The sequence below is a fragment of the Columba livia genome, chromosome 1 (assembly GCF_036013475.1).
Source record: "Columba livia isolate bColLiv1 breed racing homer chromosome 1, bColLiv1.pat.W.v2, whole genome shotgun sequence".
Taxonomy (NCBI): domain Eukaryota; kingdom Metazoa; phylum Chordata; class Aves; order Columbiformes; family Columbidae; genus Columba; species Columba livia.
The window spans coordinates 186035484-186107572 of NC_088602.1; the positions used below are offsets into that span (position 1 = coordinate 186035484).

The 72089-nt window shown below is 38.5% G+C and overlaps 1 long non-coding RNA gene across 1 annotated transcript; it reads left to right on the forward strand.

The window, feature by feature from the left end:
* The first annotated feature begins 19888 nt into the window (after positions 1-19888).
* LOC110357645 (uncharacterized) lies at positions 19889-26516 on the forward strand. The gene is made up of 3 exons (XR_002411400.2): positions 19889-20066; positions 24756-24828; positions 25382-26516. It is a non-coding gene; the product is annotated as an uncharacterized LOC110357645 (long non-coding RNA).
* The last annotated feature ends 45573 nt before the right edge of the window (positions 26517-72089 follow it).

A 72089-nucleotide genomic window follows, 5' to 3' on the forward strand; every position in this document is an offset into this window, starting at 1 on the left:
TGCTGCTATATCTTTCCTCTCACTCTGTGAGAAGTGTAATAGGAAGTCAACAGCTGAACTGAATTTTTCTTATTTTACTTTTGGTTTGATTCAACTCAGGCCCACAGGACCACTCCAAATGTGTTGCATTTCACTTCAGAAGCTATTATCTTGCTGAGCAATAGGCATCAGACTTAGCTGGACACCTATAACACTTGCATGTCAATTGAGAGCCTTAGGCAGTTCAGATATCTATGATTTATTGACTAATGGAGTATCCTCCTAGACTAAATTAGGATCATACAGCTGGGTGCTATGGATACACTTCCTCAGTATTTTTATTCCTGCATACACACATCTTATGGGAACTGTCACTCTCCATGTGTCAGGCACTATATACTACATAACACTTTTTAGTTGCCTCAGCCCATTTGCAGTGAAAGAAAAATGGACAAAGCTTCAGAAGAACAAGGTCATGAAGTCAAGATTACACATCAAGTCATCGCCACAGCTAGGTAGAAAATCCACATTTCTTTGTGCTAAACACAGTATCTTGCCTGCTAAAGTGCCTGAAACAGAACAGTTTCTGTTTACAGAATTTTGGTTTCTTGGTGAGATATTAGGCACTGCAGTAAACTCATATTTTGCCTTCCAGCATGTCAGCATTTTGTACAGACAATACTAGGATGGACAGTTCAGGACCACTGAAAACAAAACCTTAGAATTTCTTTCCCATCTTGAATATCTCCTCGTTTCCATGGAAGTGTCAAGGATTATCCAGTAAATCTTATCTAGTAAATATGATGCACTTCTTTGCTAAGCTGAAGTCTGGTGAATGCCAAGATATAGAAAAGTTGAACCAGGCATAGTCTATAAATATTAACAGAACAAAGTAAGGATATTAATAGAAGATTTTACTAGGTTCACTAGCACTGAGTGTAGTAATGAATTCTGTAAATGCTGCTTGGCAATAAAAAAAGCCTGTTATGCTGAATTGTTGCCAGCTTGCTTTATTTTCCTAGCCTATCGAGACTTGCCATTCAATAGGATATTTTTCAAATTCTTTGCCAAAAGAACTAAAGCGGAGTCTGAACTGAACACTGAAACCCAAACCACACCGAAGAATGTTGAATTCAAGGCTGGATCTGAACATATTACTGCAGTTCTTGATTCCAGATGGAAAATATAGCAGTTTCAGGATTGGGTCTTCTGGACATGAGCACCCAAAAAATTACCTTCTTTGAGCTGAAGCTTCTCTCCTCCTCCTCCCAGCCAGCACCACATGCACTGCCTCAAGCCATGCCCAGTCGCTCCAAGGCAAGAGGATGAAGCTGCTCCTTTCACTGTCTGCCTTTCTCTTTGACTCTCCATGATCTTCATTTGCTTCCTCTTAACAGCTGGCAAGGAAGATGGATTTCAACGTAAGCAAAGCATGTGCTTCGAAGGCTGAATTTCTGCCTTTCGGACCTTGATCTTTACTTAACGCTCTTTCTGAAGTTCAGTCATAAGAGGAAGATGCCACACCAGTTTTTTGTGGCGTCTGTGATCAGAACGGTCAAAATTAGGATGAGATTTTGCCATGAAGTACACATACAAAGAATCTCATCATCTTCAGTGAGGTTGCTAAGAGAAGGAAAATGAAACATATACAGAACCCTTTCAGGAATGAGAGTGGAGGAATAATGCTACAGAAGAAAAGGATGATTTTGGAAGCATATTATTTTATACTTTCAGGATATTTGGAAAATACAAAGCAGTCTTTAAAATACGTAATTCTGTATGTAAACAATGTTACAGAAGAAAAACTCTATGATATTAAACCCAAATCTTTCACCTACATCCCTGTAAATGTCCTGTCAGAAAAATGTGAAAATGGATATTACAACAGAAAAATGTATTCTGGATTATCCAGTGGTGTCTGTAAAAGAGCAGATGAAAATTATTTTTATTCTACTCACCCAACACATTTATACCTTGTGTCTTATGTCCTTTGGCCTCTGTTGACAAGGTGAATATTTATTTGTGTTCACCTATACAGTCATATAGCAAGCATTCTCCATAACAAGAAAAACAGAGATTGCAATGGACTGTTTTCCTTCCTGTTGTGCTTCCCTGCATTTAAATTCCCTTCTTTCGCTTCACTTTCTCTTTTTTCCTCTTTAATTTTGTATTTTTACTCCCTTTTTAAAAAAGTGCTTTTCACTTTTTCAGATTTTCTCAAGACTGAGAGACAGATTAAAAAATTAAGAAATATGAACTAAACAGAGTGTGGGCAATGGCCTATAAAGATATTAATTTAGATTGACCTTTTAAAAACATTTGACACACAACACTATCTTACTTTTTTTTGACACTTTAGAGACATTCTCAAGTACATAGTACAGGAACCCAGATATTGGGTCACTTTTAACATAGAGTCATGCTATAGGGGCTATAGTGTTTTTCATTTATGGAATGGCCTTAGTTTTAGCTTTTAATTTAGAAAATAATAAAAGAAATAACTAAAAAAAAAATCATATATCATCTGAACCTCCATAGACTGATTCAATATACCCACTGGTGAGTGTCTGACATGGCAGAACAATAGCTCTACTAAACTCAGCGGCTTGTGGGACATGAATATTTTTGAAGTTTAACCTGACTTGTGTACTGATCATCTGCCAGTACCTTGCTGGTGGACTATGCAGCTTTTCTGCTTGTTTACTGTTACCCCAGAGATCACTTCTCCATTTTCTACTCCTCAGCTTCTTTTCTCCCTTTTATATGACCTGTCAAGTCTTCCTTTCTTTTTCTACTTTGTTTTTACCATTTTGTGTGTTTATCTTTGTCATGCTTTCCTTTCAGATCAGACCTTCTTCTCCCTCATTTCTGTGTTTTGCTAGATGTACCAGGGATAAGTGAAATATACATAGGGATCTATTCCGCTTTGAAATGTCCTTGGAAATCTTCACCTGCAATTCCAGAAAAGCTCACTTGCATCCTGTATTCTAGCTGCCAGTTCCATGAAGATGTGTGAAGAACCATAGAGTATCTCAAATACCATGAAATACCTGTGTTCAGGAAGTGAATTTTACTTACCATCTCTTCCTCACCCCACAGCAGGTTTCATCACCGTATCCTCCATTTCCCGAAATCTTGCCTTACATTGTCTCATCCTGCTCACCAAAGCACTCCTCCTACCAGAAGTATGTCCCTCAGGACGTTGTCTCACACCTCTGCCAAGAACAGCCTCTTTGTGCTAGGAACATCATCTCAAATCCCTTCCTTGCATGGTCCCTCAATAATGCCCCCATCAAACTCCTGCCTCTGTGCAACTGGAGGCAAACATAGGACAGAGAGAGAAGATGAAGATTTTGTTCAAACTACAGAGCAAGCTGAGATTTTGAAAAATCTCAGTGTATCGAAAAGCATGAGGAGGACGCTAAACAAAAAAGTAATCTTTATTTACACAGAGTGACAGAGATTGCCCCTTGATACTTCTCTTTTGAAGTCTGACTGATTGGAAGAAAAATAATTCCTCAAGGAGATTCAGACAAGCAGCCTGAAATAGCAGAGCCTCTGGGAAATAGGAAGCAGATAACCAGTTGTTTGTTTTTAGAAGGAATGGAGGAGAATTAAAGAAAATCATGTTTGGGACTGAGAACAGCAAACTAAAAACACATTGCACCTCCTCTCCTGCAGGGATTAGCTGTCCTTGGCTGATAAAAGAGAAAGAAGCCTGTAAACATTTGTAGGCCTGAATGAGCACAGTGCTTTCCTACACTTCAAGAGTGGTGAGGAAGCAATGAAATTTGCTAAATGTGACTGCTGTCAGTATTTAACATACATAAGGGGGTGATTCATACAAGTAGAGCTATGGTTTCCACCGTGCTAAGTGAATGAATGAACTACTGGTAAAAGGCTGTTCCAATCTAAAAAATAACCCCAAACATAACATGCAATATGCAGCTCTACTGCTAACAAAAAAACAAGTCATATCCATGAGGAAAAAATATGTATTTACTCCCTTTTCCAGCATTATTTTTTTGTACAATGATACTTTTACTATTTCCTTTCAGTTCAATGCATCACTTCTGCATAATCAAAGGAGGTGTTGAGGGGGCAATATTAGCACAGGGGTTTTGGGGGAAACATTCACATTTATGGCACACCCTGTCTTGCCATTAAAAAATATAAAGCAGAAATAAGTACCTTGTCTGTCTTAGTGTGTCCACAAGAATTATGCCAAGGGAGCACTTACGCACCTTCGTGTTATATCTGGTCCTATGCAGTTCTCCCGCAACTTTTGTTAACAATTTTTAATAATGTTTGCTGCTGATGTGAAAACAGAGTTAGATCGCTGTTGGGCCTCACGATGAGTCCACACAAGACACACTTGTACTGCTGCACAGACCCATGGCTCAGATCAGATATTCTAGTGCATTGTTACAGCCGAGGCTAAAGATGCTGTAAATAGCTGTAATGAGTAGGGTATAAAAATTACTCTTTTTTGGAAGCAAAAGACACCTTGAGTGCTTGGCTGCAAAGCTCAACCTTATCTGAGTCCAGCTTGCCCACACAACTGAATTCTCATTTTTATACCCTTCCTGTAAAATATATATATATATATTTTTTTTTTCGTTTACTGTGACTGAACTAACAGCCTGTGTATTAATTTTTACAACATTATTCACAGGGTAAATTTTATAACCCCTATGTTCAGTGTGTATTTTTATATTATGAAATATATGAGTCACATAACAGTGTGGTTCTTCAGCTATGCCAGTCTGTTCTGAATCCTGCAATGTATAATTAACTTTGCAATCATTAATAAAAAATGTAATTATTGCTTATAATATATGACCATAATATAATAAAGACAATTTTTTACCTGACTATAAAAGAGAAATGAAGATACTACAAATAATCCTGCAAATTTTAATTTAATACTTAGCTTACTGTTCTTCTTGAGAACATGCTTCCAGCAGATAATTTTACAGCACATATATATAAATAATATTTTTTCTAACTCATTCTCATGTCTTTTTATCCCCTGCTCATACTCATAATAAAAGGAACAAGAATTAAGGCTTTCAAAACTGTTTCAGTAGCTTAATATCCTGACTCACATTAAAAAAAGAAAAAGGTTCCTGCTGGCTTCAAAAGTATCTTTCTGTATTCAGGTGGCCCTATGTTTCAGCTCTTGTCTTCCCACTGTGTACCCCTTGCCAGCCCTGCACATGCCAGCCCTGCATGTGCACAATTACTCTATTTCTCCTGGTAGAGGATGTTCCTGAGATGCTGGCCCTGGTGATGGGCTTTATCTGACTCACTGTCAGCCATGAAAGTGAAGACTGTTCCTTGATTTGGAAAGACATTCAGAGAAATGTCTGTAGGCTGTGGCAGCTGCAACCCTTTCTATGGAGCATGCTGTGGCGGGCTTGGAGGACACAGCTGGCAGAGGGTTGTGAAGTGAGACACAAAACATGAGTTACCTGTTTAGTCTGTGGCACATAAGATGAAAAGCTGTGTGGACACGACCACTGCACTGCAAAGGTTCGAGCCCTTTTCTGTGTGCATGTCACTGGGGCAGGCCAGTGTTTCCAAGGATGGGTATACCAGTGCAGGTTTTGCTGCCGTAGAGAGACAAGCAGCTTTTGTGTCCACTCAGTTTTTCCGCTCATGTTTTTTTGACTGTTACCAGGATGGATGAGATTTAGCCAGTAATTCCTTACATTTCTGACACTGATCTGATACAGCTTTCAAATACTACTGTGTAATGAATAAACAAGAATACACCATCAGACAGAATGGAGCACCTTGCCTTACCCAATTGATTATAAATTAGTGCATACTGCAGATAGCATTGGTGACTAGCATGAAGTTTGACATCTCAGAACTCTATTTTAGCTGAAATAAGCAATTCTCTATTCTTGCCATGCACAGTACAATGCCAGTACAACTCAATGCACACTTTTCCTTTGAACAGTTTTGAGCATTGTCACTAGAAAGTGCCAAACAGCCACATTTTCCCCAGAAGTGACAGTGCATATAAATTGCAAAATGATTTTGTCATTTCTGCTAGAGATGGGGAATATGATCTCTTTAGATGCTTGAACAATTTTGATAGCACTAATTAAAGAGATTTTAATTAGATTTTTAGGAATTACTTCAAGCTATAAGAAAACATAATTTCTTGATTAAATTTTGCATAATTAAATTATATTTTGTGGATCCTTGTAACTTACAGTTCTTAACTTGTAAGCTGAAAAGGTGGATGAATTGTACAAATAAAGATGCTTATTTGGCAATAGAAATAGTCTTACAACTAGTTTTAAATGTCCAGGGGCCTGGGAGTACTAAGTCAAATATAAACTTTAATCCTGAATTTATTCTGTTGTATGCCCATAGTCATTATAGAGCCTAGGGGAATAAATTCCTCAGTTCTGAAGAGCTAGTCAAAAGCAATTAAATGACAAAAGAGTTAGTAATGTAATATGTAGGGGACAGAATTCAGGACATGAATTGTTAATAACACAAAGCCAAATTAACTTTAGTCTCCTTGCACAGATATAATACTTCAATCAAAAATATTTTTAATGACATCCTGAAAAGGTGTAGGACATCAAGCTGTCATTTGCATTGAATGGAGGATAACCACCTCAAGAACACTTTATGTCTAACTGTCTGCTTTTTGGTGAATAAACAATTCCTTTTTAATTTAAGCAAGGTATATTCTTCTTGCAGAGTCTCTCTGCATGTGTCTAAAGATGTTGGAACAAACTGACCTGAATGAGGGTGTTATCATTTAGAGGCTGGCCATGATTTTTGCTGATGGTCTGGATACCTTGAATAAAAGCCGTTTCTCCCATGGTTTGCTCCCAAAATGTTCACGCTGGTAGCCGCCCTGTTACTATTCACAGAATCACAGAATCACAGTATGTTAGGGATTGGAAGGGACCTTGAAAGATGAGCTAGTCCAATCCCCCTGCTGGAGCAGGAACCCTAGATGAGGTTACACAGGAAGGTGTCCAGGCAGGTTTTGAATGTGTCCAGAGAAGGAGACTCCACAACCCCCCTGGGCAGCCTGTTCCAGTGCTCTGTCACCCCCACTGAGAAGAAGTTTCTTCTCAAATTTAAGTGGAACCTCTGCTGTTCCAGTTTGTACCCATTACCTCTTGTCCTACCGTTGTTTGTCACCGAGAAGAGCCTAGCTCCATCCTCGTGGCACTCACCCTTTATATATTGGTAAAGATTAATGAGGTCACCCCTCAGTCTCCTCTTCTCCAAGCTAAAGAGACCCAGTTCCCTCAGCCTTTCCTCATAAGAGAGGTGCTCCACTCCCTTAATCATCTTCCTGGCTCTGCGCTGGACCCTCTCCAGCAGTTCCCTGTCCTTCCTGAACTGAGGGGCCCAGAACTGGACACAGTATTCCAGATGTGGTCTCACCAGGGCAGAATAGAGGGGAAGGAGAACCTCTCTCGACCTACTAACTACCCACCTTCTAATACACTCCAGGATGCCATTGGCCTTCCTGACCACAAGGGCACAGTGCTGGCTCATGGTCATCCTGTTGTCCACCAGGACCCCCAGGTCCCTTTCCCCTACGCTGCTCTCTAATAGGTCATTCCTCAACTTATACTGGAACCTGGGGTTGTTCCTACCCAGATGTAAGACTCTACAATTTCCCTTGTTATATTTCATTAAATTTTTCCCTGCCCAACTCTCCAGCCTGTCCAGGTCTTGATGGATGGCAGCACAGCTTTCTGGCGTATCAGCCACTCCTCCCAGCTTGGTGTCATCAGCAAACTTGCTGATAGTACACTCTATTCCCTCATCCAAATCACTGATGAATATATTGAATAATATAGGCCCCAGTACTGGCCCCTGAGGCACTCCACTAGATACAGGCCTCCAACTGGACTCTGCCCCATTGACCATGACTCTCTGGCTTCTTCCTTTCAGCCAGTTCGCAGTCCACCTCACTACCTGATCGTCCAGACCACACTCCCTCAATTTAGCTGTGAGGATGCTGTGGGAGACTGTGTCAAATGCCTTACTCAGGTCAAGGTAGACCACATTCGCAGCTCTGCCATCATCCATCCATCTTGTTTTGTCCTCATAAAAGGCAATGAGGTTGGTCAAGCACAACTTCCCTTTGGTGAAGCCATGTTGACTGCCCCTGAGGACCCTCTTATCCCTGATATGCCTTGAGATGGCACCAAGGATAAGTTGTTCCATCAGTTTCCCAGGAATGGAGGTGAGGCTGACCTGTCTGTAGTTACCCGGGTCCTCCTTCTTGTCCTTTTTGAAGACTGGAGTGACATTTGCTTTCCTCCAGTCCTCAGGCACCTCTCCCGTTTCCCAAGACTTTGCAAAGATGATGGAGCGTGGTCCAGCAATGACCTCAGCCAGCTCCCTCAGGACCTGCGGGTGCATTCCATCCAGACTAGTGGATTTATGGATGTCCAGATTGCCTAACTGCTCCCTGACTCAGTCCTCATCAACTGAGGCAAACTCCTCCATTGTCCTGCCTTCCTCTGGGGCCTCAGCAGTACGGGGCTCCTCAGCACAGCTTCTGGCCGAGTAGACAGAGACAAAGAATGTGTTCAGTAACTCTGCCTTCTCTGTGTCTTCTGTCACCAGGGCACCCACCTCGTTCATCAGTGGGCCTACATTGCCTCTGGTGTTAGTTTTATCTGCCATGTATTTGAAAAAGCTCTTCCTGTTGTCCTTGACCCCTCTCGCCAGGTTTAATTCTAAGGAGGCCTTAGCTTTCCTAGTTGCCTCCCTACACCCCCTGACAACAGCCTTATATTCTCCCCAAGTGGCCAGCTCCTCCTGCTATGATCTATAAACTCTTCTCTTCCGCTTGATCTTACCCAGCAGCTCCCTGTTTAACCACACAGGTCTCCTGGCTCCCGTCATGTTTGGACTGGGCACTGGAGTCATGCAGTATTGTTCCTGCTTCTCATTTGAACACCTAAAACTTTTTAGGGAGCAAATGGATGATGAGTAGCCTGATTAGTAAGAGCAAGTAATAAGTAAATAAGAGTGAGTGTTCTTTGTTGTACACAGATAAGTTTTGATAGCTTTTGTAAGCATTTGCTAGGGAAAAATCCAACGCATTTTTTATTAAAACATTTGCCCAGTCTGAACTCGTGTGTGCTAATGGTTATTTTTTTTGAGAGAATGAATGCAGCCTCTGGAGTTCACACAGAAGTTTTCAAGTAGTGTTTTGATTGTATCATTCTGATTCTCTTCTGTTCATGGCAGAATGGATAGTAGTGGTCCTCATGAATGCTGTTAGAGTGTCTGTGACAACAACTGATGATTGCTGTCAGTGGTTCCAGGAGTTTGTAGTCACTGAAGAATACAGAATTCCAGAGCCTTATTATATCTATCTCTGTTTTTCTCTTTCTTAAGCATGAAAAATGACTATAGGAGGAATGCATAAGCATCAGTCTCTAGATATCAAAAAGTTTTTTTATCTTTATTTCTGATCTGTACTGCTTGAGAATTACGTTTTATGTGGAAATGCTTGGGTTTCTTTGCTGAATTCTGAGCTTGTGATTGAATTTAAACAGTAGTGGTGGTAAAGAAGTTATTTAACTTTTAAAAATTATTATATGTGATTTAAAATTAATTAGCCCAGACATTTATTAATTGAAGTTTCAAAATGAAAGTTATTAGCACAGCATCCTTACGGTCAGGTCATCTACATCTGTCTGTTTGTCTACAGCTGCTTGAAAGGAGGTTGTAGCATGGAGGGTGTTGGTCTCTTATCCCAAGTAGCAAGTGGTAGGATGAGAGGAAATGGCTTCAAATTGCACCGGGGGAGGTTTAGATTGGATATTAGGAAAAAATCCTTCACAGAAAGGGTTGTCAGGCATTGGAACAGGCTGCCCAGGGAAGTGGTGGAGTCACCATCCCTGGAGGTGTTTAAAAGGCATTTAGGCGAGGTTCTTAGGGACATGATTTGGTGCTGGGGTCAGGTTAGGTTATGGTTGGACTCGATGATGCTTAGGGTCTCTTCCAACTGAAATGATTCTATGATTTTCTGATTCTATTCTATCTTTGTGCAGTGAAATGTTCACTTTGGTGAAGCAATATATCCATACAGTGTTACAAGTTACAGTTATAATGATGTCATAATTTTTTTTTTTATGTTGTCCATAAAGCAAATACAGTTTATATGTTCCCATTGAGACAACTGGGTCTACCGCCTTCACAGGCAGATTTGTCGTTTTTGCATACATCCATTGTACTAAACTGTGTGTGTTGAGTATGTGATTTTCCCAGATGTGCAACAGATGTTTTAAAACATCAGCTAGAGTTTTATAAACCATATAATTCAATTCTAAATCATGTCAGAAGTACTATTGCTGCAGTGCTAAGACAGATTTATATGTCCAAGAATAAATAATTAATAGAACAGTTGATACACAGGGAACATTACACTGGTTAAGAGTACGTGATAGATGATACCAAACCGAACTTTTCCTATAGACATCATGTATAGAACCTTCAAAGGCTGTCAGGGGTGAATTGGTTCTGGTTTTAGCTCTTCATTTTCTAATATATCTACTTGTCTTCTAACAATTCACCTCTGTCAAATAGACGTGAAAGGTACATCATTAAATTGAAAATATCGAGAACCAGCTGAGTCAGTGTCTGTTACAGAATTTATTCCCCTTGCAGAAATATGACTTTATTTTGCTGTAATTCCACCTCACATGGCAGGGTTTGTATACTCTTTTCAACTTAGATACATACACAAAAATGCCTCACTGAAAAGGTTGCTAGAGCTGAACTAGTTCAAAGCACTGATGAGAATCCATTTCTAGCCTGTTTCCTCCACTCTTCTCAAACTCATGTTACTAGGAATCACAATGGGAAGTGATTACTTTACAGACAAAAGGAGCTGATTACCACACAGCTTACTTCTATATTTCTGTCACACAAACATATGTAAAAGATTGTCACTGAAAGATTTTCTGTCCTGTGAAATGTTAGACAGAGGGCAGACATAGTACTTCTGTGGGGCTGTCTTTTGTTGATTGGTTTTGGAGCAAAATGTTCCATCTTCATTATAAAGAAGACAGGACAGCTCATGGGAAATGTAAACTGTTGAGCTGTTCTTCCCCTCAGGAGGCAGCTGCGATAGGTCTTCTTTGCCCAACCAAGTCTTTAACTTGAGGAGAAGTTGTTATTCAGCAAGAGTAGTTTCCATGTAATACTTCTTGTTAGAGTCTCTGCTCATTTAAAAGACATGAATAATTAAAATAAGTTTAGATATTGAACAAAGCTGCCCACTTGTCAGGTATATGGTGTTCAATCAGAATTCAGCCTGCAACCTAGTTGTAGGAAGGAAATAATTCTTGGGATACATCCAAATACACTCTAAAGCTTAAGACTTCTGCCCATGATCGAAGTTTAGACAATTGCATGTGATTGTTCTAATACAGCAATTAAGAATAATTTTTAAGAAACTGGTTTTGGATGTATTTTGGCCAGTGAGAGTGTAATGAAGGATTTCCAGGAAATCACGTGTTCTATGAAATACAAAGGCAAAGTTAACCCGGCCTATTAGTTTGATCACCGTCATTCAGTGTACTTTTAGCAGTTAAAAAGACTTCTTAAAAATAGTTTAAAGAACAAACATCCTTTGTTTTTGTTTCTCTGTCATTCACATGGCAGCTCAAAATGGACAAATCTCTGAAGTGAAAAGCTTTCCCTTGAAGTATTTGGGGATATTATATAAGAAGGCCAATATATAAAAATATAACATGTCATATGTATCAGTGAACGGCCTGTCAGAAAAAATGTTCTTAGCTATAGAGTGGAACAAAATATATAAAAAATACTTCCTAGACATTTTTTCATCCTCTTTGCAGTAAAAACAGAAATATTTTCTATTTTTATAAATGAAACCAAGCCTATAAATCTCTGTACTCAAATGTCTGCCAAAAAAGGCATTGGTGATGACACAAATCCATCTCATAAGGTTCCCTACGCATCTGCTGTTTCTCAGTGCTTACACTGGCAGCAATGGTTTCTTCTCCTTTGTGCAGGACAAGTCCTTTTTCTAGGACTTCATTTCTTCCCTCTCAAAATAAACAGTGATATTGTGAACTGCTACTTATGTCAAAGAGCTATCAGGGTCTCCAATCTCTGTTGGTGGCCTTGTGCCGTTGTGTAACCCTGTGATATTTTGATTCCACTCTGATCATAACATAGGTAAAACCAAACTGATTTTTTTTTGCTTGAATCAATTATATTTGTCCTTCATTCAAAGCACTCAATTAAATTACCAGTTTTTTTCCACTTAAGGGCAGCTGAGAAGAGAGGTAAAATGGTCTGTTTGTTCTTCTGTGTCATTCCTAGACAGCAGATGAGTACATCTTCAACACAGAAGAGTTATATTCTCTTTCCCATGATCCTTTCCTTGGAAATTGTACTGCCTGTGTAATGGGAAAGGCAGAGATCCTAGAGCAATGCAGTTGCTAACTATGTAATTAAAAAATGTGTGACAGTATGCAGACATAAAGGGGTGAAGGTATTGTTAGCAAAATAATTTTAGTTCTGGCCCTCCTTCACTTTTCCATGTCTAATTTTTCCTCCCTCACCCCAGTCGTTTTAAAGGTCTGTTTTCCCCATACTTTTGAGTGTTCTAAGTCTGACTTTTGTATGTTTGTCTATGTTTATAATGGGGAATTATTGGGTGAATGGGCAACTCCCCCCCAATATTTATTATTTGCTTAGTTTCATAAGATTCTTCCTGGAATTGATGAAATGAAGCAGTCTCCTGAATCTAAAGTTAACATCTCTAAGTACTCTCATTATATCACTGTAATTTCATAAAGCATTTTTTTTATGTTTGTCAGTCTCTTTTATTTAAACATATGGATATAAAATTCATGAAGTCAGGATTTGTGTTAAAATAAGCTTTATTTTTGTGTGCAGAAGCAGTTATAAACCATCAAAGTGTATATCTCAGACAACTTAACTGATATGCTTATCCACGTGGGTATCATCATGGCAAATATGCTGGCATCTGCTTTTATAGAATTCTTTACAATTTCAGACTAATCTTTAAACATATTTGGTTAAATCATTCCAGCACAAGTTTGTACCTCTGGGCATAATTGCTCTTTCTGCTCTAAGTGTGATATCAGCTTTGTTCTTTTGAGATTAAGGAAATGATTGCAGACAACACAGACTGATGACTTTACATTGTGTACTATTTTCACTGTGCTACTTAAATCTCATCATCATTTGATGTCATAGTTCAACCACATCTCTTTTGTTAACAAAACAGGAACAACAATTCTTCTTCAACCCTCACCATATGGCAGAGACATTGGTATGCAACAAGGCATCAGTCAAATTAGCATTTCCTGCAAACCATGCTCATCTGTGCAACTGATTCAATAATTAGTTGTGTTCTTTCTTGCCTACAGTGAAACTTATCATCTTTGCTAACTGAAAAAGCCCAGGCTTCTTTTGGCAAATCCATGAGGTGGGAGTAATCCAGTTTTGGGAAGAAGTTGTTGTGTTTCCCTTCGTGCTTTCTTTTCTGCTGACAGTTGCTTTTTGGAGAGAGGGGGGAGTCCAATGTGTTACTATACAATAATCAAGAACTCTTGTGTTCTCTTAATGCAGTGAAGGCTTTTTATTATTTCAATGTGTCTGCTTAAGGATGAGTCTACTGTTGAAACCCAGAAGTTTCTTCTTTCAGGATCATGCTTACAGTAATTTTACATTTTTATGCCTATAAAATGGAATAAAGCCACTTTAGGTGTGTGTGTCACCACTGAGCAGTTTGCCTTATGATGTGTGTGCCAACATGATGGATGCCTGGTTTTGACAGAGTTACTTTGCTGCTCCACTCATCGAAATGATTGTATTACTTTCCGTGGCAAACGCTGCCTTTCTCATTCTTTTGAGAATTTCTGCTTCTGCAGTCCCAAAGTCACCATCAGGAACATGGTCTGAAATGCACAGCCAACTACATAGACCTCACTGAGATAGTTCTCCTATTGAATGCTGAGAAGTCCTCAGCTCTTGTTGCTACAAATGAATCTTTTGGACTCCTGCTCTTAAACTACTTTTTTCAGTGAATAAAGGAAATGAGAAAGGGTCTGTCACCTTGGGGCCAAACCTTTCCATTTAGCAGCATTCAGCATCCATTGAACGTAAGCCTCTGCAGAAACTAGCTCTGACCTGTGATGGCCCATGTGCCACAGGGTTCTGGGCAGACACCCACATATCAGTGGTCAGGTGGCTGATGGTTCTCGGAAATACCTTTCTGTGGGCTGGGGAAGGTCCTCAGTTGATACTGACATTTAGCTTGGATTAATCTAGGTCTAACTTTATGTGGTTTTTAATGCAGTAGATACATAATCTTTGCTAGTTTTCTATCTTGTTCTTTAAAATTCTGATTCCAACTCAAGGTACTTAAGAAGACCTGGGTAATTTAACATATGTCTTGTGTTTAGGTTGTAACCTCAGGCACCTGCTGAGCAAGGCGAAACTCATGGGCACCACCTGCAGAGAACCTGTGGGTGGAATTGTGAGTCAGAGACACAGGGAGCCATCAGTTCCTTCCTGCTGCCCCTCTGCATTTGGAGTTGGTAGGTAGAGGCTCAGGTAGCAATAAGCTTCAGGGACTAATGCTGGTTTCTCCGTGAGTGGTCCAAAGCAAGAACAAAACCTGTTTTTCCAGACACATTCTCTTTTGTTCTAATCTCTTGTTCCTGAGAGGCAGTGGGCACAAGCTGCTATGTGTGCAGCTAGTCAGCGTAGTTTGTTTTCTCTTCTGAGTTAGCCATGAATTAGGAAACAGACAAACTGGATGGTGAATAGATGAGGATTCATGAATTTACAGTAGCACAGAGTATAATTGGAAAAGAAATCTCTCTATAAAGAAAGATTGATGAGTTTCCCAGTCTTGTTTTGCTGTTTGAGGAATTTTAGCTACCTGCCTCTCCTTGCTTCCAAATGTCCGTATTTTACATTGTCCTGCAGTCTCCTGCCCTATAGTCTCGGGTGCTTACAGACTCATTAAATGTAAAATTGAAGCTGAAGTCCATTTCACAAATATAGATTTTCTCCTCTAGGACTGTGGTGACTGTCTTTTTCATTTTACAAATGCTTGTTGTCCTGCAGCCTTTCTGTGGTTATCTGGAGTCTGTAGCTGGCTGAATGTATAGAAGTGAAGTTCACTTGGATATACCTTATTCCTCTCAGTAACAAATTCCCTGTTTTTCCTCTCATTTATATTTAGTCCTAATATCTTACAGTCCTTCCTTAAATAAATGTTCCCATTTAAAGGAAGAACACAACCTAAAATATAACAGTCCATTACAGCCTTGCCTCTTTGCTACAGATTTATCTAAGCTGTTTAGTTCCTATTACAACTCCACTCAGGAGCTTCACATGCCCTGTTTCTTCTGCCTTATCTCACTTATCTTTCTGAAAACATAAGGTACAAAATGATAATTAATTCTCCTGCTGTCTACCTCCTTCCAGGCTGTACCACTAACTGCACCTCCATGGCTCAAAGCAATTCAGTAGTCGATTGCATTTATTAATTTATAATCAGCAATCACTTTTGTTTCCCGCAAAACACTGCATATGGAATTTATTGCAGCATTTACTCAAATACATGCACAAGGGAGCTTATGAATCAGGCTGTGCTTCAGGGTCTGCCCAGCCTAGGACCCAGAGAAGAGTAGTGCTGGGGGCGGTTTTGCAGAGTTGGCTGTTGGAAAACCTCCTAAGAAGATTCATTGTCATCTGCTGCTGCACCTTCTCCTCCTGAGCTCAGGGTGCTCTGCTCTCTGCCTGCTGTTTTGGGAGGTCCTGCCCTCCCACTGTTGCCATCCCCTCCTGCACCCAGCTCTGTACTCCTCCTGTCTCCTGTCCCCAGAAGAACGGACTTTTGATGTTTGTTTGGCAGCCAAATACTTTCTCATATACTGTATCCTTTGCCAAAGAGGACTGCCACCCATCTGCCCCTTGCGAAGACCCCTCCTCCATGCAAACCTGACTGGTGGCTTCACAGCCCTCTCCTAGGACACACCATTTTAGACCACAAGAGAGCAGCAGTGCACAGCCACTGGATTACCTTACTGGCGTTTACTTAAATTGTATGCCCTGGTTTGATGTAACTCAAGGATCTGATTTTCAGGCAGTGCTGAACAGTCAGAGCTCATGGAAGAGTCAACAAGAACTCTGGCCTTAAGCCTCGGGAAAAATGAGATCCGTAACGATGCAGGGCAATCTTTAATTCTCAGGCTGGAGGTAGTTTTTATGAGGTGCAGGTAAACTGTTGCATGCGATTGGAGCTGAAGGCGTATTTATCTTAATGGAAAATGAAAAATATACCTCTCCTTCCATTGATTAAATCTGGTCTTGTGTGTGTTGCAAACCTTTCCATGGCAGCTATCCACTATTATTTCCATTACAGTTCAGACACTGCAGGGGAACTGAAGTAAAATCAGGAGGTGGCTGCAAATTAAGCTGTTGTATAAACAGCTGCTTCTGACACGCAGCCAAACAACTGACTGCTGCATTGTGGATTGAGGCTTAGTCCCCATTTCAATCAAAAGAAGTTTCTGGCATGAACGGCTATAACCTAGGGCTCTGAGATTGGGATGGCAGTACTTTTAGCTCCAGTTAGAGGTGACAGCAATGTTAACAACCATAGCCATAAAATAATAAGCTGTGTACTTTTGGGCAAGAAAGTATTGTCCATCCTTCTTGGTTATGTATATCTTGACCAACCCATGTACAGAATTTTCTCCACCATCAAGAATTGTGGTAGGAATTTCAGGGGGGACTGAGAAGGTGGCTGCCTGGCACTCATGCCGTAAACAAAAATACAAAAGGAGGGGAAATGGTTTGGGACCTACCAATCTTCAGGAAGCCTCAAAGGCTGTGCTGGCAGAACCAGCTGCTCTGGAGCTGTGCTGCTGCAGTGAGGCCATGGCAGCCTGAGGCCACTGAGGCTGTGTGACATCAGGGGACATGTGTCCTTCACCTCAACAATAGCAGCAATCCAGGGAACAGAAGTCTGGCATCTTATGGTGCAAAATCCCTGTGGCTTGTGCTTTGGCTTTGTTTTTTGTGTCCTCAGCAGCCTGCTGCTGCTGAGGTTTGAGATGGAGCCTGGGATTTATTTCTCTGCCTCAAACACACAACTAATTTGCAGCCGGACTGTAATCGAGCATTCCAGCCTTGCAGCTGGAGGTTACACTGCTGGCTAGAGACATTCAGGCTTGGCTGGGGACAGCTGTGGGGCAATAACTGTGGAAGTCTGTGTTAGCACAGTCACTGTCTCTAGAAGCCCAGGAGACTCCTCTATCCCATGGATAAATCACCTCTCAACTCACCACAGATTAATGGATCCCCAGACTCAGAGATCTATGGCCATATGCTGTGGCCTATCCATAACGAATGAAAGGTGTAGATTAAAGCAGTGACCAGTAGTGTTATTTGTAAATAAGAAACATTGTCCTGTTCTGAGACTAGCTTAAAAAAAGTATTATTCACCCAACACTGCTTTAAAGATTGCCTCTTGTAGAAAAATTGCCAGTGCTGATCTCACTTACACAGTACTGCCGAGCTGATGATGGACAATATTGTCAGTGCTAAATTTAGGGGATATGGACACTACACAAGAAGCTGTACTCTAAAATATGACAGCACTTCTGTACTCAGCAAATCTCTTCCCCCTCTGCGTTCATAAACATGCCTGCTAGTGTTACAAATAATTTTTACTAGTTTTTTAGTCTTGCTAGCACTTCAGTAACAATATAACTAAGTGGTGTCAGCTGGATTTTATTCACCTGAGTGCATTATCATTAGAATTGTGCACTACTTTCTATTGCAGTGCAAACAGGACAGGGTTGCTGTGAAGCAGTAATGGGTTGCAAGGCACAAGGCAAATTCTGTCCCCTCCAGCTAAACTTGTATATGTCAGCTACGTGGCTCAATGGCACATGCTGTACTCTCTCACTGTCCATGTTTTCCCTGTCCTGGCTTTGGTCCATGCCAGCTACTCCTCTCCAGGCAATGCATGGGCACAGCTGTAAGTATTCCTATAGGGGAGGATGCCTTCTGTTTATGGCAGGTAATGTGTCCTGAGCTGTTTTGTCAACCAGTAAAGGAAGAGCTGCTGGGCCTGCTTGGTCAGGTGCTGGTCAGGTGCAGCTGTGAAGCCTTGGGTTTTTCCTGGGTGTGGGGGAGAGGCTACCTGACCTCCTCCCAAACCAGAAATGTCCCCATGATTGGCCACAATTTGCCCTGGCTGCTGCTGCTCTGAGAGATCAGAGTGAAGATCATATAAGAGATTTGTTTGGTTAGGTTCAGGATCACCTGGGAGTTTTGCTGTTTCCAGAAGAGCACTGGTGGCAATCCTTAACCAAACAGCTTCACTCTTCATACAAAACCCTAGTTAGAAAAATGAAGGGGAAGCTGCTGCATACCCATGTAGCTTAGCAAGGCTTCTACAGATTTCCTAAAATTAGCCTTTCCTAAAGCCAGTTTGAGTCCTGTTAGAGCTCCTACCTGTCAGGCAACTCCTTTCCAAACCTTACAAATCTCAATTGGGCAGAAACAGTCTCACCTCTGATCAAAATGAGGCAAAGGATGAAGAGTGCTTGCATGGCTTCTAAGCCAGTATCCCATGACACAGGAAAACACAGGTTCTGGGCAGCTGTTAATGAGCTGGGAGATCTCCGTGCCCTTCTGCACTCAACTTTAAACATCTTAATTTTCCTACTGGAAAAGATGATAGGATCATAGGGTAGACATAGCCTTGCACATGACAAGAAAACTTTTAGTTTTCTGAGCAAACATGTTCCTGGCCAATTTATAGACAGTTGTTTTTTCGCCTACACTATTTATTATCCTTTAATTCAGATAATTTTCCTCCTTCTCAAATACCCCTCTTCATACAGGTATAAAAGCTTTCTCCCTTTTTAGTAGTTGCTTTGCTGTGCTAAGCAGATGAAAGTAATTTAACCTGTTTCATGAGATATATTAATTGTTCACAAAAGGTCTACATTCTCATAATCATTGTAATGGTGGTTCTTTGAGCCTGTTCCTATTTGAATTCCTCTTTCGTAAACGTAAATCAAAGGATAGCTTGCCTTGTAGAGGATTTTCTATTTTCCTTACATCACTGTGAAATAAAATACTTCTTTTCTCTCAGCTACTGCTGTGCTCTTTCTTCTTCCTTCTTTTTAATGCTATTTTGACTTCTGCTTCTGTGTCCCTAATGATATATCCTCGTTCTGCTCCATCTCTTTTTAATGTGAGGCATAAACAAAGCATCTTATTTTGGGAAAATACTGCTGTAAAGAGTTGATTGAAAAAAAAATCAAAGCTCTGCCTATTTTGTGTCATACTTGTGGTGACAGAATTAGGACAAAACTGAACAATTTTAAGCTTTTTTCACATTTTCAAAGTAACCTGAGCATTTTATTTTGGCAGAGAACAGCTAATGAGTATTGCCATGGTAACTATTTGAAGACACTATGCTGAATGTTGTTTGGCTTTATTGGTGTCACCTTAATGAAATAATATTAAAAACAGTGCAAAGATACCCTGATTGCAAAACTTGAATCAGTTTGAATGATTTGTGACAGAAGTGGGAAATAGATTCTTTGCTTGCAGGTCTGTGAATACTTCACTTGAGAGAAGCAATGCGGAAGACATGAGTGCTGCCCTTATTTGCCTGGGGACCTGGCTGGTTTCCCATTTTTGACTTTCTGTGTGTTTATTCATGAACCATCACTTAACTCTGCAGAAAGTCTAGTGTAACAACATGATTAAGATCTTATGTTATACCACAGAAGAAAGAATGCAGATGACAACGTACTTCTCATCTAATGGCAAAAACGTAGGCAGTGTAGGATAGGAAAGCAGGCAAGAATCACTCCTCATTTCTGAGATGAGGCCAGTTATAAACATTTTCCAATTTACAGGCAAATACACCCAAGTGGGAGGTGGCATGGCAGGAAGTGCGGTCAGAAATAACAAATGCAGCAGATGGAGTGTGAAAAGAGGCAGCAGTGTGACTCCATGTATTTTGGCAGGTATGAATTTATGTTTTGGAAGGTATCGGCCTATTAACTTTGAGAAAAGCTTGGAGAGATGAAGTACAAAGTGGGAGGGTATAAAGGTAGTTTGGCTTGCATCTGACAAGAGTTATCCTTAAATGTCATACCCGACTTTTTGCAAAATGCCAAGAGGAATTTAGAGCCCCATTGATTTTTCAGATATGGGATTTTGTATAATGGGCAACAATGAGATGGTCCAAAAGACACTGATTGCCCCTGTCAAAATTCAGGTGCTCTACATCCTCATAAACTCTCAGAAATTTAACAGAAACTGATTACTTACACAGATTTGTAGGGTCATGCATTTATAAAAAATAATCAGATTTGCATAAGTATGGAGACTGTTGTAATCAAACACTGTATCTTCATCACAGAACTCTTTTGCAGGGATATTGTATGTTTTCTGATGTCAGAGATTTCTCTATAGCTCGAGAGGTAACTCTAAGTCGGCATTCATTTGCTTTCCTTTCTTACTCTCTTTATACTTGTTAAATTTGAAAAAGACTTAATACGTTTAAAAACCAAAATCATTGGTGTACCTGTTTTATTTTATCCTTGGCAGTTTTAAGCTTCTTTATGTATTATCTACTTCAGGCTCAGGTGGTGTCAGCTGACAATAACAGATTGGGTTTTATGGGTATGTTTATCTGACAGGCTAGGTAAAATTAAAAATAAAAATGGGGCTTCAGTAATTGTTGGTAATAAAGAAGAGTTAAGATCTCGTTCAGCATGATACTGAAGTTAATGCTTAATTTCAAGCCTGTGAACTACTCCATTAAACTTGGTTGCACAATTAAGTGTTTGAAAGATCAGTCCCTGAAAGACTTTAAATGTTTAGGGCATAATGTGGAAGTGCACAACCTTCGGGTAACCCATCCTATTTGGACTGAAAATTGATCAATGAATATTTCACACTCATGTCCACAACTCAAAAAAAGGCTGCCAGAAATGGCCTTAGAAAGTAAAAATAGTGTCTGAAATGAAAGGGAGAAGGGAATGTCAGTCCTGGCCAGAAGTGCTTAATTTTGACCTAATAACTCACCAAAAGAAGGGGAAAGAACAAATAGGTCTCTGTTTTCATAAAGAATTTGATTGTCTCCTTATGGAATTTAAATGCCTTCTTGATAGGATCACAATGAAACAGCCTTCAAAATTTAACTGTGTGCACATCCTGTGAAGTGAGGAACTGGGACACTGAATTTTAGCTCATTCAGTGATTCTTTATAACCTTATGACATAGACTTAGCTGGAGACCTAAAATAAGAACATACTGCAATTTAGATAGTCTTAACAACTAGTCAGGGGACAAATAGTCTGAGAACCTGTCTGTAGATCTCTGAGGGAGCAATTGTAAATATTCCAGGTGTATAAATGGAACAGAAAGACATTCAGATCCCAGAACTAGTAAAACGTAACCTCTTCAAAAGTTAAGTTGGAAAGTAGAGAATAGATAAGAAATTGGAAACTGAGGTGGGGAAAAGAACTGCATGCCTGAAGATTTATTCAATGAAAAATGCCTGAAAATATGTTTAGGACAAGTCACAACTTGTCAGAGATTCCTCAGTAATGTGTCTTGTAACAAAGGGGAGGTGTTCAAGGATGACACCTCTAAGACTTCCAAGTAAATTACAATACCGATTTAATTGACATCCTTGTACAAAGCTTTACTTTCGCTTTCATAGGATGAGATGTAATTCAATGAATTATATCCACAAATGCACAGAAATTATGGGGAAGTGTGTGCTTCCCACGTGACATTAAGGCTATGCAGTGCTCTCTGACATGAAATAAATTAATGGGAGAATAACTAAAAGAAAACAACACAATTACTTTTTGTATGGTCACATTACCCAGTGCAGGCAAGCTAACTCTAATCTCTTACACGTCATATGTGTTACTTAAAACCATCTTAAGTAGTATTTCTGCTCCTTGTTAGCTAAATAGTCAACCTTGTTAATAGCTGACTTCTTCCCCATCTCAAATATAAATTTTATTGAAGAACTAGAGCAGCAAGGTGTCAGCAACTAGAATGTTTTGATTTCTGTTTTATCTTCTGCTTTCACTTAAGAAATTACAAACGGGTAGCTGAGACATCTCAGTTCTTTATCTTATCTAAACAAAAATATTTTTATATGAATGAATCATTTGTACAAAACAGAAACTGGAACAATAGAAGGAATTACAATATTTCTTTCATTCATCTATTGTGCGTTTGCATCTGTTGGAAAAATTACACATATTTTCTGTTAATGGGCAGAGGACAGCCTGCTTATTTAGGTAGTGATCAAATTCCATTATGACAATTGAGAAATCTTTTGCTGACCAATAAAAGCTGAATTTTTCCCTCCTGTTTTGAACAGAGAATGATGTCTTTGAAAATAGCCAGTTGAAGTGCAAACAACAAGTATTTTGTTAAAATATCAATGGCTATAGGATAAATCACTGTGAAATACAAGTAGCCTTGAGATTTCGTATGAGAAATGTATAATATCAGTTGGACAATGATTACACTGAAAACACCTGTAAGGTGGCATAATTAAGTTATCTGCACAGAATATTTTTATGTGGTGTATTTAAGCTGGGCTTGAACCCTGGATTTGGCCTGATGAGCATGAAGACACTGTTTTGACTCTGTGATGGGGTATGGGTTTTACCCTCCCTCCCACATGTATTCCTGATTGTGAAGTCCTCCTCTTTTAGCCTCAGTTTCAAGCTTAGGTATAAGCTTGGCACTGAGCCTCAGTGCTTTCAGGAACCCTGATTAGGGAGCCTGTAGCTGAGCCTTAGGGGTTTACAATACATTGTAGGATGAACTAAGGATTAAACCATATAAAAAGAACATAAATATAAGCATAGTGAATAACAGTGGCTAGCTGTATGTAGGCTGGAGAGAAATATGTACTGTATAACTAATTAGTATTCCAGACAGAGTCTGTAAACAGATTTTGTAAAATAGGAGTGCTACATAATTAATAGGTACCCATGTCACACTGATGAGTTGATTCATTGCTAGGAACAGGGGCATTACATCAATCTCTTGTACACCCTGGGATGTACTAGAATACTCCAGCTTAAATAAGGAAAGATACTACAGCCTGCACAAATATGTTCCTGTGTTACTCCGTTTGGAAGCAAAGGAGGAGCCAGGGCAGTCTTTTACTTTTTCTCATGCAAAGTACACATTCAGTGTAGGATGCCTGATTTGGTAGGAGTGTATGTGCACATATGCACACATGTAAACACATATGTAAGTTTCTGTGAATTTGCAGAGGAAGGCACAAAGCTGTTGGCTTCCCTGTCAGAGCCTGCTGGTTCCAAGCCACAGCTGCAGTGTGACACTGTTGTGTGATGCACAGTCACTGCCACATTTAGAATGGGGCTACTTTCATGCGCATGCCTACTCACACAAGCACACAAAAGAACACTATTTTGGATGGATTATTTTAATTTACAGACAGGGTTTGACTGACCTATTGTTAAGGTCCTTTTTCCTATATTGGAGGATGAAAACTGCTATTGATTAATGAGTGACATACAGTGGTACAAATAATAAATTTTCATTTAATTATAATATACCTGCTAGAGCATTAAAAACTAGCAAGATACTTATTGTACTAAGAAAAAAACTCAAATGCTCAGTTTTGACATCATTTGCACAATGAACTCCATAATCGTAAATATGGCTGCATTTATTAGTTGATATTGTGTTAGCTTCTACGAACCCTAGAAGAGTCTATCCCTTCCATGTTTAGGTTACAACCTAAGCTGAAGACAAAACACTGCCTGATTTTTGGTTTAGCTTATTGAAGAGCATTTGGAGTACATGATGCACACTATCTAGCACAAAATAAATCAAGATTAAGACACATCATTCTCCTGGAAGTAGCTATAAGAAGAATAAAAAACATAATATGGTCCATTTTCTTATGGCTAAGGATATAAGCTTTACTTCTAAGTTCATATTAATTCATGACTTCTGCACTTGACTATGATATCAATCTTGTTGGGACATGATTCTGCTGTCCTTGAAGTCAGTGTTAGAACTCCTGTCCAATTTACTGGGACAAAATAATGTTCTGAGCACTGCTTTTTCCTACTAGCATACAGTCAGAGCTGTAAAAAGTGTTTCTTCAACCTTACTAAACCACAATAATAGCCCTTTTAGTTTTAACACGTGATAATTGTGCTAATTAACTTACTGATTTTAAATTCTGATTGCTGAGCATTGGATAAGTATTAATGAACTAATCAGCAGAAATCTTTACAGTTAAAAACAAGTCACAAATAATTCCCTGAGCAATTTTGAATAATGACTGAGGGTAATTCTTCCATGAACATTGCCCTGTTCGCCATATCATTGGCTGAATAATTTGTCACATTCTGCTGTTAATGTGTGGGAACAAGTCAAGTGAGAGGTGTATAAAATAGTATTGCTTGGATATTTTTATTAATTAGTATATTTTTAGATGTAGAGAATGCCATTAATTGAAATTGAATCAGAGGTTGCTTTCAGTCTTGATGTTTTCCCTCAGTTCTCTCAGCCTGAAGAAGATGCATTGGCTAGTAGCAGTTTTGTAGAAAGGCCACGTAGGTCTTACAAAGCAAGAAGAGATTAATTTTGGGGGAGGTTGTTGTCTGAATGGTCTTATCTTCTTCTTTTTTTAGGAGAACCTAAAAAGTCATCAGAAATTCCTAGGGGAAGACAGCTTGCAGAACAGAGATATCAGTGTATTTAAAGGTAAGAGCAGATTCAGGGAATTATTAAAGCCAACATCACAGATCCAACTCATGAAAAACATGGTATTATTGATCAATCACAGGCTTACCACAGAAACAATGAAGGCCACAGTAAAGAACTGTGGAAGATAGAGATGAAATTATATATTAAGCTTTCTGAAGTCAGTTTTTCTGCCAATTCAGGATTGATTCCTGCCGTGCACTTTGTACTGTTCTATGAAGTCTGATTTTAAAAGTTTCTAGCAGTAGTCTCTTTTTTTTTTTTTTTTTTTTTTTTTTTTTTTGTGGCAAGAAGTTGCTAACAAGCAACTTAAAGTTGTTAAAGGCTCAGAAAGTCTCTGGTGATAGTAAGATTCACCTGTCATTTTTACTGAGAAGTACTACTGACACCTAAAACCTGTTTTAATAGATGCAAGTTATACGGATATGTTTGCTGTTTGTAAGCATTGATGCTATTAGGCACTGATTTATTCTTAATCTTCAAGGAGCTCAATAGTTTTTTTAAATACAATGTTAATTGTTAGCCTTATAACAGAATCTCTTGTGATCAACAGGTAGTTTTGTATTCTGCTTTATCTGTGGCAAGTGGATAGCTGCTATATTGGAACAGGTGCTGATATCTGGACTGAGGTTCCTGCCACTTGCAGCCAGCACAGTGCAAGAGTGCAAGGACTGACTAATGTCATCAAAACAAATACCAGATATTACAAGCTTTCCCAGGATCCTTGTTTTCCACTTCTTTATAATCTGTCATACATTTTATGAATGATTTCATTTCAACTTGTGTATCTCATCTATTGAATAAAAAACTGAATTTTAATAAAATTTGAAACATTTCAAATATTTGCAAGTGCAGAGACTTACATTACTTGTCAGTTCCAATTCTAATTAAAGGAATGCATAAGAAACCTTTGCAGCTGATAAAATATTTGCTAAAATAAAAGTCACAATACCTTGTACGAGGCTCCAGGTAAACTGAACAGTAAACAGTGAGACAGAAAAGATAAAATACAGTTTTCTGCTCTTCAGAGAACTTAATGAGAGATAATGATTTGTCTCCAACAGTATTACCCTGTTTGATTACAAATCACTGTTTTGAGGCATCATTTTTTGCTCCGCTGAGGTTAATATTAAATCTCTGACTTGAATGGACCAATAATTTACACTAAATTTTGTGCTTAAGAGCAAATTATTTTCAATTTTCTCCATCTTCTTGCCTTCTCACCTCAATAATCTAGATCTTATCAGGACCAGTGTGGTATGGTATCCTGAAATAAAATCTTGTAAAGTTATTATTTGCTCTTCCCCTGGAGGGAAATCAGTTGTAGGAAGGCCTTCAGATGTAATTGAAGCAAGGAAGGAGACAATGGATACATCTTATGTTTTATTTCTGACGAAAAAAAATCCTCAAATGTATAGTTTTCAAACACCTGCCCATAAGGCTTGAAGGCACCCATCTCATCAAAGCCAAATCCATAATTCAGACATGTAAATAAAGATGTAGGTTCATCTCTCAAGGTACATTAGTTTTAAGGGATTTTAAACCCTTTAAACCCTAGTGCTGTCTTATTTCTATTAGATGTTGATTAGTATCATGTAAAAGGTGATAACTAAAACTAAGAACTCTGACACTTCCATTTTACTTTTGAAAAGAATTCTGGTGTTAAAGCATTCACTTCTGTTGATTTTTTTTTTCTCAAGATAAATGTGTATACTAATGGAGATAGACAGTGTTTCCTCATAGAGAAGCTGATGAAGTATGGATGAGCAGACAGCAGGGTGGACTGGAGTCTGACTGGGTCTGGAGGATGGTGAGCAGTGGTGCAACATCTAGGTGGAACCCAATAATTAGTGATGTACCCCAGGGGTCAATACTGGGTACAGTCCTGTTCATCATCTTCATTAATGATTCAGAGGATATGGTAGAGTGTAACCTCACCATGCATACCGATGACACAAAACTGGGAGGAGTGGCTGATAGAGCAGAGGGTTGTGCTGCCTTCCAGAGGGACCTCGACAAGCTGGAGAAATGGGCTGACTGGAACCTCACGAAATTCAAGAAAGGGAAATACAATGTCCTGCACTTTTTGAGATACAATCCCAGGCTGATAGGGGCTGACCAGCTAGAAAGCAGCTTTACAGAAAAGGATCTGGAGGTCTTGGTGGACACAATGTTGACTACGACCCAGCAAGGTACCCTTGCAGCAAAGAAGGAATGTGGTATCCTGGGCTGCCTTAGACAAAGTATTGCCAGCAGATCAAGGGAGGTGATGTTTTGCCTCTACTCAGCACTTATGAAGCCACATCTGGAGTGTTGTGTCCAGTTCTGGGCTTCTCAGAACAAGAAAGATGTGGAACTACTGGAGAGATCTAACAAAGGCCCACTAAAGTGATTAAAGGACTGGAACATCTCAGCTCTGAGGAAAGGCTGAGAAAGCTGGGACTGTTCAGCCTGGAGAAGAGAAGCCTTGGGGAGCATCCCATCAATATGGACAAATAGCTGAAGGGAGGGTACAAAGAGGCTGAGGCCTGGATTAGGTTGCTCCCTGAAATCAAGGAGACAGTGTGCAGACCTCCGAGTAGATGCCATCTGACTGTAGGAATTTGTACTAGTCAGAATTTGGAGGACTGCACACTATAGGAGCTGAAACTTTGAAGCAGGCTTTGGTCGAAGTCTTCTTTGGTTTACTCAGGAGCTAAGAACAAGAACAGGTGAGTCCTGAAAACCCTACACTGGAAAAAATAATGAAGCTTTCCAGGCATTTGGAGGTTATGAAAATCAATGTTGGTCACCCTTGTTGTTTGTGAATCTACTTTAGTTGTGTATTTGACCTAACCCTGAGACAAATTCTTTTACTTGCACAAGGCTTGTGAGCATTCCAGTTTAACTTGTTAAGAGTCAGATCCACTTTTGTCCAGCTAGACTTTTGGATAAATAATTAAACCAAATAATCTGACTTGAAGATGGGTTTGTGGAGGTGAGTATTCTTGACTTTGGATAACTGTGTAGCTTTGAACCTCCCAGTTTCCTCTTTGTGCCTTTTCTTTTACACTTTAATGAGGACAAAATGAAATGAAACTGTGAAATATTTCTGGACAGAAGTCTTTGGACAAATTAACTATGCCAAGTCTTGATATTTGTATTGTGAGTAAACATGTCTAGTCCTTACCCACACATCTGCAATAAACAGATTAATGTAAATGCATTTTTGGAGGAGATCCTACAGAAACTGATTTCTTTTAAGACTATAGTAACTTGTTCTATTATCTGGACTATACAGCCTTTATGCTATTAAACTGAAGCTTTTGCTCTGATTCACTGTGTCAAATGCAAGTTACAAGAGAGGAAAGATATCCCCTTTCTTTCCCTCCCTGCCAAATAAAAGTATATTTTCTGCTTGATAAGATTTAGTTACTAGAATGCGTGAGTATAATTTACAACCAAAGGAAGACTGAAAAAGAAGAAAATATAGTTAAGAAAAAGGAAAATCTCCAGAAATACAATCTTTGTGTCTTAATGATATTTCTAGGTCTGGTCTTCAGAAGACATAGAATAGTCCCTGACAATTTACTGTGTAGTGACTACAGTGACATTTTCCACATATTTGAACTAAGTGATATAGAAAATTATGATGTACTCCTCACTTTGAGACTGGATTATTCAGTGTGTCAGTGATGCTCTTTATTGGTTAGTCATTTGTTCCATACTGTGCATGGAATGTAACCTGATTATGGTGACATCAGGAAATAGTCCTTGGATTGGATTCTAACTCTGCCTTGTATGTTTGTTTGTTTGTTTTTTTTTCATTTCAGTAGAAGCTGATATGGTGTCTGCCTTAAAATACACCTTCACCTTTCTGTCCTTTCTTTTTGAACTTCTTGCTGCAGACCGTTACCTTGTCAGTGGGGTTAATTACATCTTGCCCTGGTTAAGATGCTTACATTTTGTAATAGTTCTCTTATTCCGTTTTATGACTCTGCTGGTATTACATTCCTTAGCCTGAACATGCATTAGAGATATGTGCCTGTGTTTCAACATTTTGCCCCCCCTCTCCTTTTTCTCAGTTTTTGTTTTAATTTAACATGGTTTATATTTTACACATGAGCAATTAAGCACATAGAGCAATTAAATTGTCACCTCCAATAGTATCTTGTATTAATTCATGGTTTTTACTTGGTCTGTTTAGCTAGGTGTCTTCATGAATTTGGAAAACTTACTGTTTTGGGGAAGATTTTGTTTTATGGTTTGTCATCACTCTCCCTCATTTAGAATATATCCAACTGTATAATTTCTACCATTTTACTAATTATTTTGCTTTGAAAGTGATTCCATTGCAAACAATCTTCCCTTGAGTGTGAGATGTCTGGGTGCATGGTAAAAATACTGAAAGAGATCCCTAGGTGGCTAGATTATATTTAGGTGTTTAACTTTTATATGCCCTAATGAGATGAGAAGGTTCTCAGCCCAGCACTTCAGATTCTGAGTATGCAGCTTTCTTTCTTGCACAAGTATGTGATTTGCCAAAGTGTTTTAGGGCAGATCTTCACAGATGGATACAGAGAGTTTTCCAGCTGGTTCCAGCCCAGCTAGGCATTAGAAACAATCTCTCTGGATGATTGGCAACTATGTTTTCATGTATGGCTATGCTGGCATTGCTCTCTCTCAACCCTCAGCAGGACACGGTGAGTTGGATTCAAACCACACAAATATATGTGCATGGCTCAGTGGTTCCGAGCTGGCTGGGTAAGAAGGAGAATCTGGGGAACTACAGGCCAGTCAACTTCCCCTCACTGCCTGGGACAGTGATGGAACACATCCCCCTGGAAGCCATTTCCAGATATGAGGGATAAGAAGAAGATTTGGAGCAGTTAGTGTAGATTTATGTAGGGAAAGTCATACTTAAGCAACATGATAGACTTTTATGATGAGAAGAATTGCTTGATGGATGAGGGAAGAGAAGTGGATGTTTTAAATCCTGACTTTACCAAGGCTTCCAACACTGTTTTCCATAAGTGATAAAGTACAGGCTAGATAAGTGTATGGTGAAGTGGCTTGAAAATGGCTTGAACTGCTGTGCTCAAAGCATTGTGATCAGTGACTTGAAATTCAGGTGGTGGACAGTTACTAGTGCTATGTTCCAGAGGTTGAAAACTGGGCCAACAGAGTCTAATGCCTTTGTTCGTGACCTGGATGATAGGACAATGTGCATCCCTGGCAAGTTTGCAGAGGGATTGGTTGATATTCCAGATGGCTGTGCTGTCTTTCAGAATAATGTTGACAAACTGGAAAAACAGCAAACAATAACTTAATGAAGTACAAAAAAGGGATATGCCAAGTCCTGCACCTGGGGGCAAATAACCCCATGCACTGGTATACCCTGCATGTTGATCAGCTGGGAAGGAGCTTTGCAGAAAAGGACTGTGGGTGCTGGTGGAAAAGAAATTGAACTTGAGAGAACAATGCCCCTTTGAATTGATAAAGTGTAACAGCCTCTTCAGGGCTACATCAAGAACAGCTTTTCATCACCTACAGTTCAAGGGTGTGATCCTTCTCCTCTCCTCAGTGCTGGGGAGGCCACATTTGGAGTGTTTGGCCCCAGCCTGGACTCCCCAGTATGAAGGGACATGGACATACTAGTGTGAGTTGAGTAAAGGAACCATGAAGATGCTGAAGGTTTTGGAGCATGTTAAGTATGTGGAGAGGCTGAGAGAGCTGAGACTGTTCAGCCTGGAGAGGAGAAGGCTCAGTGGCATCTTATTCCTGCATATAGATACCAGGTAGAGGGCAGTAAAGAAGACAGAGCCAGAAGAGACAATGGGCACAAACTGAAACACAGGATGTTTAGTCTGAACATCAAGAACCACATTTTTTTTACTGAGACGGTGATCGGAATAGGTTGCCCAGAGAGGTGTTGGAGCCTTTACCATTGGAGATACCAGAAGTCCACCTGGGCATGGTCCTAGGCAACCTCCTCTTGTTGACCCTGCTTTTAGCAGGGGGATTGGACTAGGTGAACTCCAGAAGTACCTTCCAGATTAGCCCATTTTATGATCCTCTGATCAAAGAACTGCTGATGCACAGAAGTGTAAGTGACCAAGGTCTTGCTGTGGAAATGATTTAGAGCTCTACTGCTCATCATTGTCACTGCTTATTTTTGTTTGGACTGAAGTATGAACTTCTGTAAAACTTGCATGGGGCTGTTTTGCAATGAGGAAGTCCTGCTTTCTTGCAGAGTGTTGTATTTATGAAACAGAAAATTTCCATTTTACATCAGTAGAGAGAAGATTTGTCTAATGAGGCCTAAGTTTGAATATTTGCTCAGGAATTTTTCTCACTCAATTTAAGCAGAGATCAATTTGTGTTAGACTGAATGAAAGCTGATGCACAATGCTATAGCTTGGCCTCTGGTTACTCATTACCACTTATGAGGAACTATCTAATGTTTAAAATTTAAATGACTGAAGTAAATTTTAAAGTTGTTGCACTACCTGGACTCTTTATCCCAATAAATAAAGCTATACAGTAGCAATTTAAATCTTCCAAGGACACAAGTTTATTCTTAAATTGAGAATGATAACAATTCTACAATATTGTGTAAATGCAAACAGTAATAGTTAAGAAATTGTGGGGAGTATTTTCTAACAGAAAATAGCCAAAGGTTAATGCTGCTCTAACACCCATTATTTGAATTTATGAACAAATGCCTTGAGATAGAGCAGGGGCATATGTGCACTCTTGCTTCTGCCACTGTGAAACTGAACATAGTCAATATTAAAGTGCAGTCTGGGAGATTATAATTTCGGGTAGCTAATCTTTTTGCCCTATTCTTACACAGTAATCAATGAGTAAAGTGGCTACTCATACATATCTATTTCTGAATTCTTCTAGGGCCACCTCCTCTGACACACACAATTTTCACCCACAATATTGTTTTATCTAGTATCATTTGTATCAAACATCAGACTGTGCTATTGCTTTGTGTGTGATATATACACCTGAGGTCACATATATTTTTTATAATGGGGAGACCAATCATATAAAATTTTCCTCTTTCAAATAATTTACTTAGCCTTGTTTTAATGTTTACATGCAGATGTGTGAGTGTGGCAAGCCAACTACGTTGCAGGTAGAGTTTTTTAGATAATCTATGTGGATGTCCTCAGAAAACGGATTTTGTTAAAAGGGCAAAAAAAATACCCAGGGACTCAGCTGGTGCTCAAAAGAATCTTTCTCCTGCAGCCAGCTCTTGTTGCCAGGTGTGCTGTTGGACCTTTGGAGTGACCCAGCCTGACTTGCTGTATCAGTGACTGCTGGTGGCAATGTTTTCACTTCAGTGGTTTAATTCCAGTATAAGCTGTAAAACTTGAAGAGAAAGAAGCATTATTAAGTAATGCGATTCAAAATCATGTCTGCAAGTTCTTTTGAGTGTCCTTTCCTAATAAGATACCAATTAGATAGAGTCAGCTACCCATTCTGCCTTGCGACTGTGTACTTTCATAATTCAGTAATTCTTGACTAACGTTTCCCTGAAATTTTCTACTAGATGTAATTCCTCTCAATTGATTTATTTTAAAAACACATGGGTAACTCAGCGACAAACCTTTTCATGGTCTTAAGAGCTTCAGAGTGGTACGCTGTTGTCAGTGCCCATAGAATGAGCTTTTGGTGATGAGGAGCTGAGATGAACAGCATTAGGAGTTTCCTGACTAAGTCAGTATACATTTTGCCAAAAGCTCCTCCATAGCGGTCTTTTGATGGATAGGAAAAAACTGTTAAATCATGCTGCTTTCCACAATGGTTTCAACTTTATGTTTTCTTTTGCCAGATGCTGTAACTACAGGTTCTGTGCAATGTCTTCTGTGCTCTTTGAAAATGTGTTCTTTATATACAAAGCTTTGCTTTTTAGAAATACTATTGAGGCAGAGGCGTATTGATACATCTAAGAAGTGGACTTATCTGATTTATGTGTATCCAATTCTTTTATTTCTCTCTATAAATTTATTTCAGATGTTTTGAATGTGATTGTGACTGTGGAGTTCTCTTCAAGTTTGATTTTTGTTTTCTAAAATACTACAGTTTGCTGAAGAATTCCTGTTTTTATATTAATATAGAAAATGATGAAGGTGTTCTTCACAGTTTTGTGATTTAGGCTTTCACCAATGCTGATAGCTTTGCTGGTTTAGCAGACTGCTGCATGAATAAAGCACATTCATTTTTCAAATGCACCATACTCTTGAATTTAACACTAGTGATGAAAACTTAAATTGATTCTCTGGCTTGTAAATGTACAGTCAGTGAACTGTCTTGATTAACCAATAGATACAACAGATGAATGTACCAAAAAGATTTTGTAATTTGTCCTAAATGTTTTAAAAAATTAATCTTAGGAATAGTTTTGTGTTGACAATCATATAACTTTATTATAAGTAGCTACTGGATAACATAGCACAAACTACAAGATTTTAAAGCTTATGAACCAGTAAGAAGCAAAGATGAACTAAATATGAAAGTTTACTGCAGGTGCCGGTGCCTTTTGGTAACATGAAATGGGCTGTCAGAAAATTCACAAGCATTGCTTTGATTTTAATGGAACGAATGTGATATTTTATTGGTTTTAGGTCATTAGCTAAATGTGTTTGTTTTAGTGGGTGGTTATTATATAAAGCTCCATCCATATTTTTTGTTTTAACTTAAGAACTGCGACTGGTTGCTTGCCTGAAAGGCAATCATAATATGCAATCATATTGCGCAAGATCATCGGCATCTACTTAGAAGGTTTCTCTTCCATGTCCATTAAGAAACTGGTTGTTTACATCTAGATTATATTTTCCTTTCTATGCTATGCCTTCCTATTTTGGTGGATTTTCCCTCCTTCAAAACCGTCTTCATAGCTCACTCCTGGGATCATCTGCAGCCCCTTTACTGGCTTCCTTTGAAGCAACACTACAGTCTCATGACCAGAGGCCTTAGCAAAGCTGACTCCTCAGTCCATCCTTCATCTCAGCTCCTTCTCTTCCTTTCCTTGCCTGCTTCATGCTTCCCAAAGCTGCCCTCACAAACCTGCCCTCACATCATCACCCTGTTAGTCAGATCTTCCAGCACCTTCCTATCAAATTCTTTCATCCAACAGGCTTTCACACTTCTCCAGTTCTATTAATGGTTCATAATTTCTGAAATGATTTCCCACTTTTCCTGCCATTACTAAATCAGAGGTAGAGCGTTCACACTTCTTGTACTTCATCTTTTTTTTTCTTTTGACATTTCTGCCATTTCTGTTTGTATTGTCTACCTGGATTGTAATGGTCATCTGGGAAATGGCTGTATCTTATACCTGCCTGTAAAATGCTTAACATTGCTGAAAATATAACAATAATAATATGTTGACTGAAACTGGATGACACAGTTTAAACAGAACTGTTTTCTATCAAAAAGGTAATTTTATCAAAATGGAAATGTTTCCCAGGAAGGTACTGATTTTTATTATATTTTTCAAAAAGGAGTGTAAAATCTACACATTGTAGCAATGTTCAAATATTATGTTTCACTCATGTCATTTATGTGACTTTTTGATGCAAACAGGTGTTATGATATTAAAATGCTAATTTGTAAATTCAAAGGACCTGTATCCACTTGCAAATGCTACAGATTATACTCAGGGTTCCACTGTGCCACACGAACAAGTGTTTGTGCCCCTTCATGCAATGGACTCATAGTTGCCATGAAATGCAAGTGTTTGTGGGTGTTGGGTTTTGCAACCAGAAGTGACTTTCATTTTGATCACATGAATGGGGACCACGGGACAACAGGCTTCAGGAAGCAAGTGCTGGGCTATGAGAACAATTTATTATGAACTGCTTCTGCCTGTATCTGAAGGATCCTGAGGAAAGAGTCTGATAGCAGATAGGCTGCAAGCTGAATGAATTATTCAGGCAATATTGTGGAGGCAGTCCATAAACCATGGGTTGGCTACCTGTCCTGGTTTTGGCTGGGATAGAGTTGATTTTTCTTTCTAGCAGCTGGTATAGTGCTGTGTTTTGGATTTAATATGAGAATAATGTTAATAACACACTGATGTTTTAGTTGTTGCTGAGTATTTAAGGACTTTTCAGATTCTCATGCTGGTGTGCCAAGGAGAAGGTGGGGAGTGCACAAAAGTCTGGGGGGAGACAGAGCTGGAACAGATGACCCTAACTGACCAAAGGGTTGGATGATGTCATGAGCATATGATGTCATGCTCAGTTCGTGAAGTGTGAAGAAGAAGGAAGGGGGGACATTCAGAGTGATGGCGTTTGTCTTCCCAAGTACCCATCATGTGTGATGGTGCCCTGCTGTCCTGGAGATGGTTGAACACCTGCCTGCCCATGCAAAGTAGTGAGTGAATCCCTTGTTTTACTTTGCTTTCATGTGTGGCTTTTACTTCACCTATTAAACTAGTAGCACATTGGGATGTATGTGTGTGGAAAGTCAACTTCATAATTTTTGCAGAGTGCTTTTCCAGGTTAGGATAAGGCACTTTTTTTTTTTTTTTTTTTTTAACATCTTGGAGTGAAAAAGAAATTAATATTTAGGTTCAAAAGGATTTGGGTTTCTGAAATGAGAGTGGTTGTAAGTTGTGAGTCTCTCCATGGCAACTGTGTGATTACAGGTGAAACAATAGTTGTCAGCCAAAATAAACACCAGCACCTATTTTGGGAGTGGAGAAGCTGACTAAGCATTTAGACATGACATTGTGTCGCCACTGCAACATCTCCATCTCATCAAATTGAATGTGAAACAAATTCTGCAGAATGGGGTACGGGCAAGTCAGTCAGTGAATACCCTCCTGGTTCCCTTTGCTTTTATTCAAGGCAACTAAAATTTACAGTCTTTTTTTCACAACACAAATTGTATTCATAAATTTGATATCACAGTCACTTAACTACAGAGCCCTAGTGGGAGAGCTGACTCCCTACCTTAGGGTGCTGTTATTATGGGGGGTTTCACAGCAAGAAACAGACTCAGCCTTTTTTACACCTTGCATTATACACAGCTGGAAAATTTAAAAAAACTTGTTTTCTGCCTCTTTTGAGACTTGTCTAGCTTTTTCATGTGCATTCAGACTGTTTCACCCACTTTAAAAGAAATTAGGGGCATGGTTTGTTGCTAGAGTTAAGTTATGGTTGGAGTCGATGATCCTGAGGGTCTCTTCCAACTGAAATGATTCTATGATTCTATCATCCTATCTTTATCTCAACCCATGAGTTTTCTCACTTTTACCCTTCTGATTTTCTTCCCCATCTTACCTGAGAGGGAATGAGACAGTGACTGCATGGTGCTTAGTTGCCAGCCAGGGTTAAACCACGGCACCACCTCACCCTTAATCTTACAACAGTACCACACAGAAAATTAAATGAACCAAAATGATGCAAAAGAAACAAAGAGTTTTAACACTATGAGATGTCTTTCTGAACGTCCTTTCTGTGTCTCCTTGGGCAGATTCAGAATAAAGTTTATGTTATTGATTAGTGCAATTTCTGGTGGACCCCAGTTCTCTGTAATGGAGACCTCAGCTCTTGATAATCTCTTGGAGTCAGCAGCCTGGGAACTGACAGGAAAACCTTTGCTGACAGGATTTTGTTCTCTTGAGCTAAAATGAAATTCCTGGTGACAGCTAACAGCAGAGTCTCATTTGGTTTTCTTTGTCCATTCTGTGCATGGATGAGTGGGCCAGATCACATCTCTTCCCCTCCCCAACAAGAGACATTCAGTGTCATAGAAACATCATAGCAGTCTCCTTCACAAAGGTAGAGTGCAAAAATACATAATCCTGTTTGTTTCACAGGGGAAAAGGCAATATTTTCTTTCCTCTTTTAGCAGCAGCAGTGGCACAGTATGTCTCTTAAGACCTTTGCTGTACCTGATTCAGGGGTTCTTCTTCTCCTGTTACATAAGTAATCCTCCCCATAGATGAACCTGAGATATTTTGCCCTCAAAATTTATGCTTTCTTAATAGGAAGGAGATACTTCTTCTCAGACTTTTGCTCTCTTTCAGTACCACAGGCAGGTTCTGCCTTTTTTTTTTTTTTTTAAACAAACAAACAAACAAACAAAACCAACCCCTCTCTATTTAATTAAATCTCTTAAGGGGCTGGGCTCTGACGTGGTAGTCTGTAGCACCTTCAATCTCCTCACTGTTCCTTGTCTTATAATTAGATTACAGCCTACTTTGGGCAGGCCCATCATTTTATGGCTTGTATAGTGTTTTCTGTGATGGGGTCCTGGTCTGTAATTAGATCTACTATACGCTACAATAGCAATAATGGTAGTAAGACACTTTTACTTCTACTGGCTGAAGTTCTGTTTAATGCAATGTGTCATTGTGAAATCTGATAACTCCCAGAGCAGCTGCAGAGCTGTTGTGGCAGCTCTGACACCCTTAATTGCTGTTTATGAAAGCTTGTGGCTTTCTGATGCCTGCAGCCAAGGCCAGAAGCAAATGTGACTTAACATGGCAACTAATTAAAAGGCAGTACTTCAGCATGGTACTGAGGAGTGGACTCATTACCTCGTAACTCAGGTTTTGAATAATACCCACTAAGACCAGGCAGATACAAACACAACCGCAATGTCATTTTCGCATTGATAACAGTCTTGCATGACTTATTTGCTAGAACTGGTGGGAGCAATTTTCACAGGTCTGAAAGGCCACCAGATGTCAGTATGACCTTCTGCAACGTAGTGTGGTATAATTGCTTTTTATCAGACAGAATCAAGAGCTTTTAATCTATTTTTTAAAGAAAAGTTCTATTTTCTGTGACTGAAAAAAAATACAGTCAATTATTAAATGCCTTCTCCAACTTCCAGTGAGTCTTTCACTTATTACAAAGGAAGCACAAGAGTAAAGGCTGGAGACATTCTGTGCATTTTACACCGGACTTTTGCAGAAAGCTCAGACTGGCTGGTAGTGTGATAAAAACAACAAACATTTTGCTGTCACAAAATAGAAAGCTGAATGCAGTTGTCCGAACTTCAGAGAGTGGTCCACTTTTCTTCATCTACCCACTTTATTAGTGCTATGTCACAGCAGCGCTGGGGCAGGGGAAGGTGGCCTACTATTTTTAGCCCCTGTTAAAACCACTGCTGCTTGTTCTCTTTACTGATTTCCAAGCCAGATGTCTATGTTTGTCTACACGCAGGTTACTTGGCCCTGGACACGTTCCTTGGCCTGGGTCTGAGTGTTCATTGGGCCAGTGTGTGTTGGGATGAGACCTGGATATGTGCCTCTTTTGCCCCTGTGCATGCTATTTCTAATTTCTAAGAAATCTTGCCTCACAGACCTGGTGGTGACTGCAGTGCAATTCCTAGGTCGTCCAGTTTGGAGGGTTTGTGGAACAGGAACACAGGGGATACCTTCACATATTCAGGAGCCCAGCCAGGAACCCAGCTTCTTTGAAAGCAAAATGTTTGGAAAAATATGCAATTTTTTTTTCTCTATATGAAATTGAAACCAGGAATTGTTTCAGTTGTCTTCAGTTTAGAGTGCTTGGCAGTAATTGGAGGTTAAAAGAAAGAGAAAAGTGCTCTATGATAAAATTATGAGAGTTCACAATACTGCTAATGTTCTAATATCTAAGTAGATGTGAGATGTTTATATTTCCATGTTCTTTTGTTGTTCCAGGCAGTACTGTAAAAATAATGTACTTTCCATCACTTGCCTGTCCCTTGCATGTTTCCATCTGGAATTGCTTAATCAGGTGTCCATACAGGAGAGGTATGTGCTAAAATCCTTTAAGTGTATTGAAATAATGTGTTATTACAGTGAGAAGCTTTAATTTGAACAAACCACTGACCTTTGCAAACTAGAACAATGGATTAACCACTTATTAAAATAAACATGACTGATTAATTAATGTTCTATGCAATATGTAATATACTACTCTAGTGATAGATAACTGTAGGTCCACATATGGAGAGTTACTGAGGAGGAACCATCTTTTAATAAGGGGGAAATTGTTTCAAAAGTACTGAAGTGATGTACAGTAACAACCACCTCTGTGACAATGTAAAACCTCTGTAATCTGAAGTTGTCTTTTAATTTTTCAAAGATTTTACATTACTTTCATCTCAGGTGGCTATACTTTCCTCCATGCATGTTCCCTTCCTTCCCTGTACATTTTCTGTGTGCACATAGTTTGCTTTACATTTTGTTGTCTTCAGAGGGATTTGAAGATGCTCAAATAGTATTAATTAACGTTAGAGATATATGCCGGGTGGAGAGGCCATGACTGTGGCTATTTATATGATGGAACTTCTGTTTCCAAAAGATGTCAGGACTTGCAAAATTTGGCCAAATTTCTAAGGTGGAATACACCTGCAAATGTCAAAGTTCTTCATAAAAGAAAAGAAAAAAAGCTAAAACAATGCACCCCAGTATTGTTTTGACTAATACAAAATATTACATTGCAATAAAATAGAAATATTTTCCTACACCTTTGAATTTCAAATGTTTTATTATATTACTACATGGGGTAAAAAAAGAGAAGGTATTTCAAAATGGATTATCAAAATTCTTTACCTTAAAATATTTTAATTTCTTTGTGGAATTTTTAACTGATTTATTTTATTCTTTTTTTCTTTTTTTTTTTTTTTTTAAAGAGATCATATTTACCCATTTCAGAAAGTATGAAACAACTAATGAAAGAAAAATCCATCATAAGCTCTTAAATGCAAAGACTTTGCCTCTGTCTCAGGCACCTCCAAATCTGGGAAGCCACAGAGCATGCATTTCCTTTTTGTATGTTCTTCCTTAGTTATTTTCTTCTGTCAGCTATTTCTGCGGACAGAATACTGGATTAGCTAGATTTTAGGCTTGACACAGCATGATCTTTCTTACATTGCTGCATTCTTTCTGTTGAGCATATCTGTTTTTTGAAATTGCATATGCTATGGAAGTCGAATCCCATCTAAAGTTCACCAATCCATTCTGTTCTCTAAAGTTAAGGTTAAAAAAAATCTTGCAGTATAAACCTTGCTTTCAGCCAGTCTATAGCTGCCTTATCTTGAAAATTGTCAGATTTATTCTGAAGAGAAAGATGAAATGTCACCAAACTGGTTGCAACTAAAAAAAAATAAATAAATGTTCTTCTATTTAGGTTTCAGTTTTGTCTTCTGAGTATCACTGCTTTATCTCTTTTTAGCTCAAAATCAGCTTCTTTTCTTCCCAGACAGAAAGCATCCTTAAACCATTTGACCTACTGTTCCTTAAACAAGGGGAATGTGAGCTGCAGAAGTTATAATGATTTTTGTTTTGAATAACTTTCACTTATTTCTGTGAAACACAAATTCCTTACTTGCACTTCAGGTTGAAAAGGATGAGACAGTGAAATCTGAAAACTCATCTTCAATGGCATTAGCCAGCTGAGAAGCATATGTGTTTGGGAATCAACATGTCTTCTCCAAATCGACCTGCTGACACACATGGAGTGACTTGAATACTAATGGGGTGGAGAAGGTGAGTGTGATAGATGTTCCAGGAACTGGTGACAGATGTGCCAGGAACCAGTTCCTCTGTGACGATTCCCAAAAACATTTCAAAACCTTGCATCCTCTTTCCAGCTGAGCCATACAATAAGTCAAGCAGCTGTGCCAGCAACTCTGTGTGGTTCTCAGCTGCTTATTTACTATTTTGGATTCTGATTACCTTGAACAGCGAAAAAAATGCAGCCACCTTCACAAAGTGGCCTGCATGAAAGATAAAACAGAAGCAAAAGGGCTCAGAAGACTGCAGAGAGCAGGACGGGAGTGGAAGGCAGTGATTGTTAATTCAGTGCATGCTGCAGGTGAGCAAGGGGAGCAGCAGAAGCCTGCGTCTGGGTTTGAACTGATCAGTAGTCCAAACAGCAGGAACTCAGTGAGACCATTTGTTGATGCTGAGTTCCTGCTGGTGTCTAAGGCAGCTCTTCCCTCTCTCCCTCTGTCCCTTCCAGTGTGATGCACAGCATGAAAGAAGACAGTGTAGTACAGTTTCTTTCTCCTGCTTCTCCTGCTGAATATAACAAAGAATATGTCATTTATGAAGTTCCCTTTATTACCAGACCTCTCAAATTCTTTTAAAGGACATATGTGGTTAATTCCCTACTTACTCTATCACCTAATTGCAGTTGTAGACTTTGATCATAGTAATCACTAGGAAGTTCCAAGGGATGCATATTTCTATTATTTCTTGCATAAAATATGGAAGGAATTGGATTTGTAAGCATAAATCACATTTTCTACCTGAAAAAGATGCTGGCAGAAAAGCTGCACAAAACTCTTCACACAGAGACTGAAGGATGCGGTTTGATTTCTGTGACTCTCACGCAGTTACTGAAATAATGAAACAGAACTGAATCAGTCATGGAATTATCACGGGCCTTGCAGACATCTCTCTGTTTTATTGACATGAATGTTATATTCCTCCCCTTCTGCCCGTTCTTGTTTGTTGATTGAGATTAGAAGCTATTGGAACAAGGATTATCTCTCATCCTCAATACCAGTATTCTACAATCTTGTCGTATCTTGCTCTTAGACTGTCCTGTAATAAGTATGTTGAGCCATAAAGATGATACATAGGCTGCATTCATTTTTAATGTCTTAAATACAGTTTAAATACATTTAATTACTATCTTTAATGTATTTTTTTTTAAATTTAACTTGTCCCTTAAGAAGTTTAATACTGAATCTGATAAATCTGAGTGGGTGAATGATTAAAAAGACTTAAAAACCCAAAGAATTTGGAGTATACCACAGAAAATGTAATAAAAGATTCCTTCTCAAGCTTACTGCTAAATTTCTATGTATGATGTTGTCTGCAATGCACCAAATGGAGTTACTAGACCAGGATCTATATTGAGCAAATCTTTTTTACATTTAAGCATATATGAAGAAAATATGATGTAAGCACAAATCTGGAAATCTGTCCCTCCTTTCCACTATGCAGCATTTAGTGTTTTTATTAGATGCCCAGCAGTATTTCTTTGGCTCCCATGCAATGTTATTTGCACAACTGAAACAGCAAGAGAAATTCATATACAACTTTGCAAGGAATATGAAAGTTTGTTTCACGTGACACAGTAAAAGTTCAGAATAACCTCAAAACGGATGAATCATGTCCACTAATTCAGTACATATTCCTATTGCTCAGATAGAAACATCTTGATATTGGGTGGAAACTGATCTTTGGAATATTAATGAAATCTAATGCTATCAAAATGATCAATATAAGTAAAAGTATAAATGTAGACTGGTTCTTAAATATGCAAGTACTTTTTTTTTTATTTCTTTTTTCTTTCTATCCATAGAAAGGAAGGATAAAATTTGGTTCTTAGTGGGTCTTAAAATGTGCCTGTAGTTTCAGTTTTAAGGACAACAAAACATGCTAAACCATTTCCCAGCAATTCTGTCTGGTCAGATTGCACAATGCTCAAGTGTTTTAGTTTTCTGATTTCCCATCAGTCACATTTATTCAGTCCTGGAATAATCACAGAGCCCCTGGACACTGTTAAGATTATTCATGAGAGACTGCTGTGGTTAGGAAAAATTGTTGAATGATGAAAGCAATTGCTGGAAAAGTCTCTGCTTGGTCCCATCTGCATTCATTTTTAAATGTGTACTTTCATCTCTCCGGAAAAAAAGTCAAGAAAGCATAACTAGGAGGACAATTACTGTTCTGACAGACTCTGCTGCTTCTCTGGCTGTAGGCCTGTATTATGTGTTTATTCAAGTTTTGAATTCATCAAACTTAATAAGTTTTGTCTGTTTTTCTTAATTAGATAGTGACTTGCAGGTAACTTGCCCGTTTCAGACGCTATAAGAATAATTTGAGAGACATTAAAAGAGAGTCTCCATCTCAGAGATTTTGCTACTTACTAAAATTCTAGGCAGAAAATAAGGACTTTTTTTTTTTTTAAGCTGTATTTTAGGAAAACAACTGAAAAGCAAAGTGCGACAGTATAGGATTTCTGAGAAATTTAAAGACCACCTGCCCTATGCTAGAGAACTGGATAACACCTCTTTGAGAAAGCTGCCATCTCTGTGGTAGCTTTTGATGCTTTGAATGCTGTTTACTGATGTTTACAGGGAAAACTTCCCCAGATCTTGGTTTGGCTTTGTCTACGGTACTATCTGGATGTATTGTTTTCAAAGGAACTGCTTCTGCTTGCAAGCATGAACTGAGGTTTTACTTAAACACAAATATACTCGCAAACAAGCAGTTTAAAAAAACCTAAAGATTCATCCCCTGTAGTAAAGACAAATACTGGCTTCTTGGATACAGAATCCCAAAGTGGAACATAAACATGAATGTAGGATCAGAACCATAGCTGTAGAGTAACTTTTTTTCACTTTGTTTGATGCTGAAATCCCACTCTTTCTGTTTTCACAATTTTCTTCCTGGTTCTTTTATGAGGGAGGTAGTTTTAGTAGCGTTATCCAATTATTCTTTGGAATAGGATTGCACAAAACTAATGTAGCAAGTCCAATTCTTTTCCTTCTCTTGGAGACTCTCTGAGTTTATAATCCTCTTGGACTGCCTATTCACTGTTACTTCGATGACCTTCTAGCTAGCCAGATTTTTTCCAAGACTGCTGAAACACCTTACAAATTGCAAGTGATAAAAACCATTCATCATACCCACTTGGCAAACGTGTACTTTTCCTTTTACCATGAAATTGTAATAGAGATAGATTGTTCATGGTATAATGTTCATATTGACTCCCGACATTTCATCATCTGTGTGCTTCTGTTATTATGCCAAATACTAGATCTGCAAGGGTGTTCAATTGATTAAGTATGTAGATGGGAATTGAGTGAAATTTTCCGAAGTGCCATGCTATTTAATTCAACTGCAGTTACAGGCAGTACGTTATATTTTATGGAAGAATGGCATATGATATGCCAGAAGTTCCAGATGCCTCTTTGTTAAAATTCCTCACGGTTTTGCTCTGCTTTGCTTTCTTGGTCTGCTCTTCCCAACCTGCTCTTCAACTCCACATCTTATCTTGACTTTATGCTCTCTCTCAACTCTCTCTTAACTTAAAAGTGCAACCAGGGAACTTTTTTTTTGCCACCTGATCGATGATTAACTTCCTCTATTTAAATAACTCATTGAAATAATCGTTTTCTGGTTAGTCCATAACTGATTGTGTCTACAAAGCATTTTTACTTCAGGTGTATAGAAGCAAATCGCATTGTGTCTATAATTGTATTTATTACTTGTGTAGCTTGCTGCACAGTTGGAGAACAGTCCTGGGCTTTTGAGGTAGATTAGTGTATTAAGTGGATCAACAGACAGGTATAAGGCTGGTTGTATATTTGAAATTTAAGAACACAGCTAGTAAGATACTAATTCAGTGCATGATTAGAAGACTCAGCTCTGGAGCTGAGGTAGAATAAGGTGTTAAAAATAGAGCTTTCCCTTTTCTGGGCTTTATGAACAGTTTGTCCTTCAGGTTTATTTTACTGGATTCAATAAGAATGAGCTTTTCTCCACTCTGTCAATTCAATAATGATTTAAGTGACATATTCTGTCATATAATCTTATAACCCAAACTAGTCTGACTAATATTTTTTAATTTAAATTATATTATCCCATCTAACTCCTAGCAATGAGTTAGTACAGAGTAGCTATTTTTCAAAAGTTCTAAGCAGCAGCTTGGAAGAAATGAAAAAAAAGGTAGTGCTTTCAGGCAGTGAGAAATAGTACCTTCAATGAAATGCAATATTCATTTAGAAAACAAACAGAGGAGAAATTCTCCTCTGCTCAGGGAAACAAAGCTACTGTTTCTCTATCCAGTATGTGATTTTTCTAGATTATATACGACTGAGATTTTCTCAAGTGTATTAGCTGGAGAAGTGGTTATTATGAATGCAAGATGTTGCTTTTCTCAGTATCTGGTTCCAACTGCTGAAGCAACAGAACAAATGAAAATAGATATAATTATTTAGCACATTATTTATGGTGTTAGCCTTGAGTTGACAGAGGCTGGATCACTTTTGGGCTAGATATGATGTAAAACTGAAGAGCAAATAATGAACACCTTACATTATTCTTAATCTAAAAAGGCAAAAAAAGAGCAGACAGGTGTATCATCAAAGCAGGAGTGAAAAACAGGATGGGGGAAAAGTCACAGCACAGGGCTGGATTTTTTTTTGACCGAAGTTCTTTTCATAATGTAAAATTGAGATCAGAGAATTTTATTTGACTGTATAAAGAGTGGATGAGTTATTGTAGAGGGCATGATGCTAGCAGCCATTCAAAACAGAATATAGACAATCCATAGAGATCAGAGCAGAAAATTGACCAGTATTTGAGGTTCCATTTTCTGTACTTTCAGAAGCTCTGATCTTTGCCAGGTTTCTTCCTGCTTTCTTTTTCCTCAAGAAAATTTCATCAAGAAAGGTAGATCCTGAGAGATTCTACAGTGTCCTTGAAGAAAATGACCCTGTATTGCTTTAAGACAGGAAAAAAAGCTTGAGGGGGGCTGATACATGTGAAAACTCACTTATCCTCTCCCTGTTCTTCTCCCTGTGCAGTCCTTCTTTCTTGGTTGTTCTCTTCAGTCAGGGGCTGGCTGTAATATTTGGCATTGTCCCTCTCAGGGAGAGCTGGAAGACTCATGTTCTTGGCATAGATGTCTCACAATTAAAAATAATTAGAAATGAATAACTTCTCTTATCTCTGCTTCGTTATGGAAAGGATGAAGAATCTCATAGTTTAGTCTAATCATATCAAAGGGTGGGACTGTACTTTCCCACTGTGCACAGCTGCCATGGCCAGGGGAACAGTGCAGGGGCAATAACAATGTTTTCTCCTGGGCTTTGGACTAGGTCCTAGATAGTTTGTACAGTCAGTGGGAGATTTGGATATGTCAGGATGACTGAGTCACAGAGAGATCCCAAAGCAAAGGCGTTCTTTAGAAAGAGGTATACACAGAGGCATACAGCAGACAATTAAAACCAGTATTTTCCAAAGCTTAGAAAACAGAGTTTTAGTGCTGAAGTGGGAAATGCTTTTCTAATCTCATCTCAAAATTTTACAGGTCATCTATAAATCTTCGTTAATCATCAGTTTTGTTAAGAGATATTTTATAATTTTTCCATGTTCTTTTGAAAATACATAGCTTCTGAAAGAACTGCCTACGTATGCTAAAAGCTGCTGAGGGCAATTTTATATTTATGAAAATACTCAAAGCACTTCTATCAAAACAGAAACTATTTTTGTTAAAGTGTAAAACTCAATATTAGGAAAACCCCGCTCATTATATTCTTGGAAATGTAAAATGAGAGTTTCTTCTGTTTATTTTTTGCAGAATAAAGCATAATGTCTACCCACTTCACAGTAGCAAAGACACACAACTACAGTGAATGCATAAGCTCCAGATTTATTGATGCATAAAATTTTTTCTGAGATTTTGTACTTTGTGAGAAGTACAATGCACAAGTTCGTAAAACAAACTTGTGACAAGGTTTGTGATTCAGACTGGGTGAATTATATTTCTTGCCTTTCCATGCTGTCACTATAGAGGCAGAGCTTGTAGTTAGCCTCTCTGCACTAATTGTGTCTCTCCCAGGTGCTACAGTCTTCCAGGGAATTATCTTCACTTGCAGCACCTGCTGTTTCTAGCTGTTCAAAGTAAATTGACAGATATCCTTAATGGGCTTTTCAACTACCAGCTGCAATCCATCTCAAGGGGTTTCGGCAGCTGTGGGTACCCACAATCAACCAGTTCTTTCCTGTGTGCTGCTTGTCCTGTAATGGTACACAAGTGAAATAAAATTTAAAACGTCAGCGTTCAGTAGTGTAATACTTCTTGTTACAAGTAGGATGAAATTCACAAAGAAGATCTGGTAAGTGCGATGTTATTTAGATTTCTCCTTAGCCCTAATTTGGGCTTGTTTCTCTGGCCTTCTAATACTGGCATGTTACCTTGTGCAGAGGCATGTTGCCATCCTAACAGATGGGTGTGAGTGTAGGTGGCTAGGAGGACATGTTTGCTCATCAAATGTGTTTACTGAAAGCAGTATTACCAGCCAGATAAGTTGGATGAGCTGTTCATCCTGGGCTTTTATTTCTGTGTTCAAAACTGCTACTCTAACAAAAAAATGCATTAGATCATAAAATAAGGTTTACAGCCCTTTAAAATGTGGCTTTTTTAGCATTTTTATTTCTTATATGGTAGGTTAAAACAGTGGTATTACAACTAAGTTTCAGGTATGTAGTTTAAAAAAAATCCTCTTAAATCACAGAGTAAACTGCACCTGTTGGGGGGACCAAATGACACCACAAATAGGCAGTACTGAGATACCCTATTGTAACATTACACGTGAGAAAAGACCATTTGCAGCATGAAGTGCATAATTTAATTCTATATTTCTACTTTTGTACCTGAGACTCAGTTACTTAGTACTAGCAGTAGAGTCATTTGTGGAGCTATATTTAGTGAAAGCTGGAATCAGTCTTTATTATTGAGGTATTACAAGACATGCATTAATCAGTGTTTAAAACTGTTTTTCTCCTTTCTGTTCCAGTAGAAAATACATCAGAGAATTAAAAATGCTGTTTGGTTCTTTTAGACTGCACATACTTAATAATTAGCAGTAATGTTAAAATTTTCCCATGTGAGATATTTCATCTGAATTTTTAGTATGCAGTGCTGCAGTAGATGATATTAAACAGGACAGCCGGATAAGTGAATTAGATCTGAGGTGAAAAGTTGTGGTTGACACGTGGCTCCTGTCTCAGCTGCTTTTTCCCCTAGTGCTCCAAGGGGAACCAGAGGCTCACAGAACTGGAGACCTACTAGAAGCCTGAAGTTAAAAAAGCGAGGTAACAACATTCATGCATATCGTGAAGTATCTGGCTTCCCCTCTTTCAGCCTGCATAATTTTTCTGCTGTTTCTTCAAGGAAGAGCTGAAATATGGGAAAGATGTGTAGAATAAGTGACAACAGATTGCTGTCCTGAGCTGAATATTTTGGTTTTGGATGCCATGATCAGGCTGTGAATGAAACACAGTGGTTCTTAGAGCTCTCTGCATAACTTATGGTGTTCAATCTGACAGGAATAAAAGTGTGGCTGCCTGACACATACTAGATATCCGTGCAACAAAGAACATATAATGACAGACCCTGCAATAAGGAACTTTTAACCTCAGGGACTTTATTATGGAAACATATTCCACACTGCTGACACTGTGATCTAATTTAGACGTAAGCTTTAAACTAAGCCTTAGGAAAGAAAAAAAAAGTATGTGTATATATATATTATTTTTTTTAAGTGAGTATAAAGGTAATGTGAATGATAAGCTTAGGTCTAGCCAACATAATAAACTGTATTGTGTAATACTATGAATCAGTTCCTGAGGATCAAATTAGTCGTATTTTCTGCATGAGACCTGAAGCAGTGTGCAACTCAGAAGTGTGCAACCTCTTAACTCCCACTGCTTGTACAAGCCCCGTGTTCCCATTTCAGTATGACACTCATTCTGTTTGAAATCTGTTTGAGCCTGTACATGGCTGAACACATGCTGAAACAAGCTTGATGGATTGTGACTATGATTTTACTTGTGCATCAATTACCTGAAGTGTCAAGTTTGCATAAAAGTAGAAATATGTGAATTACCTGGGTGGCGCTTGCAGCTCAGGGACATGACTATTACCTAGCTCAGTACTTCAGAGGAAATAGAAACCTACGGAGCCCTTCTTCTGAAACTGATAGTGAATTAATGGACATAAATGAAACCTTTTTTTTGAAGCTGATTCAAATGTGGTTTGGGCAAACACAACCATTTATTTTCTGGAGACACACATAATTAAATTTATTACAGATATTGGCTAGTTTTATAAGGGCAAATGGAATATTTGTCATTACTTCTGACCTGCATTATTTTTCTTCTCTACTGGAATATACCAGCCTTGGTTTTCTACAATTAGAAGTGCTAGCTGATATTACTAGAACTTATTTTCCAAGTGGAACAAAAATAAATCGGCAGAGAAATTCTGTTCTTCTTATAAGCCAAAGGAGTTTTCCCTGGTTATGTTTTGTATGTACTGAAAAAGCCAAGCAACTACACCAGAATGTGCTTTGCTGTCTCCTTTCACAAGTACCTTGCAGTAAGCCATGTTTTTCCCCATCTGAGTTTCCTTTTTTGCTAAAAAAAACAAACCAAAAAACCCCCACCACAACACAACCCTGTTGAGTCACTGAGGGTTGTTTGAGCCTCTGTTTCTTACGTTACATACTTAAACCTGAGTGCAATTTCTTCAAAATCCTGCCTGAGTTGCAGGTATTTAAATTTCAGTTGACAAGAGCTTAAAACTCTGTTATTGAGTATACATCTTATACACTAACGGTTCACAAATTTTCTCTCCTGCTGTGACCTACAAGCTTGATCCTATGCCATGCAAATCATCTTAGGAAGAGGTGAGGGAAGAATTGTTGCTGGAACCCCCAAGGCTCTATGGTCCAGCTCTATCTTGGCCCGACTGTACAACCTTGCTCACATTGCTGAAGAAAAGCTGTGAGAAATTCTGTTGAAAGGCAAGAAGGATAAAATTACGGCCAGCAGTAGGAGAGTTGAGATCATATTATCAGTAGCTCAAAGACTCAGGAGCATAAAAAACAGTAGGGCACGGCAAAACCCCAGAAGGCAGTAAGTAGGCAAAGGGGAAAGGAGGCTCGTCAGGATTGTTGGATAATTGGGTCAAGTCTTCAGTGTCGATGGGGCTGGTGGAAGATGACAGCCTGGCAGTGCAGAAGAGCTGTTCTGGAGCTGGACCTGTGCCTGCCTGGCCAGCAAAGACCTGGAGGGGCACCCTCAGGCTGGGAGCATACTAATGCCTGGCCTTACAGCTCACTAAATCCTGACTGCCTTCTGTGGGGCTCAGTGAACAAGCCACTGCTTTAGTCTTTAATGCAGTGTATGTTCTGCTTGCAGAGTCTCTGTGTCTGCAGTTGAAGATGCCCCAAACACACCAACTCAGAAGAAGAACTGGGACAAAGCACATCCCTGTTTAGCACAGGGAAAGGTTAAAGAAGGTGCTGGAGCTGAGGTCTGTGTGCATGGGGAGCTTTGTAAGGCTCGTGATAGTTGTGGTGATGTCTTCCTTTCATGTGCTTCCTTCTCTTCCTGGTGTCTGTTATGTGAGAAAGGAGCAAGGTGGCCTAGGTGTCACCTTCTGAGAGGGTATTTACGGGTCCATATCCTGATCAGGGCAGATGTGTCCTGCCTGCTGGAGAGAGGGGCCTCAGCTCCGATGAGAGACCAGGAACTAAGGCACCTGCTCTTCTTCCCAGGGTGTTGCTCCCTGCGCTGCTTTCCAAAGCACAGAAAAAGCAGGGCATGGAGGCATGCCCTGGGCATGGAGGGGCTGAGGGTTCTGGTGTTCTCTGCTTCCTTCGGGGTGTTTGGATGTCTGTTTACCACTGGCATCGCTTCTCATGCCCTTCAGGGCTGCACTCACACTCTCTCCAGCATTTTCAGCTGTTGAAGAAATAATGATTTATTTTCCCACTGCAATATGAAAACTTTTTTTTTATGCACAGATTTTTCCACATAAATTTTGGCCGCTTTCAGTGGAAAAGTAACTATATCAGTACTCTCTAAAAAAATATGAAATGTGAAATAAAAGAACATCACAGTGTGTGCTATAGACTCTGAGATGAAAAATCTGTTTAAGAAAGCTAAAAACCTCACAAGTACTTTTTTTTTTTTTGATGTCACAGAGCTGCCTGAAAGGTCATCATTCAGCTTTAGCTGATGTAATCTGTTATTAAAAAATAAAAAAAAAATAATTAAAAAAAACCCCAAAAGTGAAGTGGTAAAGTAGAGGGAATGGCATATCCTTGTGTTAGTATTGCTTGGATCACTTACAGAAAAAATTACCAGTTGTGCTGACTTTTATCTTAGCCAGTGCATCCTTTTCTTTTATGTATTTTCATTGTGATTGCACAGCGGAAACTAACCTCCAGAATTCAGGTGGAAATGACAGCTCAAATGCCTTTGTGAATCATTCTAAGCCTCATTCAAACAGGGATGCAGCTCAATGAATGCAGATATTCAAAGCCTGTGTAGAAATCCCTGACATAGTGGTAAATGAAAATGACTATTTGATTCTCTTTAGTGAATGAAATTATTCAGAACAGATAAAGGGAAATGTCATTATGTGAATCAATCCAACATTTATTGATTAAACTCACCTCTGGCTTCAACAGTTCATGCTGGAATATATGAAAGTCTTAATAAATTCAAAGACATTATTATGCTGGTAGAATTTGAATTGATCTCTAAATATTTGAAACACAGGATGCTGTTTTTCCTTAAGGCAGGATTTTGGGACTCTCCCTGTAAAAGTGATGATTGCATCTCAACAGAGGAATCTAAAGTTTCTTAGAAGGACTTAGATCTCAGCTGTCTGCAGGCTGACCTTTCTACTGTCCCATAGTAGCTTTGATGTTTAGCAGCCCTGGTTTCAGATCATCACTCAATTTCTCCTTAAATCCTGGCCAGTCAGTTGATGGAAATGGTTTGAGTGCAAATTATCAACAGATCTGTCAACACTCTTCTCCCATCTTGATGCTTCCTTCAGTCTACAAACCATGAAGCAAATGATGTTCCTGCAAAAGGTCGTATTTGGGTTTGGACACAAAGGAAAGACAATTACAAGTCTGCCCTGAGCTACAAAGAAGGTACATTAAATCTATAGTGAGCATATTTGAGCCTACAAAGCAGTCCCTTCTGCCTCTTACTCACCACATGCTCTGGGGACACGGTGCGCTTTCCCTATTGCCAGGCCCTAGGAGATGTCAGTAGGGGACAGCATTTGCCCTTGAGGAAAAGAATGTTTTTGTGTCAGACACATCTTCCAGCTATTCAGAATTTATTGTACTTTCTATTTGTTAAACAGCATGTTACTATAAAGTGTTTGCCTAACAGTTAATAAAAATTAAAATCTGCTTGTTAAAAGTGAATTGGAATGTTTGTGCATCATTAGATTGCAACCAGTTTTCTTTTCCCTTTCGACTTTGTCACCTGCCTCTCTTTAGTAGAGTGATAAAGTACTGAGTACTACTTTAGGATAGTGAGAGTAGCACGTAAGAAAACTCAGAAAGCAAAGAAACAAAAATCCCCACTCCACCATTCACCCAAAAAAATAAACCACAAAAAAAAACCCCAAACCAAAACAAAAAAGAACCAAGCCAAAACAAAAAATCCCCCCCACAACCTAAACAAAAGAACTCTTAGCATTTGAAGAATGTAAATTTTATTCCCAAGGGTAGAATGTCACTTTCTGATACTTAGTAGAAGTATGACGTACAGCAGCAGAAGACCCTCTGGATTTATCAGTTAGTTGGCCAACTTCCATATTCTTGACTGATTTCTACATATAAGGACAGAAAATTCCTTTAAAACTACCACAGAAATGTTGAGGAAACCTGTTGTGCTCTCTGTGCTATCAGTACAGTAAAGCCCAAGAACCGTCAGTTCTATTGACCCCAAAGTTCTACTCCCTGCATTTGGAAATGCTCCAGGTGCTCTAATGCTTAATTTGGTTCAAGAACAGATTACAGAGGTTTTTGGCTATTACCACATTACTGAATAAGAAATGAAAGTAGATCCATTAGTGTGTTTGATACTGGCTGGAAAAACTTTCTGGAACTTGTTCTTAAGCCTTGATTGTCAGATTAGAGGACAGTTTTGTTCAGCAAAGGCATTTGAGTGCTTATTTCTTTCCTACAATTGAGGAGGTGATGCTGCCTTGTCTACAACACCAACTCAACCCAGCAGCTTGTCTAGGCTAACAGTATATATCTGGGATTAGTTAATACTTGATAGCTTGCAAGAGTTTTTATGGTGTTCAGTTTTCTACATTAATTCTCATGTAAGGCTAAAATCTTCAAAGGAAAATATGTAGTACTTAGTACTTACTATAGATTCCCTGTGGTATTAGAGCAGACAATATATATTTGGCTGGAAGCTGATCTTTGGGCTACAGATCTCCTTTCTGTCTGTGAAACTTTGCACAAATCAAAGACACAAACTTTCAGACCTCTGAGGACTAGCACGAAGCAGAAGACAGTGAGCTTGAGAAACAGTAGTAATTTTCTGCCTGTCTGTATTAGCTTTCTCAGTATTTCATTTTTCAGGCTCCCTATTTGTGTCTCAAATAACTGAAGTATTTTCTGGGGTGAATAGAGTTGGTTGATATTCTTTGATTTAAGGTATGGTTACATTCTGTTTCAGGAACTAGATTTAAGATATGTAAAAAAAGGGCTGTGATCAGCAGGAGAAGATGCATTCTTAACATAGTTTGAAATAGTTCTTTTTAACATCTGGAAAAGTATAAGATGACAAGTGGTGTTGCATCCTGCACATTCCACATGTGGAATGAAGGTTAACTTCAAGAGCTAATTGCTTATTGTTACTTTAATCTCTCTAAAGGACAATTTTCTGGAAATGACAGTATTTTGAAAGCTCTCTAGTTTATTTATTTGTTTATATATTTATTTATTTTTCTTTGCTGTCAATCTTGACTTAAGATTTATTATTAATTCTCTGGCTTACAGAGAAAGCACAGCCTTCATCCTTCTTCTTCCCCCTTGAAGAGAGCTCCTGCAGGGTGCCTACCTGGAGGAAACATTTTGTTGACATCTGGTAGATAGATGGAAAAAAGAATCATGGAGACTTCACTTCAAATACATTGCATCAAAACGCCTCTGAAAGACAGGCTGGAGTTCTGAAGTCTGTCTTTATCAGATCTCTTGTTGGAGGGAAAACTCACCTTTTTCATCATGGAGGGAGGCACAAAACCATTCTGTCAGACGAAGTTTCCAGAGGAGTTAATTTTCTCTCATCCAAAACATACAAAACAATAGCTTTATTAATGAAAAGCAAACAAAAAGAAGAGTTACCAACTTAGAAAGTGAAATATGAAACAACCAAAAAACCTCCAACGCCCTGAAGTGTTAGCTTAAAAAAAGCTCAACCTACATAATACTTATTTGATGCGCTCTGGATAGTTGAGAAAATAAGAAGTATAGTTTGGTCTGTCCAAGTGTAATAGAAATGGATTTGTCAGGTATCTGGCAGGGAATGGGGATGAAAGGTACGTACATGTGATGTCTCAGGTCCTAAAATGTGAAAGCAGTCTTCTTTACCTGTCATCCGCACAAGAGAAAAAAGACCCTAAAAGGAAAAAGAGACCAAAAGAACGAGGAACTATTCACATGTGATAAAGGTGTGATGAATCAGGGAGTCAACAGGTAGGCCTGAAACACCTAATTTATGTATGTTGTTTATTATGCTTGAGACATGTTACTGTTAGAAGGAACTAATGTCACAAAATGGAAGAACTTGTTCCATTTAATCCACAAGGATTGGAGTTGGAATAGGTAATTGCTTCAGTCTAAGACAACAGTTTATAATCTTGAGGGGAAAAAATAATCAGGAAGAAAGTTGAAGTCAGAGTAGCAGAAAAGTAGAGAGCTTTACATTTCCATTGCAAGCAAGAGAAGCATGTGCAATTCACATACTCTCCGTGTGCTTTTTGTTGGGGAACTGAAGTAAGAGGAACAGAAATTGCCAGCAAGGCTTCACATTTTGGAGCAGCAAAGTTTTGTAGCAGGAACAGAAGCAGCAGCAGCAGTGGCTGAAGGAGTGGGAATGAACTGTGGCTACTGGGAGTCAGTATGTGACTCCCTGCCCCATCCCCAGAATGTGAGCAGCTTGTGTGAAACTTTGCTCCTCAGCAGGGTGGATGAGGGAGCCTTGAGATTAAACAACCAGATTTGTGAATAAGATGTCACTTCAGTAGTTGCCAAGCAACCGGCTGCTTAGTGGTTGCCCCACCTAAAATCTCCTAAAACGGGAGTGCAGGGTATGTGTGTGGGAACAGAATAGGGAATTATGTATTGTTATAGTTACATTTTTGGGGGAGGAATTGTTAGTTACTTTATCCTGTTCTGCTGGTCTTTTCCTTGCCATTTTCTGTTGTCCCTTAGTTTCTTCAGTTACTTATTAAGGATTTCTCCCTTTCCACCCCCCGGCCCAGGAAATTTATCCATCTTCATCACAGAAACTAGATAATTTTCTATTAGCTGCTGATGGTGGGGTAACCATTGAACCTGACTTTCTTGCTGTCAAACAGCTCCAGAAGGACTTGGCTCAAGGCATGGCACTCCTGGCAGCTCACCGGCTGAATGGTGTTAACTTCAACAGTATGGCTGATTTATATTTAAAATTTAGTCCAAGGGAAGGCTTAGGTTTAAATCCAGATTAGGTCACTGTAAGTACAATTAGGGGAAGAAATTTTTCAGTTATTTTTCATTTTTAAAGAAAGCCAAGATACTCATCTGGGACACATCAGACTTACTTTTGGAACTGCCCAATGTGGGCAGCACAGCTGCTGGCTTGTTAATAAAGATCTTTTCTTCAGGCTGAGGATAATGTGATAAATCCAATGCTGAGAGAGGCGTGAAGCTCCTTATCAAGGAAAACTACTGGGTTTTAATTTTTTTTTCTTTCTTTCTCCCACTTCCTCCTGTGTCTGAACTACTCAGTTCTGTGACTGACATGTTTAGGGTTTATGATGAGGTTACGGTTACATGTGCTTGCTCAGGAAGGGTTGGGAATCTTGGGTAATTTTTGAGTTAAGGCTTGATTTGTGTTTCCTTGCTGTATTTGATTCTATTTTAATAAGAACAGACAAGTATTCATGTTCAGAGTTGCATTTAGTTATAAGTTGGAATTCAGAAAAAGTAATGGAGGATGAGCATGTTCAGCTTAAAAAATGATTGAAGGTCATTGTTCTTCCTCTCTGCAAACAAACAGTAGATCAGAGCTACTATGAGCCTTACTGATAGGATAAGAAGAAATATCCTATCCAAGTAACATGGAGAACCCCAGAATGAGGAGTTTGTACTTAGTCTGCAAGTAGAGTTAATTTATTAAAGTATGTCAATGGAATCTTAAAACTAGGTCTCAGCTTAAACTGGTTGCTACTTTTATATGGCTGCAGAAGAATTCCTCAAGTTAAGCTGAAGATGTAACTAGCTGACAGTTGTAGGCTTGGTTTGCTCGGTATACCTGAGCTATATAAGATGTAAAATATGAACTGGAGACAAACTAACTATGCTACTTAAGTAAGGTTAAAAGGCTTTTCCAAAAAAAAATTATACAAGATCCATAACTCTTTAGAATTAATTTTGGACAAGACCTTGCGTTTCACCTGACTACCTTATTACTTTGAATACGTATGAATAGTTAGGTGATCTGCCATGCATAAATGTTCCTAAGTGCTTTATAGGATTAGGTGTGAAAGAAGGTTAGGGGAAGATAAGTGACTCTGGGCTGAAGGTTGGACAAAAAGTTGTGAAGATATACTGTACTGACTGCTCAGAGTGATGCCTGGTAAACCTGGCACTAACATTCAGTTTGATTTACCAGCCAGGTGACCACTCCCTAGTTAGATATGGCAGTATAGTTTAAATTCCTATTTTCTTCAGTAACTCTCTTAGTCCCATAGGAATTCTGAGACTCATCAGGAGCCAAAAAAGCCCCCACACTCAGCCTAAGTTTTTTCTGTCACTAAGACCAATGCTTTTACTGATTCAAAGAGTAAACCAAGGTTTAATACAATGCAGCCTTTCCCCATGTACATATGACAAAAACCCGGGAAGATACAGCCATAATTTTTCTTTCTGAAATGTTCCATGAAATGCTTCAGTTTTCACTTCCAAACCCTGATCTCAGTTACTGATCAAGCAATCATACCCATGTCTGAAAGAGCAATAAGTCTGTTATTATCTACCCTTAAGTTGCAGTAAAAGACTTTCTAAGATCAATCAATAAACAGCTCTCTAAGCCTCTGTTTTGCCAACTTGTAATCTCAGCAGAGTGCTAAATTTTATCAAAGGCCATCTAACTGCACCTGATTTGAAAACTTATTTGTCTTACTATCCACCAACATTATATTTGGAAATGTTAATGGACCCACCATAAGTGCAGATGTATAGAGCTGAATTGGGAATACAGTCTAACTCTGGCTTAAAATTAAAACCAAAATTAAAATTAAACAACTGTATCTAAATTAATACTAGCAATAGCACATCAGCTTCTGCTGTCACCATGCCTCATTTTCCTTCTCCAGGTTTTATGGAATAATCAGTAAACACACCTGTGAGCCTTCATTTTACTGAATGTTCTTCCCAACTGTAATCATAAGATGGACAAACATGTTTTCCTTGGTACTGAAAATGATTTGATGAGCTGTCATCACCCCCTTTCACAGAAGATTTTTGCAGGTGTTTGGACTAGGCTTTAATAAACTTGATTTCTAACCTAAGCCTTTCTTTGTTGATTTGTAAGACAATTGGTGCTGTAGTAATGGAAGTAAAGCCCTTGCTATCTTTCAGTTAGTGTTTCAGTATCTGGAGGTCTTGCAGGAAGTGTGAGAAATACGATCATTCATCAAACCCTGCCATGAACCTTCATTTGGACTATATCCTGAAGGATAAGCTAAGTATTCTTAGCAGTCAAACTGAAAAATAGTTGTTCCTACTTGAGCCAGTCCTCACTTCACCCAGGGATGATCTGCAGGACTGATCAGCCAACATAGGCCTGAAACCTTCACCCTAGGATTCTGACCTTGAACCTTGCACTTGCATTAATTATAGTTAAGATAACTACACCATGGCGGGACCAGCAATTGCACATTACTTGTAACTTGTCTTATCCCTGTAAGATTCCAGGATAGATCATAAAACTGATTCTTCAATATAAATATTCCCAAAGCCTAACCCTAAGCCTAACCTGAATTTAAACCAGAAAACTGAAAGCATATCCTTGTTAGAAACTTTATTGATCTTTTGTAAATTAACCAGTTAAAACAGTGTTTCCAACTACAACATTGATTGTAATCCTATCTTGAGCCTTAGAGGCTTATACCACTAGTAGAAATAGTAACAGGAGATCAGCTGTCCTCTGGGCTCCACAAACAATGATGCAGAAATGACAAAACATAGCACTTCAACCCATGCTTTCTCAATCTCTAGATTTTATCCTGACTTTAAATTACAGTGAGAAGCAGCATGCCATTTCAGAACCTACCTTACACTGTTAGTCCTTAATCAATCCTCTTCCAGGTCTTTCAGGATCCACAAGGAGAGGCTGATCTTCACTGTTTTTTGAGTTTTTATCTTCAGATTTTTTTTTTTTTCTGTAAGTTTTTATAGCTTCTTGGGTCATTTTTTTTTTAACTCTTGAGCTCCTGATCCATCAACTATTACTGTGTGAGCAATTATACTTCCCTTTCCCCCCCCCCCCCCGCTTAATTTCTTGCATTGCTTGGCTTTGCTACATACTTTCTCACTTCTTAAAAAGATTTTTCTCAGTAAAACTGAGCCAAGGTCACACCCCTCTGAGGTACCCAGGTAGACCTCAGATCACAGCTGAATCCCTGTTGCAGCAGGTGGCCAGTACACTTCTCAGTGCACCATAAACCCTTGGCATTCCTGTGGGAGCCCTGTAGAACATGTCAGTACATATAACTCCTAGAAGAGACTACTAAACTGTAATTCTAAACCTATAAGGAGGGCAACAGCATCTCATCAGACAAAAGAATCAGAGGACTTGCTGACATCTGCTGTTATTGAATGCTGCCAACATTTTGGGTTTCACCAGCAAACGGAGTTATTCTGATTATGCTTTTTCATACAGCTCTAAAGAGTGATAATACAGGCATTCTTCCCACCCTTGTACCGACCTTAAATCATTAGTTCTGTTCACGTCATTCTTTATCTTAAATATGTATTAGCTATGAGTTCAATAGGTTTCCAGGCTACATTTTCCCAAATCTTTATTCTAATCCCAGCCATCAGAAAACAGACTGACCTTCAGGATAAGATACCTGAACCACCTGGGACCAGGTATTGGTTTGCTCTTTGAATCCAGAAAGATCTTAACTTTAACTTAACACATCTGAGCATTAATTCTAGCCCAAACTGAAAGCTAATCTGGGAGTGGTTCAGGTTACCTCACTGACAGCTCTTAGTGCTGGCATACCAGGATTTGGCATTGCAGAAGTCAGCTATAAAAACAGAACTTCAGCGCATGTTACAAATCTTAACTTTTATCATAGCTGTAATCTTCATTTGTATTTCAGATCATGTTTCTGAACGAGATATAAAAGTAAAAAAAATACTGCAAGAGTTTGTAGAACAGGTGGTCCACACAAGAGTTTGTCCCAGCAATGATACAATATACGTGAATCTGGAAGATCTGTAGGTATTACAGGCTTCAGAAAAATCCATAAGTCGAAGTGGGAAATGCTGATGTGTTGGATATTGAAATTCCATCAACATTGTGACCTTTCCTGGTACCAGATGATGCCACCTGATGTGATGCCTTTTTAACTTCAGTTAAATCTAGCAGAGAAGTTAAAAAAAATATTCCTATGATTCTATTTCCTAGATAAAAACTTTGTTATATAAATTCAGCTTTCTATATTTGGTAACTGATAGTAGTGCGATTACTGGAGACAGATTTTTTTGGTTGGTTGTTTTTTTTTTTTAGGGTTTTAAAAGGTAGAAAACCACAAACACTAGAAAAGTCTTGCATATCTTTAAAAAAAAATAAAGTAAAATGAAAAGAATTGTACAGAAGATCTTCACTCTTGAAAAAGACTATTGTTATGAAAGAGCATTTGGTGAATAATAGGATTTCCTAACACCTAATTCTGAGACAGCAAGTCTATGGACTGTAATGAGTATAGATTGCCAAATGGTATTTCTCTCCCTTATTCATTTCTGGAACGTGTAATTGACTTGTGATTGCTAAATTTAATTTAATATAATATTTTTCAGGGGAAAGTAAAAATCTTGTTTCCTTCCTCCAAACTATATATTCAGGAATATTTTTGTTTTGTAGTCAGTATTTCTATTTCATGTCTTTGCTCATAGATATTTGTGTTTATAATGGCTAAACTAATAACACACATTATTGGCAAAGCAGCCGATTAATGAGGAATTGATAGGTTGTTTATTCAAGAAGCTAAACTGATGAGACTCAAGTATAATTTTGGTGTAATCTTTCTTACATACGAGTGGATGAATTTCTGCCTTCTAGACTAAGAAGTAACAAATAATAGCTAATTTTCTTGCTCAGAAATACAAACATGGTTTGTAGCTTGTCCCAGTACTTTCTCTCTGTTTTCTTTCTTTCATACTAGAGATACTCATTACTGCGCAGAAGGTCTGAGTCAGACAGACAGACAGTTCTTGCCTTCTGTCCTTCAGGCAGTTTAAGTTCTCATCATAATCCATCCTCTAAATCAAACCTCAAATAAGGACTGGTAAACTGTTGTTGCTCCAAAGTTCTCTGAAAACAGCTTTAAACCTACCAGCTGTACCAGACTGTTGCTGTACAATAGTACAGGTTATAAATAGATAAGTTAAACAAAAAAGCAATAGTAGAGTAGTGTTTTCACATAGCTATTGTAGATCTGGAGGAGTAAATAAGAAAAAGTAAGGGATTAACTAGAAATTGAGAAAGGCAAAACATGATCATTAGTTAAAACACCTTGCATTAAATGAAGAGTGTGTAGGGCCTGCCACTGACTTTCCGTGAGCAGGCAGATGTTGGAATATTTCGTATATAATGGCAAAGTGTAAACTGTGCTTTTTGGTCAGATTTATTTTTAATACTGCCCTTTTTTTATGGTCCAATAAAACCCAACAATAATAAAAAGCACAGCCCATGGACATTTATTTAGCTTCCTCGTTCGTCATCAGTCTCCAAGATCTTACTTTTCATTCCTGATCACGGACATATCAAAGTTGCTACTTCTTGGGCAACTTGCATTGTAACATAAACAAGGTTAAGAAGTAAGTTCAGTAACTTAAGGTGTTTATAGGTAGACTTCTATTTAACTTTGTGAAACTTAAAAAAATACAAGGCTGATTTAAAGCCTTGCAGCCCTTCACACTTTGTGTGTGTGTGTTTAGATGTATGTAAAACTAAAAAACCCTACTGAATATGGCAAGTTGGTCTCTCCAAATATAATGGAGTCGATAATTTATTATTTTTCTATATTTAAATTTAACTAGAAGCAGCAAGTGCTTATTTATCAATGCAGCATAATGTGAGCTTGTTGTAACATGACATCTAGTGTATAGTCACGAGAAAACTAACATATCTGTGAAAGAGTTTTGTATTTTGCCAGTTCATTGACTCTTTTGTTGTTTGATATTGATACAGAGCAGTTAAACACACATTCTTAACTAAAAAATCCCATCCACCAACAAAACCAAATAACAAAAAAATCTTTTTACTATTTATGTCTATAAAGATGCTTTAACATTCAATTTGTCAGGTATAGCAATGATGCAGACACAGAAAGATTATGATATAGAACAATAACTTTTTTTTTAAAGGACAAATCTACCAAAGCAAAAAGGAAGTAGCTTAAACAAACACATGTATGCTTTTGTTCAAACTTCTCCATTTTAAGATGGAGTGACTATGAATTCAGATGTAATCTATTGGCCCTAAAAATTGGGTACTTAAGCTACCAAGTTCCATACATACTGGATAATTCAAACTCCCATCAGTGCAAAAGAAGTTATCTTTATGTTAAGTCTGGCATACTAAACAAAACACTATAATAATAAATTGAAGGTGACACCTCATTTTATTTCAACTGAAAACATACTATGAAAAAAACTCCCACTTCTTCCTAGATTATGGTAATAAATATTCCTCATTGACTCTTATTTTATACCAGTTCCTGTTTGAGATTTGTGATTACTGAAATGATATTACAGGGAGTCTAGATAGATCATATATTTTTCAGCTTTTTTTTAGAATTGGATAGGAATTTTCCATTATGTTTTTTTAAGCCTTTCAAGCAAGGGAATCTATAGCACGATCATGAGGAGAGTTTGTCAGAAGCCGCAGGATTTCTGGAAGGCCACAGGGATCATACAGTGAATTGGAAAGAAAACGAGAAAAAGTTCAGTGTGTGTGTGCGTGTTTTGTCAAAGTTAAATCAACACTAATACTCTCTCTGTGGAACTTTCTGATTTGAGAATTGACATTTTCTGGTAACAGCCTGTTTCATTTGTTTATGGTCTTTCTGGGAAAAGACAAGTGGTAGCTGAAAGTGCTTTTGAAGAGAGTTCTTCCTTGATTTTCCTCAGGTTTGATCCCAAGCACATGTTATTTTTCTCACATTGCAACTCTTCATCGTAAATGTTTTTTCTTCATGGTACATGATATATCAAGCTTGATGGTGAAAGTAATACAGGGTTGTATGGAATTTACTAGTAGACTGTAATATTTACTCCATTTGCTTAAACAGCAGTTGTACACAAATATACTGCCTTGTTTATATGTGCAGGTTTTTACCACTAGGATTTATCCAGAAAGTATATGGCTGTAGAAATTATTGTCATATATTTCTAGAGATAAGTTTTCAAACATTTCTAACATCACTATCATATTGAGACAAGTTCTCACAAATTATCCTGATTTAGTATGTGCTTGTAAATAATCACATTTTTCAAAGTCTCTGACTTTTTAAGCTGTCTGCCTCTTTCAACCTTTGCATTTATATATCTGTATGTGATAAACTTCACTGTCTTTGCATACCAGTGTAAATCAAAAGTAACTTCATTAAAATCAGTGGTGGTAGATGAGAATGAAATTATTGTGAGAGATGACTGCTATATACACACATAACTTATTTTTTCATATATGTGAGGTGTAGGATGTCAGCACTATCTTAAATTGATGTCTGTATTTTATATTCACATGCCATTACTGCTGCTGAGAACAAACTTCTCTGCCCTCTTCCATGTGGCATTGTACACCATGAAAGTAAATTAGTTGCAGTGGTATTGGTAGACATAGAAATATACACTAATGTGTATAGTATTATTAATAATAAAGTATACATAATTATATAATGTGTATTATGGGAATATACTCCCAAAATGTAAGATTGGTGGAAACCCACCTACTTATACGAAGACTTTGGCAAACTTAGGGATCAGCTGTTGCTGTTTGCAAATCAATATTACCTCTAGTTAAGTTCGGCATTTACACTTCCTGGTGCTGTATACTGGTCACAGTGGGATCAGGCAGCAGTCACTCCCTGCAGCTACCGAAAAGGAACTTAGGGAAAACAAAATTTGGATGTCTGAAAATTAATACATTTTATCCCCCTAAGGAAGAAGAGATTTCCAGTGCTACCCCCAAACATACCAGTGACATAAAAATGGATGCTGAGGATGGTCCTGTGCTTGTTGCTGGAAATCATTCAATTGGAAGAAAATGACACTTCTATATTTCTAGCCCACTGGGCAAGCTCTGCAGTGCTGAGGTGGAAGCCTCATAATAGCCTTGGGCTGAGTAAGACGACAGAGTTTAAAACTGTGCAATTTTAAACTGTGTACTTCTCATACAATGTTTTTGAAAGTGACAGGAACATACCTGAATAATACATGCTCTGTGAAGAACAATATAGTGGAAGGATAGCAAAGAAAGCCTAAAAAGAAATACAGTAGTGTGGTAAATGATGTAACTACTAGATGTATTTCCAGCTGCACCAAGAGAGTTTATGAAGTTTGAGGAGCTTCAAATGAAAATATATGCCACTCAACAGTTTCCTTCTCAGGCCAGGGAGATTATTAATAGTTTCCCTGTGTTATACCTGCTCTCTAGATTTGGTAATGAAAGGATTCCAAAAAGTGAGGGGAAGGTAACCTCATTACTATCACATACCTTGTGGAGAAAGAGAAATTCTTTCTTCATTAGGATGGTTGAAAGCATGTAGGCTTGACTGAAGGATTCATCCAAATTGTAAAAAATTGATAGGTGTAGTAATCACAGGTTTATAAATACACACACATGTACTTTCAACAGGAGTAGAAATATCTTGAAGCAAAGCTGCAGAAGCAATACAGAAGTAAAAAGAATAAGAAGCTTAATAAGAGCAATTCCTACTTTCAAAATGATGGCTCTTAGATAAGGTATATAGAAGAGATCCAGTTTTCTGCAAAGCTGTGTATAAATGTATGCAATACACAAAGGAACCCACAAACATGACCTGCTTATAACTTTATCATGTTGCCATGCACAAGACAGTGGATCTAATCTTTCCTATAAGAGCATGCCATCTTACTGTAACTACTACTTAAATGAATGGACTTGCATACAATCAGCAAACAATATATCAACCAAGCCAGTGTGACTAGGCTGTGTGGTAGATACAACCTGAATTAATTATTAAAACATAAATTACTGAATTTCAAGCATATGTAGTTTTATGATAGCTGTATTACATTAACTGTTCATCACTGTCTTCTCACTTGGATTGTCAAAGTCGCTTGTGTTTTGATTGAAACACATGGTAATGCATTTAGAGTAAGGATTATTCTCATGTGTGAACAGTCCAGAGGGACTTTGGTCCTGCTTGTAGGTACCACTGAATTACAGAGAGTTGATAACAGTAACAGTCTGCTGAAATGACTGAATGGCAAGTGCTCTGCATAAGGTTTTGCTCAGGTTTCTGTATCCTCAATATGGAGTTGTCATCAGCTTTATCTCTTTGTTGATGTCTGGCTATTTGACCTCTGGTTACAACAAAGCTGGCTACAGAGAGGCATCTGAAATTGAAGAGAAATAGCAAAAATTCTGGTCTTGCTGAGTTAGGAGTAAACCTGCCTTTGCAATCAATGGGGCCAAATGTTCAGATGACGATCACAGAGTACAGCACACTTATTCCAGTCATCCTTGGATCTCTGGGGACTCCTTTGGTTGCTTCCTTTCCTGTTTGAGTGGGGCTGAGTAACTGGCTGTACATCTCTCTTTTTGAATGAAGAATTTCAACAGGTGAATTTCCAAAAACTTCAGATTTACATAGTGTTCAATCCTCTCAGATATTACATTCTAGAGTTGACTAATATCTCACCTGAAGTATTTAGGTGTCTTCTCAGTACTTTGATTGCTGCTAGACTATAATGTAGACCCTTGGTTTTTATTCATAACTTCTGACTATAGACCTAAATTCTCATATCTGACATTACCAGGTTTACCTGGTTTTGTTTTTCATTGTCTACATACTGGTCAAGCCCTCTGAAATCAACACCCAATATGAGTAATCATAACTGAAAATCAAAGTGAACCAGTCGTGTTGTGAATGAGTTTCTTTTGTATGTTAACTTGCCTTCCCTAATTCACAGCACAGAAATTGTGCTCAAAAGCTAAGTAATACAGTTGCATCCAATGACAGTGTGTAATCTGCAGAGAGACTGTGCTAGTTACTAAAATTTCTTCCCCAGTGATCTTATTTATCTTGAGTTCTTATTCAGTCATATATTAATCTTCTTTCTGAAATGTGAAAAAGAACAGTGGTAGAGGATGAGAAAACAAAAAGCACAGATCCTCAGAATCTCTAGTGTCTTCTAATGCTTTTTCACAACCTTCTGCTGAATTACACACCAACAATATTTATTGCATGAGAAAGTCCTCAAAATCTGATGGTCAAATGGTTGTCTTGATTGTCATACCATAGTACAGTCCAGGAGGAAAATAAAAGCCTTTCAGCTCTCCCAGCATGACAGGCACCTCGATGCAATGCATAACGCTGTTTTTACAGTTACATTTCTCCTTACAGCAGGACATAGATGTCAGCAAACCAACCCTGTCCAAGTACCCCATCAGGACTCACATAAATTTTGGATCCTGCTCTGCCAGCTGCAGCTGCTGGCATCACATTCCAGTAATGAGCCCTGTGAGCTTGCTGTTGATGAAATGGACTAAAACTGCATGATGTGAATCTATTCCTTTTTTATTTTTTTCTAGCCAAGAAAGAAGTGGGCTAGCCGTGACCTTTTAATTTACAGGAGCATTCTGGAAGGAAAAACAATGAAAAATCCCAATGAACTAGGAGTGAATAAATGGATTAATAAGTTAATGATTAGCTGGAGTGAAGCACTTCTAGAACTTTCTAAATGTCCAGGCAAAAGGAGAAGAAAGAACCTGACACTGAGAACTGGACAAAGAAGTGAGAGACAAAGGAAGACTGAGACTTGAAAAAGCATGAAGGTGAGGAGACAGGAGAAGAGAACTACTGGAAAAGGAGAGGGGAGAAAAGACAACCAAGAAAATTGAAAGAGAGCAGAATGAAAAAAACGGAAAAAGTGACATGCAGGCAGTGAAAATGAGTTGTACAGGTCAGAACAGAGAAAAGGTGGAGTAAGTGAAGTGAAGGAAAGCTTAACAGGACCACAAGTAAGTCCTAAGGGCTTTGTGCATTCTGTTTCCACAGGATGATGGTGAATCAGTACTGGTCAAGGCTGCATGAGAAAGGGGAAACAGTTCAAAGGCCTGTGCATTGACAGTGCAAGAGCAACATGTGAACTCCTTGTGGCACTGGAGGAGAAAAAAGGTGGAATATTGGTTCTCACTTAATGCTTTTGGATGTATGTAGAGGTATTGCCACCACAGTAATAAATATGACCAACAAAAGCAATTGAAAGTACAACTAAACCAGTAAGTTTCATGTTTTATTTCTTTGGTTCACATTTATGTAATAGTGGAAACTTTGCCTAGGGGATCTAGACTTAACTGACTGAAAGATATCCTGAAAAATGTCATTTAATGACAATTTTTATTGCAGAGGAATTGTTTATTTTAGGCATTACAGTTTAGATAATAATTTCTGACCTTCTGCCTTTATCCAGAGTGGCTGTCCCCATCTTGACATGTTTCCTATGATCTTCACAGTGGCCTCTGCTATGGAAGATTTTAAAAATGTGAGAGCAGAGACTGACAGCTGATCCATTTAATCCATCCCAAACTTCAGTGAATGTTTGAACCAACAACCTTCTTTTGGCGTGGACAAGTGTTACTTGTCAAGTTTGGCCAAGCTTATATCCTGTTAAAGGTCTACTGGTAGACTCATTTCCAATTCTTTTTTGTCATTCTGTGTGGTTAGGTTTTATATCCCTGTGGAGAGGAAATCTTTATGATGAGAAGGCAAGGAAAGGCAGAACCTTAATAAGAATTTTTGGCATAATTTACACATACTAGGAAATGTTTTTCAGGTAATTTTGCAAACCTGTTCAGATAGAGTGCTGCAGAGAGCTTATATGGAGCACACACAAAATGGATCATCATTTTCAATTACCTGTTTATGGTTCCAGCAGTTGTTTATTTTTATTTTCCTATGACTGTCAAGAATATGGCAAAGAAATGTTAGGAAATTGCTTAAGAAATAAATAACAACCTGAATGAAAGATAAAATGGACAGCTTGAGATGGCAGTGTCAGCCTACCAGCAGGAAAAAGAAATGTCACCAATTGGACTAATTTTGAAAGATGGTACCTGCAGTAAAAAATGGACCTTTTAAAACATTATGCTGAGGCAGTGCTCCAACTCTGGCTCAGAGGGAAGTGTGCTGCCTACTGAATTATGAGCACCATATTGTACAGCATCCTGTTTAATGATGGGATTTTCTATTTGTGCTGCAAAGGAAGGGAACAGAAGCATTCCAGTAAAAAATACGACTGCCCTTCAGCTGAGTTACCATTGGTAGCCTATGTTAAAATGGACTAAGGAATACTTTTCTTTAAAGATAATATAATTTTTAAGTTATACAATGTGCTTGAAATCACTGTGGGATTTGAATTTATCTTGGCCACTCAGAATGAAAATGAAATGTTAAGGCCACCTTAGAGAGACAGAAGCGAAAGGAATGGGTGTAGATGTGATGAACTTGGGGAAGGAGGGGTTAAATAGATAGATTTTCAGCTTTTGTCGTCGCACAAGGAAAAAGGGGTCAGAAGTAGCTGTCATCTGGTTCATCCTGCTTTATCCCTGACTGTCTGCATCTCTGACCTAGTGAAAACAATTGACAGGGTAGGGACATTTTGTACCTAGAAGTAACCTATTCATTTGTCAGCAGTGAGCCAGTCCAGCATACAAAACATGCTCATGAAACTACATGCATTCTGACTCTATGGAAAAATATATGTAAACAGTGCTCAAAATGGACTAGTACCTGAGAATACGGTAGCCATTTCACACGTGTAAACTAGAAAACTTAATGTGTACTGCAGAGAGGTCTGTTTCACATGCAAACTTTTACATTTTTATTTTGAATGCTTCCTGTAGCATTTAACAGCACATTTTCTAAAATAATATGGTAATGGGATTATTTCAAACACAGCGTGTTTTTCCTCATTTAGGTTTTCTTAAGCTACTTTTTTTCAGTAATATGATATTCAGCCAGTGGCAACTTATATTTCTACAGACTTTTTAATTATTATCACAGTTCTTTATTTTGATTTTATTGGTAATCATGTTAGCTATATTTGTGGTTATGCTGATTCTCCATGTTTTTTATTCCAATACGTACTGATATTGAATTGCTACCACGGAAGACAAAAAATGAAATGATAAAATTGCTTCTTTGGGATGACTGTATAAATCATCTGTATTAAAAAAAAAGATACAACAGATACCCAAACTTTAGCTCTTAAGCACAAGGAATCATAAAGATGCTGTATTCTCAGAAAATGCCTCTCCAAGAATTACCAAACATTAGAGGGTCCAAATTCAGACCTTACATTACATGCTGCTTAGTACATAGCCCCAGTTACTCTATAGCAAATCAAGTGTAGGGCTGCTGGAACAGAGGTATTTTTAATGATGATGTTATCATTAAATATTAATCCAGTTTCAAAACTTCTCACCTGGCTAAATTCCTGTATATTTACAGTTGCTTTATCTATAACCCATTTTTTTCCTCCTGCTATTGCATAATTTTACTAAAAACTAGAGATGTTTTAATAATGGACCAGTTCTAGATAAACTATCATCATTTAATACACCATTTAACTGAGCTCAAGGTGTTGGAGAAACCAGTCCAGAACACATTGCATATGTTTATACGATGTTATAAAGTCATAAGTGACACTGTAAGAGGATTTCAAACAGAGATTAAGAGGCCAAAATTTTGTGCCATAAATAGACATCCACTACAGCAGCACTAAAGATTGGGTTCCATTTGAGGTGATTCAATGTGAGATTTAGACACCGACAAATAAATTTCTGTATCAGTGGAGATCTTAGTAGAGATCTGGGTCTTTATCCAGTTGCCTCAACACAGATTCCTTTCAGCATTTGACACATCATCTGGCTTTTTGCCTGGCCCCAGCAGTTTCTCTGGAAACAAGGGCATCCTATAGATCCCACAGCATATTTACCAGACCTTAGATAATTTCTCATATACTCTGTGGCATCTCAAATGACATTATATTTTTGTCTTTAGACAACTGAATTGAGCTTCTGGGGTCAACCAGCTGAATTGCTCTCCAGAAACCACTGCCTGCATCAACTTAAAATGGGATGTTAGACACTTGTGACACATGCAGGTACTGGTATGCAGAAACCTACATGTAATTGTTTTATTTTTCAACCAAATAGTACTTTTCATGTCAAAGATGACAGGAGGACATAACTCTGTAATATACCGTCTTCAAGTTGGAAGTGGTTTGGGGAAAATCCACAGACTGAAAGGCTCATATTAGAGCACACCTATAAGGGGCCTTGTAGATGTTTTTGACCTATTTCTGGTGTGATAAAGCTGTGGCAGCTGCCTCTGCTGTAGATTTCATGGCTTGAATAACAATAATGGCACCTTTTCTGCTCTGTGTGGATTGTTTGCTTGTGTTCTTGGGTGGTTTCAGATGATAGTGTTGATGATGCAGCAAATCACCTATACAGGCAGAGGCGATGCAAAGAGAAATAGACATTTAGATCCCTGCCTGAAATGCAAGCTACATTTTTTTTTCTGACAAAACTGAGCAAGACAAACAGAGTGGGATTAATTTCAGTTAAATTTTGAGATAGATAGTTCAAGTCTATACTGTCTGGCTAGTCACCTCAGGTTTCCTTCAGAGTCAGAGAAGAGTAATAGTCACCCCTGGGGTACAATTCATCTCATCCTTTTGTTGACATCTAATATTAGCCGTGATCTAGAAGTGCCTATATGTCTTTGTGAACTATAAAGAAAACATAGCACAATAAATTCAAAAGTAGGTATCTTTATTTCAGGTGGCTGAAATGCATTGAAATTAAACAATCTGCAGCAACTCTTCGCTTCCAAGGGTGTCTCTACCTCAGGAAGAATGCTAGAGACAATATCTTCTTTTTCCACTAGATTTAGTAGCATTTAGCAGGCTTATGTTTGTTTGATCAATATGCAGACACCTTTAGGGCTTATACAGAGCACTACATAAATTTTAACTTGCTCTTGAGAGTAAAGTACTTTTTTGGCTTGACTGGGATAGAAAACAGGAGGAGTTACTGGGTAAGAATTAACCTGAGAGAAGAGTCCCTGTAACCAGAGTGTCCCTGTTGTGCCACAGGGAAGAGGAAAACTCAATCACCCATTGCAATAGAGCTCAAAACTGAGCAAGATACTTGGATACTCTTCCAGAAACACTAAGCAATAGGTTGATGTCTTCTTGTACTATTCAACATCGACCCTGGTAATATGTTACTTTACTCATTTTTCTACTTTAAAACAACGTGGTCTATGCTATTTCTATTTTATTCTAATGGAGACATAAATCTTTGTTCCAGCACAACACAGTAAAATGAAGTCTGAGTGACTAAACTTGCTGTGGCAGAACAGTCTACATTTCTATAAAGTGTTCATTCAATTTTGAACAAGCACCATATTTTCTCTCAGATACGACACATGCAATTTCATTTTCAGTGTTTATACATTGTCCGTTCTTTTGACAAGTAGCAGGCAGTGTATAGTAAGCTATATTATTATGCTGTAAAAAAGTTGCCAACTACATATTTAAAGAGACAAAAAACTTTGGATTAATTAGACTGTATTTTATCTTTCATGAGAATTTCTCAAAATGAAGCTGCAAGGCATTCATTGCAATGGGGCTTAGAGTGGTGCCAATTTGCTGTTTTCTGAGATCAACAGCAGCTGTTCTTGTAGAACAAGTGCAGTAGGTTAATAACTGGGTCAGTATTACATTCTTGTCACTGTTTTCTTTCTGAGGAGAAGACTCATGGTGAAAAAACACTGTAAAGGACAAAATGCGGGGTTCTGTCTTTGCCGTTTTACAATTAATCTTCAGTAGATGTGATTAAAATATTCTAATTGACATACCTGCAATCTTCCCTGAAGTTATCTACAGATATACAGATATTACAAAAAAAAAATAGAAAGAGGAATTAAGAGGAAAGACAATGGAAGCAGTCTGTAGTGCCAACTCCATTCAATCTGTTTTTCAAAATATGTGAAAATATGTAGGATGTTTTGGTGGTTGTCTTTTTTAAAATCAACTCCTGCCGTAAGAAGGAATTGAAGGAATACTCCAGCCTCTTGAAGAAACCATATCAGCATCTATTTGGCTACAAAATTGCATTTGAGTCTGGTGAACAGTGACCTGTCTTTAGTTGTGGTTGTTCAATTGTTTTTCAGTTGTATTAATGTGTGTTCATTAGTTAGAGTTTCAAAATAACAACAAAATCAATAGTAGGGCACCCAGTAGCAAATTGCATCCATACACAGCATTGACTGGGACACTCGAAAGAGTGGGTGCCTCTTCCAGAGGAAGGTGTGGCAAAGGATAGCCTGTTGATGACAGTATTGCATTTATGTGGCAAGGTTTTGGTAGTCGGGTTTCTGCAGGGCTGGCTTCTGTGAAAAGACACCAGAAGCTGTCCCCATGTTGGACAATGCCAGTTCCAAGCTGAACCTGCTGCTGGCCAAAGCTGAACCAGACAGTGGCATTGTGATAACATTTAAGAAAGGTTAAAAACCACTACACACAGCAGCTGAGAACCGAGAGTGAGAAAATGTGACAGAAACAATCCTTCAGACACTCAGGTCAGTGATGAAGGAGGGGGAGGAGATCCTCCAGGCGTCAGAGCAGAGGTACCCCTGCAACTTGTGGTGAGGCTGGCTGTTCTCCTGCAGCACTTGGAGGTTACTGGTGGAGCAGAGATCCACACTGTGGCCTTTGAAGGATTCCATGCTGGACCTGGTGGATATGTCCTGAAGGAAGCTGAAGCCTGTGGAGACCCCATGCTGGAGCAGGTTTTCTGGCAGGACCTGTGACCCTGAGGAGGACCCGTGTTGGATCAGTCTGTTCTTAAAGGACTGCACCCCATGGAAAGTGTCCATGCTGGAGCAGTTAATGAAGAACTGCAG